The sequence below is a fragment of the Theobroma cacao genome, chromosome 2, assembly GCF_053813885.1.
Source record: "Theobroma cacao isolate CCN51 chromosome 2, ASM5381388v1, whole genome shotgun sequence".
Classification (NCBI taxonomy): Eukaryota; Viridiplantae; Streptophyta; class Magnoliopsida; order Malvales; family Malvaceae; genus Theobroma; species Theobroma cacao.
The window spans coordinates 41750793-41822459 of NC_142640.1; the positions used below are offsets into that span (position 1 = coordinate 41750793).

Below are 71667 nucleotides of genomic sequence, written 5' to 3' on the forward strand. Positions count from 1 at the left end.
TAAAAAATTATACATTAATTAATAAATTAAATATTTTAATACTTTCTTAAAGTAAAGGTTTTTGTTTGAAGATAATGAAACGAAGAATAGTGGTTAAAGAAGAGCTTGTTAAGAAAAATTTACTACAAAGGGAGATGTTTGTGTGCATTTTGTTCAACAAGGACATTGAATCTGCGAACCACTTATTCTTTAGATGTAGAGCTGTATCGGAGTTATGGTGTTTATAGTTGGCGGAACGGGGCATCACTACCTGGCAAAGGCGGAGGGAGGGAGGCTTGTAAGGCCCCGTCTCCTCAAAATTTCAAAAATTTATATTTTTTTCTTTATTTTATTTTAAAATTTCATAATTTTACTTTTATTTTTTGAAAATTTTATAATTTCATTTTTCTTAAATATTAAAATTTTCATTTTTACTTCATTTTCACTAAGAAGGTACTCCATTCTTCTTAACTTGAAATTCTTACCCCGTTGACATTGCAAGGAGGGAGGTGTGGAGGATGTCTTTTTTGATAATCTAGTGGTCTATATGGTTTATAGGAAATAAACTATCTTTGATGGCTTTATAGGTCTCCGGTGGCAAGTACACCACACTCCGAGGTCCCAAATTGGGGTACACCACACTCCGAGGCCTGGCAATGAGATGGCCAAATTGGAGTTCATAGAATTAATGGTTTGCTGCAAGTTTTTCCTTATTGACATTGTAAAGGCCGTTGATTGTGGGAACATCTAGTTTTGTGTTTTCTGCTTTATGTGCAGCCCTTTGATTCTTGCGTGCAGACGGCGATAAGGAGATTGTGAGGGACCTCTAGTTGTTGGGGGTCTGGAATACTGTTTCAAAGTGGATTTGATAGTTGCAGGGAAGGCAATGAAGCCTTTTTAGTGTTTTGTGAGTTGGTGTTGTTTCAAATTGTTGATAGAGTTAGTAAGACAAGGACACAGGCATGCTGGCTGTGTTTTCCAGTCTTAATATTTTTGTAAGAAGTGCTAATATTGACATGTGCAGGTATTTAAGGGCCAATTGTAAATCGGCAAAGAGAGAAATTTTATATAGCATGGCAGGGATGGAAAGGAGGTTAAGGACTGATACCCCATTAGTTGTAGAACTTCAAATGCTTGTATTTGGATAATCCTTTCTCTGGAATGAATGAAACATAGTTTTCAAAAAAAAAAAAATATTCATAGTACTTCATTCGATTTCCATTCCAAGGCTGAAGACCTCCAATCTCTGCATCAACGGCCTTTTGCAGCTCCTGCTTCGTCTTTGCTGCTGCTGCTGCTACCTTCATCCTCCTGCACAGTAAGACCTGATTAATTAACAACTTGAACTTGATGAATCTAAGAACGAACTAAAACCAGAAAACTGAATCCATCTTGAAATAGAAAAGAATTATTGTGCAAGAATCATTATAGATGGGAGTTATCTCCATCCAGCAAAGGAAAAATGTGCTAAAGAAGCCAACCCACATGCTCTTGTCGAGGTAGTTATGGACTGAAAGTTGAACGTTAAAACCAACCCCTTAAAAGCGACTTCTAAAAAAGAAAGGATACAGTTATTTAATATGACAAAAACTAGTCATATTCTTGGCAAAGAAGTAAACCCCATTTCTGCCATAAACGATTAAAGAAGTGAAAATTGTCAAAGACCCACCTATCGTTTGACATCAATGCTTGAAAAGAGACAAGAACTAGCATGTGGCGCAAAGTGTCTGCACATTTCAAATTGGGATATGCTATTATTATACAAAGGTTCTCAAAGCCCATTAGCTAAAATGCCGTTTCTTTGCAATAATCCAATCTTGCAGGGCAAGTTGTTGACGCAGAAAGTAAGAATACATGATACACCATAATTGAACTAAATATATAAATTTACTAGTCATGGAGCAAAAACTATGGGAGGAGAAAAGTGGGGAAAAGTAAAATAATACTAGATAATAATAAAGGTCAATAAAACTGCACCTTTTTTGCGAACAGGTTGACTATAGCCGCTAGGGCCTGGTGACCAGCTATTTCTTTCATCCTGTCTATAAGTTGCTTCCTTGTAATCTTTCTTTCCTGTAAAAATGAAATGTATGGAAAATATCTAAAGATGAGAGCCAAAACTGAAATGAGTTGAATATGACATAAAACCAAAGTTTATGTGGAGTTAGAGATAAGATTACAAATACACTTACCTGAAAGTCACTGTAGTTTTTGTTAAGGAAAGCAATTTGTGAAGGTTCTAAAAACCTTGAGAGCATTGAAATCAATGTGGGGAAGCTCACCCATTTTGAATCAGGCTTGATGATATTTGCCTCTAGCAATCCTTTGGAGCCTTCTAATTACGATATGGGATAAATGTAGAAACAAATTAATTATGACAATAAGCAAAGTTGCATCTAAATTAAGCTGCTTACCGATTAAGTAAGGGGCCTTTATACTGATGACATAAGAAGGGAGGATGTGAGTATTCATGTAAACACTCCAAACAATATATTTTCTGGGTGCCGAAAGATCATCGACACCGGAATCAAACTCTGGAGAAGTTGGATGAAACTGATTAGAATTGGCAGTCAACACTTCTTGTTTCCCCAATATAACGCGACATAAAAGCACATGCCTCAATCCATTTTCATCAGCCTCCGAAGACAAAACACTGCACAACATGAGAGCAAAATATATATTAGTAACCTTACGTATCAATGCACATGTTTCACTTAAGAAAGTTTGATTTCAAAAAAAAAAAAAAAAACTTGTAGCACTTTGAAAATGAATGAAATCTTACTTTGGTACTAGGGATATAAAATTTGTCCTTAGATACACAAAAATAAGAAGAAGAAGAAGAAGAAGAAGAAGAGGAGTTTTTATAATTATAAGGAGAATTTAGCACCAGCAATTAATTGCTTTATTGTTGATAGCTAAAAAAATAATATAGGTTATTTTCTAAACTTAGTTTTGACTAGGCTCACGGCGTTGACCAATGTTAACATGACGTTGATCAATACTAATATGAAATTTCTAAATAATCATCGGATTACAAATAGCAACATCTAAATAAAAATTCTAAAAAATTAAAAGCAATTTCTAGGACTAGTGGGTGCGAATCTCTTCAAACTTAGCTTCAAATATATTCCACCTTACACTAATATACTTCAATTCTCTCTACATCACACAACTTTTAATTCTCTTCCACCTCTTTCAAATTCTCTCTCAAATACAACCAGAATTTTTTTAACTTTGCATCAAATTCCCTCTCAAATAGAACCAGAATTTTTTTAACTTTGCATCAAATTCCCTCTCTCGATTCTTCCCCTTTCTTTCAATTCTCTCCCTACAGCACACAACTTTTGGTTCTATGATATTCATAGCAACCAAGGTTATAAAAAGCTTGAGACGAATGGCTAAAATCACTTGTTCGATCAATATGTATCCTTCCTTATATCTCAATGAAAATTTTCTCTCAATTCACTATATATTCTTTAATCCTAATTGGTTTGGTTAACTAGTAGCTTTTTCTAAACCCTTATTTCTTTCTTTGTTACTTGACTAATCTTAAGTAGTTTAAAATTTAAAGCGTAGTTTGGATTTTTAACCTTTTAGGTAGTAATTAAACAAAGCCATCTAAAAACCCATATCACATTTTTAAAATTTTTATTCTAAAAAATTCCACATCAACATCAACCACTTTAATAGAGAAAGCGTGCTTGACGGTGTTAACAATTGAATTGATATTAACAAATTTTGAAAGTATAAAGACTCCAGTTATACAAATTATAGTTAAAAAAACTAAATTCAACATTTTAGTAGAATACAATGACTAAGTTTAAAATTTGATCTAGTTTTTAAAATCTCCAAAAAAAAAAAATCAATATCAGCATGATCAATGCTATATCAACTTGATCAAAGTCATGTTAGTAACTTTACCTCAAATGGTTTGACGATGTTAACGGTCAGATTCACATTAACAAATTTGAGATTATAAGAACTTGATTTATACAAATTATGATAAAGAAATTAAATCTGATGTTTTGATAATTTATAAAATCAAAAGCCAGAATTTGATCTGACAATGCTAATTATAATGCAGACAATTGAAGCTGCTTTCTAATGCTTGTCAATGCAAATATTTATTGTTAAACAGCTATTACTTGCCCCTACCAAACATAATGAATTTATCAAAGAAAAAAGGTATTTGGAAAGGAGGAGAACCTGTGACGAGAAAAACATAACCCTAACTTTTGAGGTAGTTTTTATAGCTTTCTCAGGAAAAAAACTTAACAGAGAAGCTTTGGCTTCCTCTGAGTATTCTCTCAAAAACGAGTCTAAACCCAGCAATTATACAACACTAACATCTACATAACATAACAAATCAATAAAAATCATCATAAAAACAAGTAAGAAAACAGTAGAAAAGCTAACCTGTCAGAGGCGAACTTAGCAGGAGACAAAGAGATGCTATATCGATTACCAGCAGCCTTGTTACACCAACTAAATCCATGCATCACAATCTCGCAAATCTCATTTCTGGAAGCACCATACCAACCATACTTCAAATTAGCATTCCCACCACACTTGTCAGCCACCGCCTTAGCGAAAACCTGAAAACTATCAGCCCGAGCTTCTCTTGAACGACTAGAATGGGAATTCTTATGAATTGCCACGATATTTATTTTCTTAGCCAACTCGGATTGATCCCTGATGCTTGTGAAAAAGCTTGCTTTGATGATGGTATGTTCCAGGGACGGTTCTTGTAACTTTGTTAAACCGATTTTGGTGAAAAACTCAAAATTATCTGAACACGAATTAACTAGGTTGCTTTCGGACATGGCGTCTGCGATTTCGTCATTATTCATAGTCATTGAGACTTGATCTTCTCCAGGAATTTGGCTCATCTATTTTCTTTACAATTTAGAATTACCGGCCCCGACTCAGAGAAAGAACCAAAGACGGGAAATCAATGCGGCGCTGCATAACGTATATATAGTGCTTTTTTTAATAAAGTAATATTGTAAAAAGGAAAAAGATATTGCAGTTTAGAAAGTCAATTGCCCAAAAACAGTTTTCGTGCCGCAGCGTGTAAACCTAATACGGAAGAGGTGGTCCAGCATCCCAAGCCACGTTGGAAATGTTGATTTTTTTTTATTAAAGATGCAATTATGAAAACAGCCTCTACCTTGCGAAGAAAGATATGGATTCTGTCTATAACTACGAGAATGATTTCTTTACATGGAAGGACAATTTAGATAATTAATAATTACATAGAAATTAACACTTTTTTAAAAAAGAAAATTAAATTCTATTACTTTGGAAGTAAGTTTGAAATATATAGTCCTACGTAAAGATGAGCAAAATCAAATCAGACTAATTACTTATCCAAATTGAATTCAATTTAAGTAAAATGGTTCGGTCTAATTAGTTCAAAATATTTGATTCAATTGGTTTTTTGTTTGGTTATCGATTTTAAAATTTTTAGACCCATCCATCAAAAAAACCAAACTAGTTGTATATATATATTTTATGTATTTTAATATATATGATATTTATATATATATTAAGAAGAATTGATAGTAAACTTAATTAATAATATATATAAAATATATTAGTTTATTATATGTACATATATAAAATATAATCATAGCAATTAATTTTAATTTTATTTATTTATTTATTTATAAATTTATATTAATATGAAATTACAAGTTATATATTTTAAATTATATAATTTATATGTTAATATTATAATATATGATAATAAATATCTTACATATTAATATGTTATAATTATTACACCGTAGTAATGTTTCATAATAGAAAATGTTATGAATATATATATATATATAATTGTATAAACATTATATATATTTAATTTATCTATAAGTATTACTATAATTTATAATAAACTTTATTTATATGATTACACTTTTTTTTTACTCAGAAAAAAAAATAGATATATATTGCTAAGAAAACAAATACATGAAAGTTGAGCAAATATTGCCCATGGCAGGAGGGCACTAAAAAAGGCCAAGGGGTCATGGCTTGGAAATAGCAATACATGAAAAACGAAACAGCAAAACGAGAGACTAAGAAAGCAGGGAAAATGTGGTCTAAATGACATGAAGACTTTGGCGAGGCATAATTAAAGCCGAGGGCATATGGGAGTAGAAGAGATCCGTCGATATAGTTTTTATAATATATTGTTTATAATTAGTTATTATTTATACAAACTTTGATATAAAACATTATAACATATAAATTTTGTCATTAATTTCATTTATAGATAATAAAGTAATATACTATATATACATATATTTAATTTATATATAAGCATCACTGTTACTTATAATAGACTTTATTTACATGATTACATTTAATAATTTTGTTAGTTATCATCTTAATTTTTATAACATATTGTTTATAATTAGTTATTATTTATACAAATTTTGATATCAAAATTAAAATATTATAACATATAAATTGTGTCATTAATTTTATATATATTTAATGAAGAATATTATATATATACATATATTTAATTTATACAAAATTTGTATATTTTATAATTATGGATGAAGTTAATAAATTTTAATATTATAATTTGTGAAAAAAAATGATAAAATTTTGGTCCATTGGTTCAAAACCAAATTGAGAAAATCAATTTTATGTTTGGTTAGATTGGTCTTTCTTTATGTTTGATCGGTTTTCTAAAAATATTTGATCCATTTGGTCCTTAAGTATGGCGAAACAAATCACTCAATTCACACATTTGCTCACTCTTAGTCGTACCTTAGCCATGCTAATATTGTGGGTCAAAATACACAGAAGATCTTTGTATTATAACATTTTGTTTAACTTAATCCCATTTCACAAAATTTCGTTAATTTAGTCTATGTAATATATGGGGATGAAGATGATGATTCTAAGGAAAGCAGTGATGAATCCCTTTGTAGAAACTCCAATCCAAATATTGTTCGAAAACCATTATGGGCTTTGTGACTAACAGGTTGTTGAAGCTGCTAAATTTTTGGAAGTTGATTTACGTATATAATGAATTCAGTCAAGTCCACATCAAGTCCTTGTTTGGGGATTGATTCTTTTGAGATTGCAGCTTCTCAAGTACTTATTGAGTCCCAACAAGGTGAAATAGCTCCAAATCGTCACAGTAGGACTGCTTGCTCAGAAACATTTACAAGTTTCAAATCTGATCAGCAATGGAAATTACTCTGTAGTATATTGGTTGTAACTTGCCAGTGCTGTAGATTAGTAGTTTTATTAGTGTCTTGGTGGAATCAGCAAACCGTTGCTTTGTGTTAGAAGATAACTTCTCTTAGCTGTCAATGGGAACATAGAACTTAATTGTGTAAATTATTTTCAGTTGCTAGAATACTAAAATTTTAAAAAAATCGATGGTTAGAGTTGCAGACGTGACGCTGACATGTTAAATGATCTCAACGTAGCATTGACATGTCATAAAAATTTTTTTTAAAAAAAAAATACCAAGTGGCTTTTGTTTTTTTTTTTCTCTTTTTCCTTCTCCTTAATTATCCAAAACTACGTTGTTTTAATGGAATTATTTAAAGCACACTTAGTTTTTTTTTCTTTTTCATTTTTCCTTTTTTTTTGCTCTCCAGTTCTCCTCTATCTACCCTACCCTTTTGTGCCCCCGATGGTCAAAAATTTATAATAAAAAAAACCCCACAAAACTTTGTATTGCATGTGCACATTCCTTATGTTTGTAAGGTGCTCTTCTATGAGCTTATGGCCATGGCTACTACAACAAGAATGCTCACAAAAGGAACCGTCCAAAGACCAAAAGAAGAAAGAAGCCTAACTTAAAATTTCATTAATTATTTAAATATAAAATTTTCAGCTTATGATCAAAAAATTAATTACTTTTGAAATAAAATTAAATTATAACATAAAATTTCATTAATTATTTAAATATAAATTTTTAGATTCACCAATATAAATAGACATAAAATAGAAAAAAAATTAATATTAAATTTTCACATTAACTAAATTTATAACATAAAATTTTATTGACAATTTAAATATAAGTTTTTAGATTCACTAATAAAAGTAAACAAAGTAGAAATAAAAATTAACATATGATTTTTGCTTTGTTTAGAATACTTATTTAGTTTGAAAAATTAATATTAAATTATCACATTAGGTAAATTTGTAACATAAAATTTCATTCACAATTTAAATATAAATTTTTAGATTCATCAATATAAATAGATAAAGTAGAAAGAAAAAATAACATCAAATTTTCACTTTGTTTAGTATACTTATTTAGTTTGGACAAAAAACAAGAAAAAGAAGAAGAAAAGAAAAAAAATGGAAAAAATTTGGAAAAGGAAAAAAAAGGGAAAAACAGGAAAAGAAAAAATTTTGGACCTAAAAGGGATTGAACTCACTTACCACTGTTCCAAACCAATTTATTTGATTGACTTGGAGTGATAAAATTATATATTTTAAATTTTACACACATAAAAATAAAAAAAATAAAAATAAAACTAACCACCTCTCTCCCTCCGCCCATGAGACTGAGATACGGGAGCAAGTCAAGTCCAATTTTCTTTGTCTTCATTTTGAAGCCTAAAGAGGACAATTGGTATAAAAGAGCACAAAGATGGCTTGTGGGTCTATGATGTCGAGATGAATATTTTTGCCAAATTTGGCTTTTATTTGGTTGGCTAACTCTTGCCTGTGTTGAGATAGAAAGTGAAAGTGGGGTGAGAGATGCTTGTAATAATCTTGTCCGTTTTTACATGGCCGCGAGTGAATTCATGTGTCTATAGTGGGGTATCTGTATGTTACTCATTTGATCTTTTGTAACTCTATCTATAGTACTAGTTATGGGTTTATGTATTACTATGATTATTGTTAATCTTAAAAATTTTCTGTGGATACTTTTACTAAATTTTGGAAAAGCAAAAGAAAATAGTACCTTTTTTTTTGTGTTTATGATTGAATTCTTTGTTCTTTTTTTGTGTTTACTAAATTTTCGACCACTAGAGATTGACCACAACGATAGCAGTGACCATTCTAATTTGGGTTTGGGACTGATCTTGGGGAGAGAAAGATAGGGAGCAGAAAAGGAGAGAATAAAAAATGGGAAAAAAAATAAATATGTTTTAAATAGTATCATCAAAATGGCGTAGTTTTGGACAAAAGAAGAAGAAAAGAAAAAGAAAAATCACGTGGTAATTTTTTTTATCAAAAAAGTTTATATCTAGCATATCAATTTCACGTTAGTATTATTTAACATGTCAAATGCCTTTAAAGATCAATTTAGACGGAGTTATTTATAAAGACTAAATTGCATATAACATTCAAAGAATAAAGATTAAAATAATGAAATTTCGATTTCGTGTGTTTGGAATTAGTATCATTTTGGGTATTCCAATTTGCAGGTTAACTAAAGATTTTATTGATTTACTTGAAAAGAAACATTGAATCAAATAAAAAGATTTTAAACCTTTACCTTTTTGAAAATTGAATCATTAAGTATTAAAGCCGATTTAAGTCAATTATATTTTGGCTTCAACTCTTACTTGATGAGTTTTTCCTTTTTCGTGTGTTTTTCTTTCTTTACTCAATAATTTATATTCCTTCGCCGCACATCAAGAAAGAAATCTGAGACGAGGTTGTTCTTGTAAATACATTCATTGACAAACATAAATCTAAGACTTCACTACTAGTACTTTTAATTCTTAGACTTGGGCTGCAATCGTCAATATGCTTTTTACATGCGACAGTTAAGATTCAAAGACCAAGAGATAAGACAAGAGCGGGTACTGGGCCACTTCAGAACCCAAGCTGCCCATTTAAATTGCGCGGTAACCCGAAACTCAAGCAGGATTGATCTTAAAAAAAAAGAAGAGCGGCTGTTAGGACTTAGGGGGAAACCATTGTGCCTACAACTAAGATATAAAAGTTTTGGCTTAAAAAAGTAAAGCAAAACATGGTTGATGTTCCGTAGATTCTCTCTTTCATTTTCTCTTCCCCCTCGTTTCTTTTGCATCTTTTGTCAAAATCTTTGTTTCAGAAGTTTTCTCACCCTCTTTTTCTTTCTCCTTTTGATGTTTTTTGGTTTTCGTTTTGGGTGTTGAAAAAGGGTTTTCTCTTGGTTTCTGCTTCTTCTGTTTTTTTATTATACCCTGCAGATTGTAAATCGCTAAACCTAATTTATTAGGTAATGCAAAGTAGTTTGATGGAAATATAAAGGCATTAAGAGGGATTTGGAAGGATAAGAAACAGAGACATAGACTTTGGCATTAGGCCAACATCTGAACATAGGACAGGATTTTAGTGATTTGAATATCTCTATCCAGGGAATCATTTTGTTACGTTTAATCATTTGAACATATAACAAGATAGTTTTTCAGTTGCTGTAGGAATATTGTAGAATTCTAGTTCATATACAAATAGGAAAAACAATTTTGAGTAGGATTTTCTTAACATATTTGATTATAGAGGGAGGAGATTATTACAAGGGTAGGAGAATGTCGGAATCGGAGGAGACGTCGAATTCTTCTTCAACAAGTGAAAAGGAATCACCAGGCTCTCCTCTTCCACCAAACGACTCAACCTCTGATGGTGACGAAAGCACTCCTTCTTCATCGAATTCAGAGGATTCCGGATACGATGATTCATCAACAGCAGCCCCTCCAAGTCCAAATTCATCAAACTCTTCACCTTCTTCCGATGATGATTCAAATGAGCAATCACTTTCACCTCCTTCAGACACAGATTCACCTGAAACCTCAACACCCCCATCACCACCAGAAAAAGATTCACCCCTTCAAAGTACGTTGTCGCCACCATCAGAGGAAAGTCCACCACAATCAACATCAACATCATCATCATCCCAGTCACCTCCTAGCCCTTCTAAGCAGCAATCACCACCTCCTAGCCCTCATAAGCAGCAATCACCACCATCTCTCAATAGCCCTTCTAAGGAATCATCACAACCTTCACCAGAAAAATCTCCTCCCTCTTCTTCTTCTGATCATCCTCCTAACAGTAGTCCTTCACCACCACCACCTTTTTCAAGAACCTCATCAAAATCACCACCTCCCCCAAACTCCACGTCAATACCTTCATTTGCATTTTCACCTCCATCATTAAATGGATCTACTTTATCATCATTACCTGGTAATTTTTCTCCTCAACCATTAGCTCCTCCTCCACAAAGCCCACACAAGACTCCCTCTAACGCAGGCGGTGGATCTTCCCATTCAAGAAGCTCTAATGATAGTCAAAACAAAGAGGCGAAAAACCCTCATTATGAAGTAGCGGTTGGTGTGGCAGTGGCGGCTGTTTTCATCATTGCATTCGTTGCCTTGGTTTTCTTTCTAAGGAGAAGAAGGAAGAGACGACCAAGGCCGTACGCCGATTACATGCCACCACCTGCTAACTTTTCAGTGGCAACAGGTAAAATGGTAGATTATCTATCTGTGTTTGATTTTTAGTTTAATCCTTGGTGTTTTACTAACATTAATGTTAGTTATGCAGATGTATTTATTGGACATTCTTCACGAGTTGATGCCACCTATTATAATTCTCAACTTCATGGCCAGCAACACTCTAATTTGGTAAACAGTTTTGGGAGTCAAAGAGGACAGAATTTCCATGGTCCCGATTCGGGTATTATTGCTAGTTCTAAGACATTTTTCGCCTATGAAGAGTTGGTGGAAATGACCAACGAATTTTCTCGTCAGAACATTATTGGTGAGGGTGGGTTTGGATGTGTTTATAAAGGGTGGCTACCAGATGGGAGAGCTGTCGCTGTTAAGCAGTTAAAGGCGGGTAGTGGACAAGGGGAGCGAGAATTTCGGGCTGAAGTTGAGATTATTAGCCGTGTTCATCATCGACATTTGGTCTCTTTGGTTGGATATTGTATTGCTGAAAGCCAGAGATTGCTAATCTATGACTTTGTTCCAAACAAAACTCTTGAACATCATCTACATGGTAAAATGGTTCTTTTGTTGCCCTCTGATCCCAAATATGTGTATATATATACATATATACATATATAATTCTGATATTAGGTTCTAAATTGGGAATTCATTGTGCATTAGGTAACCTTCGAGTGCTTGACTGGGCCAAAAGAGTCAAGATTGCTGTAGGAGCCGCTAAGGGTTTGGCATATTTGCATGAAGACTGTACGTATCTCTTCATGCATTTTGATAAGACACCCTCTCCTTCTCAGGACATTTCTATTTCAGAGAAACATACGGATAAATTACCATTTCAGAATCACTACCCTTTCTAATTCTCAAACCGTATGCAACTCCAATGTAATCATGGCTTTAACTTTTTTTCATTTTTAGTTTGGGTTTCATAGTCTCCAAGTGCATAATATATACAGCTAATTATTAGCTCATATATATTAATTTAAAACTAAATGGACTTGATACCTAGACTCAGTAAGTGAACCAAAAATCGTGCCTAATTAATTTGCCATTCTGAATCGCTTATTGATGACTTTGACTTGTGGTTCCTCAAGGGAAATAATTAATGGCCTGATGCGATATATAGCTTGAATTAATTTTTTCCAATCTTCAAAATGTTCTAAACTTTAATTTCTATATATTTTTAAATAAATTATCTTCTTGTCAGATAACTTGTTTCTTGCTTTCCCTACTCTAAAAATTCAACTGCTAGTTAAATTTCTGTTCTTGTGATTTCTTTCTTACCTTCCTTATCATGTGATCCATTTCTAGGTCATCCAAAAATTATTCACAGGGACATTAAGTCAGCAAACATTTTGTTAGAAGATGATTTTGAAGTACAGGCGAGTGAATCTTATATATTTCCTGTGTCAGGTTTCTTTCACTTTCTTATGCACCCGGAAAACTTTTTTCTCCTATTTGTGAAGGGTAGCGTTAGAATGTAAATGTTAATATCTTCAATCCAGGTAGCAGACTTTGGACTTGCCAAACTTAATGACACTACTCAGACCCATGTTTCAACTCGAGTCATGGGGACATTCGGGTAGGTCATGATTTTAACAATTGAGTCTATTTCTTGGGGGTTCGATTTCTTTTGTTTTTCTCCAACTCTCTTTTTGTCTCTCTGTCATCCATCCATTTTATAACCTTTTATACTAAAAATCGAGTTAAGATTATGCATGAATAATTAAGCTTTTATTGGTCTTCCGTCATACCTTTCAGATACTTGGCACCGGAGTATGCATCAAGTGGTAAGCTGACGGATAAATCAGACGTTTTCTCATTTGGAGTTGTGCTACTAGAACTTATAACGGGGCGAAAACCAGTTGATCCAACCCAGCCTTTGGGGGATGAGAGTTTGGTCGAATGGGTATGGATAAGACATTTAACTTTTTCTTTTTCCTTTTTAAAGCTGTAAACTCTGGTCTCTGGTATGTGTGTGTGTATATAATTTCACCTGAAATAGCAAAAAGAAAGAGAAAAACCATAGCGTATTGGACTACTAAAATGATGTCTTTATGTGTCTCCATATGATCTTTTTCTTGGTTTTCAACTGATAAATGCAATCATATATAATTTTGGCAGGCAAGACCACTCCTCATTAATGCCCTTGAAACTGGTGATTTTAGTGAATTAGTTGATCCACGGCTTGAAAAGCATTATGTAGAGAGTGAGATGTTTAGGATGATTGAGGCAGCTGCTGCATGTGTTCGGCATTCTGCGGCAAAGCGGCCTCGCATGGTGCTGGTAATATTATGAGCAAACTGCATTTATTGATTTTCCATAATTTCATGCTTAGTGGGACTAAAGACATATTCGATCTACAACTTCCCTCCATTCCCCTTTTTACCCTCAATTTATCATGCCATGTAGTTTTATGAAGAGTCAAAACATTGAAGTGTACTTGTCCACCATCGTGTAGGTGGCAAGAGCATTGGACTTCGAGGGAGAGTCTGATCTCTCTAATGGGGTGAAATTCGGTCAGAGCACAGTTTATGACTCTGGACAATACAGTCAAGAGATTAAGAAGTTTAGGAGGATGGCACTTGGAGGTGACAACAGCTCAGAATTTGACATGTACAGTGGAGAATACGACTCCAAGAAAGTATCACGTGGACAACAAAATTATTGGCAGTCCCGGTATAGTTCGGGTGACTTCACTAGTGGTGAGTCAGAAACTCAAGCCTTCAAACCAATTAGTGGTGAGTATAGAGGTGCCTCGGGGAACTATGGTGGTGGTCGTTTCAGTCAAAGTTGAAATCTTTAGGCTATTCACACATTTGGTTCAAATGAATCAAATGTGTATAGCGTTTGTATGTAAAAGTGTTGATACCTTCTTTAATTCCCTTGAGTCATAAATTTGGGTATATGGAAAAGCTTTTAAAGACTAATTCCTACCATAGGTGCTAACTAGAGATGGTTTCAATTTTGAGTGAATAATCTCACGAAGCTTCTGATTCCAATCTAAAATCTAGAATTTAACAAACAAAAAAGAGAAAAAGAACCTTGCTGGACTATCTCATAAAACATGTAGCAAATTTTTGTATAATTTCGTAAAAATACATGTAAAAGAACCAGCACCAAAGGGAGGGGGGGAACCCACTAAGATTTTACAGCCAAAAGGTTTTGAATCATGATGTTGGAGCACCTTGAAGTGAAGTTACGTCACGCATGAATGGATCGATTTCTAAACTTTCTTAGCTGAACTGTCCATTTTAATGTACATCGTCTCACTCTCCACCTTCATATTCCTTTACTGCATTTTCAAGCAGGAATTTGATTTTTTTAGTTTGTTAGGTCGGTTAACAAGTCTCTCAATTTCCTGGACTGAAAATCCCCATTTGCCTTGCATAAGTATACAGATACAGTGTTAGCAGATAATATAAGCCAAGGAAGAAAATGACTCATCACTAGTTCTTCGGACATGTTCCATATAGAAGTTCAATATATGAAAAAAGACCATACTAGTATTTTCTATTTTTGCAACCTTCGCAAATATGATGCTATTGTAACACTACCAGACTCTGTCTTTGGTTCTTTGCAAAGGTAAATGGACTAATTGAGTCCATATTGTTCCTAAGAAACCTCCAAAAAGATATTAGCACTCTATTTCTATCGACGTCAACCATCTAGTGAGCCTTACCTCAACTTTGAAAATATTGAGAACCTTGCCATTAAATGTTGTGACATTGGCATCAATCACTTGAAGTCCCAAAGAATCTATACCCTCCATCAACTTTGCAAACCCACCTTGCTTGAGCTCATAGCAGAGCTTAATCAAAAACTCTCTTTTGGTGATCTGGTTGACTTCAACATGTACCTAAACAAAGATTCAAGACAGAAGTTAGTTGAGACTTTCATTGATGATCTTTGCTCCCATTGACTACAAGTACATGGAAACTGTGACAAAAGTAACAACAGAATATGTGTTAAATTTCAATTCCCTCTACTTTGTCTTTTGCCATTTTGGCGAGGCCAGAGGTAACAGCAGACATGTTGTCCTTATGTAGCCTGTCTAACTTTGCACACTTCAGTTCTGCATTACTTTTTTTACAGTCCTCTTCCTCAATTTTCCTAAGCTCTTCTTGGAGTTTCTTCTCCTCCTCTAGTCAAGTTCCTATATATTCGATTACATCTATAAGAATAGTAGTTCTATCCATCTACAATATTGAACAACCAAAACATTATAGATAACAAACAAGAAGGCGGAAAATTAAACTTGGCTATTATAGCTTTTGATAGTTGTGACTAACCTTGGATATCTTAGGGACTAGAGCTCGTAGCTTGAAGAGTCCATCTTTTATCTTCTTCCTTCTATTCCTCTCTGTCACAAGATTCTTAGAATGATAATTCTTTTTTTCTAGCTGCTTGGTAGTTCTCATTATGTCTTTTACAGTCTTGTTTTTACGATCCACAATAAACCCTGCTTCTTGCTCAAACACATTTTTGCTGCATCTTAGTCTTTTTGTTCCATGATATGTGCCAATTAACTGCTTCAGTTGCTCATATTGAGAAATATAGGCAGAACCTAAAGCAAATGGGGGATGTTCAATTAAGGGATTGGAACCACTGGATGATCCATCCAAGCTAGGTTGGGAGTTTGAATCCGATACTAGGGGAATAGCTTGTATTCTAGGAATGAAAGTTGACAAGCTAATGGGAAATGGCAAGTTATGCAAGTCTTTACCAAATGTTTTGAGATACCATTTGTCAACATTTGCTTTTGCATAACTATCTGCAGTCATGACTTCTGGTGCTAAAGTGCATTGTATTGAGTTGTTACTAACTCTATGATGTTTTGATCTTTAGGTATTTGATGAAAAAGACAAATTATATGTTCATCAATCAGAAGAGACAATAGATTGGAAGGAAATTAATGGGATGATAATATATATAAATATGTCAGTTACATTGCAAAATATTGGCAACTGAAAAGGCCAAAGAATCTTACATGCTTTGAAATAGAGAGCTCTATAAGACTACCAAGAACCGGGATCAGAACTTGGGTTCCCATTGTATCCTGTAAAAATCGAAGTGATCATATCAAAATATAGACACAAGTGAAGCAAAATTTTTTGACAATAAGATACTCCATGTTGCCTGGATCATGATTGCCTTATATATATAAAGAAAAAACTACAATATTTCAAGAAGCCAATCCGTACGTTTGTGTACATTCCGGCAATTAGTTGATTAAACTAAAATATTAAAGGGGTTTTTAAACAAACAGAATCTTAGCCTTTTATTATGAGCTTGAAGTATATGAAACATTCTTAACCAAGGCATGACAACTTAGCCACTTTTACAATTTTAGAAAACCAAAACTGCTTGAACTACAAGATAAAACTTGCATTTTCTTAAACTATAAATCCAAGGTTTATGTTTTCATATTTCATCTGTTTGCTCAATTACCAAAAAAAAGGTGACGAAAGTGAAAAAAACCCACATGTGAAGAACGTGAGCCAGAGGCATTGGCATGGTTAACCCATTTTAGTTGATTTGACATAGCCACCTCTCCATGAATCCTGATTTCACTGTCACAAATCAATATGTTTCTCGCTATCTTGTATCCTCCAAAAGGAAATGAAACAGAGAGGAGTGGTGTACCCAGCATAGAGGGACATGAAGAAAGGAAAACAAGAAAGAGCTTCGCAAGCCTTTGATCTTATGGAATGTTAGAAGTGACCATCCTTGCATAGGGGACCTGAGTGCTACAATTCTTCTCTTTCAACTTTGACATTAACCACAACCATTACAGCAACAATCCTTCCATTCAATAAACCTACATCAAAAAAAGAAAGGAAAAAAAAAAGCTTCATTTGAGTTTAAATGAACCAAAAGAAAAAAGAATGAAGATATTGGTTATAGTGGGTGGGTAGTAGTAATGAAACAGGTAAGTTGAAACTTGAAAGTACCTAAAAGGGTCATCACCCAATTTTCAGACAATGCAGAAATCCCATGCCTTACTATCCACAAATGGTCTAAGCCACTCCATTGCTCTCTCAAAACCCCTCATTGTCTCCTCCTCTCAGAAGAACCAAGAAATTATTCTAGCTGGCTTTTTCTGTCTCCCTATATATAACAAGAGTCAAGAGACTTGGGGAAAAATCCATTTAGAGCTCATGACTATCGTAGTACACGACAAAGGTAACCAACTTTTTTATGTTTTTCCATTTGAATTGGGTTACTAAAAGAGTATCATCTCAATCGGGTACCAAATCTGTGATAGAGAGGAATTTGATGCCTGCAGAGGCAGTGTTTTCTTTATTGACTACCAGAATCATCCATCTTTGAAACAACCATCGAATGGTTCAAAATTCCTTGTGACAGCTACCCGTAACTGTATAAACCCATCACTATTATTCACTACCATTAGACATTAGGAGTAGTATATTTTTGGCACAACAAAATATATATACACCATTCATTTTCCCACTCTCCCTTGATTCTTGAAGTAGTTTAGATCTACTAACTTTCCTCGTGGCAATTGGGCATACCAATTCTCTTATTTTAAGTTACAATTTACTGTTCTATTGCCTCCAAAATATATCTCCATAATAATCTTTTTAACTATTGGTGTACCTCTATTATCCATATAATGGCGCGTGGGTAAAACAAAACAGAGAATATGTGTCACGGTTTTAGTTTTACTTTGTAGGCCCTGCTTTTCCAAAACTGTACACTCATGAGAGGCTGAACCTCAACAGCTTGCAAAGAGCGACGTCAAAAAGGCAGACAACTTTCTTTTCTTTCCTTCCTTTTCCACCCTTGGGCTTGAAGAAGCTACAACAAAAGGATCCAGCCACAGTTTTGCTTGAGCCATCATTAATAAATTTATTTATGTTTGAAAAAATGGATTAGCAGAGGTTTTCGAGTTAAGCAACTTGAACTAGAGCTTAGCTTGGGGCTTAAGAAAAGAGGTTGTTTGACCACACAAAAAAAAAATAGTTTGGGCTTCAACTCGGCCTTTGCATTGTCCAAATAAGAATGCTAGCTTGTCGCTTTGCTGGATCTGGACGTTTCTACAGACCCAAGTCAGGGAACAAAATATTACCATATTTTTGTTATTTCCATGATTACAACTTTTTGCTTTCTTGTTAAAATCAATCAATACTGAAATGTATTTTTTCCCAGATAGATTTTATTTGAGAAGAAAATAGGAAATTCAGATTATATATATATATATATATTAAATTGAAAATAAAAGGAAAGGGAGGAAATATTAAAGCAACAATTTCTCTCCTTGTTTAATTTTTTTTTTTAAAAAATACAAATTGTATTGTGATAGCCACTCTTTGTTGTACCAGGCATTAATTTTTCAATAGATAAAAGATTCCTGTTTTTCAGAAAATTAAAAATCTTTGTGTTGTTTTAGTTATTAAACTTATCCGTGTCTCTTTATACATAACCTTCAATGTTCACAAATTTTTGTCTAATTAAAGATCTAAACCAATGTATATAACCTGATGGTAACGTGTTGTCATCAGCTTCTACTTAAATAAAATGGTATTGCCTAGAGGTGAGCTAAAAGACCTTGAATCAAAAAAATTGATCGAATCAAATTGAATCCAATCAATTCGATTTGATTAAAATGATCAACTGTGATTTTAGTTTTTAATGTTTGATTTTTATGTCTATTCGATTCACCTTTTTGTACGTAAATTTTTCAATTGAAAAATCAAATAATAAATAATATTTTTTAAAATTATTATACATACATACATATATATGGCATAATGCTCAAATAAGTTCTTCAATTATTTAAAAAAATTAAATAAATTTTTATTCTTTTATTATCTTCAATCAAGTCCCTATACTTTTATACTAGATCAAATAAGCCCTTATGACTAATAATTGACTAACTATCATTTTATTGTGTTCAATCAGTGTTATGCCGTATAAAATGACAAATGGTATTTTGATAATTAATCATAAAGGTTTGTTTGACTCAAAATAAAAATTACAAAGACTTATTTTGTTCAAATAAAAGTACAAAGACTTAATTGAATGCAATAAAATTCTAAGAGTTTATTTAAATTTTCTTAAATAGTTTAAGGGTTTCTTTTAGATATTATGCCCCATATATATATATATATATATATATATATATTATCTTTTAATAATCCTTATTTTCTCTTAAAAAATTACCTTTTTTTAAGTTGATTGTTTTTAAAAGATGTTGCTGAATTTGGTTGAGAAAGTTGTTGAATGTTTAATTTATTTTTTTAAGTTACCTTGCATACACGATCCTTTCAGATGTTACATATATATATACATATATAAAATCTAACTCGATTTTGAGGAAATCAATTGAAATGGTTCAATTTTTTATCAATTCGGATTTTCTAATAAAATCAGTTTCCATTTGATTTTTTTTATAAAAAAGTTCAATTTTTTTATTTTCAAATTTTTTAACACCAAACTGCTTAAATCGTTAATTTTGCACAGCCCAAATATTGGCCGCTTCAAATTTCGTTTCACATTTTGTATCAGACTGTACGGATTCTATATATGTGGTGTACTTTCCATATTCATCATCTCGTTTGGTGATTGAAAATTGCTGTTTTGTTCTAGTACAAAGAATTAAAACAATGGTTTTGCTTTTTCTTTTCTTTTTTACTGTCGTATGCTGCAAAACCTTTAATTCAAGAAAATAGTTGATTGATGCGGAATTTGATGGTGAAAATCTGTTAGAGACCTTTTCTTTGTTATTATTCGTTGGATCATGATATTTTCCCCTAATCCCTGCGATCTTATAAGATCAATATAAGCAAATAAATACATGTGCAAGATCATAAAAATAAGAAACTACATAAGGTTGAAAATTTGAAAAATAAAAAAGGAAAAGAAAAGAAGATAAATAAAGTGCCACAAGCCTGGAACCTCTTCATTCTGTGCCCTGTATCATGCGCTGGCCTTAAGCTCTCCATCATCTATAGGCTTAGTTTCACCTTTGATGTCCCCATGTCCAGGCATTCTGAATCCCGTGGGATCCCCATTTCCAGGCATTCTAAATCCTGCGGGATCCCCATTTCCTGGCATTCTTATTCCTCTAGGATCCCCATGTTCAGGAATTCTGAACCCTCTGGGATCTCCATTTCCGGGCATTTTGAACCCTTTGCTGGGATCACCATGGCCAGGTGGTTTGGCAGCAGGATTCCTCCCATCCAACCCGAACTCTATGTCCCTTTCTTTAGGGCGGATGGTATGGTTTTGGTTTCGCTTGGAGGGTTTTGTTTGGCTCATGCGCCGGTTACAGAGTCTTCCAAGAAAGCAAGCTATAGCTGATATAACAACGATTACTGCCAGCACAATAAAAACTGTTCCAAACGATCCATTCGAGTGAGAATGAGATGGCGGCGCTTGTCCTGACACGGTATTTGGGTAAACTACAACGGGTTGTTGTGTTTCAGGCTGCTGTGTTTGAGTCGACATTCTTAAGCCTGTGCTTTTTTTTGCTATACGAGATGAGGAGATGGAGGGACTTAAATTTTAACGTGAGATTTTGGTAGCGAATGAAAAGGGTTAGGATTTAGTACGAGTCTGCAGCTTCTTGTTCTTTTAGTGCAGACAAAGCGAAGCTTTGGAGAAAACTCTCAAAACAAGGAAGAACATTTCCCTGTGACAAGAGGTTTTGTAGGATTGGTTTTCAAGACTTCCAAGTAGTATTTGGTTGTTTTCTATTCAATAAAGGAGGAACTTTCTTTATTAAAGAGACAACTAAAGATATTCCGTTGTCCTTTAATTACTGGTGAAGAAGCGGCACCTGCACTTACTTCGTAAAGAGAGAAAGTAAGATTTTGGCTGCCTTCGGACAGGCACAATCTCAAGTTCCCAACAAAGCACTGCAGCGTTTGTTTATTCATTAATCATTGGCTTGGGTCGATTTCCGGTGCAAGTCATGCATAGTAGCCCCCATAACGCTTTAACCATTCATCTTTGCACTTCGCAATACCCAAAATTGTTCACGTAAGTATATCTCCCTAAAAGGATGGTTCCTACACACTCTTTTTGCAAAAGAAATCTCATTTGCATAGATATTAGTATAACTTTTGACTTTTGGGTGTTTAAAAATTGTCTTTAAGCTCTTGATGTTTTTGAAAATTAAGAAACGGGATAATAACCTAACAAATGAATTTGTGTTAAATAAGTAAGGTATTTTTAAAATCTTCCTTTTGAAGATGAGATCTTATCATCAGATTAATCATGGTGGGACAAGTTTTATAATCTTTGTTGAAATCAGGCTTAGATATTTAGGTCAGTGGTCAAAGTTGTGGGCTTTGCAGCAATTCTGGAAAGATAAAGCAGTATGGGGTTCAACATAGGGATTTGAGTAAAACTAGTCCAGCAACGTTATCCCATGTACGATTTTATCTGCTCAATGGGGTGCCTTTGATTGATTACCGTCTTTATTCCTTTTTCTTTAACAAAAGAAAGGATTCTGCCAGAATGGACACACTTTGATTCTGTGTCTTTTGATGATTAGAGCAATCGTGTAATTTAATTATAATGCACTTATTAGAATTGCACTTTGGAGACCTCAAAATTTGTGTTCAAATATGGTCTTGCCACGTGCTTTGTGCAAGCAGATCATTTTTATGATACTGTTAGGTAACAGCAACATCGCAAATAATGAAAGGGTTTCTTTTTTTCTTTGGAGAAGGAAGATGGAACTCAATTTATTGGGTAACAGATACATGATTTACTATTGACTCAAATATTCAAATATGAAAGGTTCTGAGACTGATGGTAATGCTTCTTTTTTTTTTTTTTTGGTTTGCCATGTGAGTTGTTCTTATATAGTATCTGAGTTTCCTTCAAGGGGAAGACTTGAGTATGTAAGGTGTAAAAAGGGTACATAAAAAGCCTCTTGGTGAACACAGTGCGAAATTGGGACTCAGGCAAGCAGGTGGTGGGAGGATATTGGCAAAATTTTTTGTTGTAACTATTTGTAGGCTTAAATTAAATGGAAAACTAGACAGTAAATCATGAAATATCAATGAGCAGATTAACAAATTCGAACTAAATGACCTTCTTTAATTTTTGGAATAAATTAATCAATTGATTACTGATGGGCTTCACTTCCAGATAGACGTTAGTGTTCTTGTTGAGCAGCCCATTTAGGAGTCAGCCCAACAGGGTGAACAACAAATCGTTGAATACTGCATGTCAAATTCTGTTCAAGATGCAGAGCCATGGTAGATCCAATTTGAGGAACCTGACAAGGCAACGAATGCAGTAACAGAGAATACCTGCAACGGCTTAGCAGATAGAACTGAAATAATAGAAAATGGAAAGCACATGAAGCCTTTCAAACCAAAATTAAACCTACCTTAAACCTGGTATGCATTCATAATTACCTGTCACACACTAGCATGATTTTTCGATGTGTCCATCAAAATTTAAAGTCGTTCAGCCTTGTATTCCAGGATCCAAATTTCAAAGCACTGCTGACAACAATGAGAATTCAGGGTTTTCTAGTTCTATTTTCAGTCTTCTTGCTTCTACCATCTGAAGCAGGTGCCAATCTCTAAAGATCTTGCTATTTAGATTTATCAAAGTATAGCTCAATTCAGGATGAAAATATAAGAATTGGAATCTCATGATTTTATGTTAATTCCTGAAGTTTTAGTTGCTTTTATTGCAGTTGCAGCAACACTTGGAATCTGCTATGGCCGTGTGGCCAACAACCTCCCAGCAACCTCTGAAGTGATCAACATTCTCAAATCCAACGGCATTTCGGATGTCCGAATCTTTGACGCTGATCCAGTTACTTTACAGTCCTTCTCAGGAACTGGAATCAATCTCATGATTGGTGTCCCTAATGAAATGCTCCCTTCCCTTGCCTCAGGCACCCCTATCTTTGCACTCCAATGGCTCCAAACCAACATACTCGCTCATATTTTCCCGAGCCAAATACGATATATTGCAGTTGGAAATGAGGTCTTCCTCAAAGATCCTTTCTACGCTCCCTATGTAGTACCCGCCATCGTTAATCTTTACCAAGCTCTTCAAACACTAAACCTTGATAGCACCATCAAGCTATCCTCACCCCAAGCAGCATCTGTGCTCTCCATTTCATACCCTCCATCTCTCGGAACATTTGATCCTTCTATTCGATCTGTTTTGCTTCCTTTGCTAAGATTCTTGTATGAGACCAAGTCACCCTTCATGGTCAATGTGTATCCATACTTCAGCTACATAAGCAGTTTGAAGCATGTATCATTGGACTATGCGTTATTTAGAAGCCAAAACGTGGTTCAAGACGGTATGTTGATGTATGGCAATCTTTTCGAGGCAAGCATTGATGCATTTCTCTACGCAATTGAGAAAGAAGGGTTTGCGGAAGTGCCGGTGGTCGTCTCAGAGACAGGGTGGCCTAAGGGCGGAGGTGTGGCGGCGAGTGCGGAAAATGCATTGGCTTTCAATGAGAATGTGGTGAGAAGAGTGGTGAGTAATGTTGGGACACCAAAGAGGCCTGGGGTAGGCATGGAGGTTTACTTGTTTGATCTTTTTGATGAGAATGGGAAGGGTGGAGACGAGTGTGAGAAGCATTTTGGGATTTTTGGACCTGATGGGATCAAGGCGTATGACCTTAGATTTAATTGAGAAAGATTGATGTAAGCAACAAAGAGGAGTGATCATGTTTGTTCAGCTCTTGGAATTTCACTATTCTGTTTGAAAAAGAAAGCTGAAGAAAAATTTCGTTTTTCTAATTCTTAATTGTTTCCTCTCTTTGTCTCCATGTGCTGCCCTCGTTGCAAAGATGGAGTCAAAGACATAGATGCAAAATTATTTTCATTATGTCTTCTAAGAATCAACCCAAGATATGTAATCAATTAGATCTCATCTTGGCAACATCTTATTAGCGAGAATTTTTACGCACCCAACATATGTACATAGCTACCATATTTGAGAATATTAACAGCACTAGTCATAAAACATAGATAAAATCACTTTTTTGTTGGTTTTTCTTCTTCTTTTTTTTTTTTTTACTTTTTATACCACCAAAATTAAAAAAAAAAAAAAGACTAAATGCTCAATTTAGGGTTAAAAGTTTGGACACTTTTTCAATTAAGGACCAAACGTTTTAATTGTAACAATTAAGGACCAAATGTTTTTCAGTTGCTTATAATTAAGGGCTTAAGTAAGAGGTGTTTAGCACGTGTAGTACATGTGCATGAAGTAGACCCTAACTAGGAATTTTGCCTCTTACGTGGTAGGTGAATTGGATTTTTGGCAAACAACAATGTTCTATGGAGGAAAAAAATGAAATGGTGGAAAAAGTAAAAAGGTGTCAAACTCATTGTGCATAAATGAAAAGGTGCGCATAACAACTCTGTCTTCCTTAACAGAGTTGAACTGTTAATTATTAAACACTATTGCTTAAAGTGCCATTATTGCTACACTCCATGGCTTAGTAGTAATAATTACAAGGCATTTATTGTTGCATGCCATGCAGAAAATAAAATAATATTGGTTTTTCATGCCATGAGTAAATATATAGTGTTATTACACGTCATGCGTAAAATTGTGTTGTTACAAGCTACACTTACATCATTTACAATTAACATGGCATGTAACAACATGTTTACAACATGAGAAATAACAACATGCTACCCTATATTTCCAGCCTTGCAATAACAATCAATCGAAGTTGATCAATGCTGAGAAAGTGATGTCATTTGGGTCTACACCTTTTTTCAATTAATTGAAAGTATATTTCACACCATTTCGTTTTTCCACTATTTTAGTTTTCCCACCATCGACCCAAATTACCCAAAATTTGCCTCTTTCATCTCCTATCATTTTCCTTCTCCCTTGTCTAATAGTTCAGTTAGGCATCTGTAGCCGTCAACTTATCAAGCATCTCCTATTTATAGGTTGTCGTCACCATCATCTTATCTCCGTTTGCTAAACCAAAAATAGTTAGGTATGGCTTGCATTTTCATTTTAATTTTATATCTTTAATAATTGCTACCAATAAGGTTACAATTGAACAAATTTTTTACATGGCTTGTAATAAATTTTGTAAATGGCGTGAAGCTTCTTTATGATAACCAGTAATGGCATGTACCAAGAACTTGCTACAAGCCATGTTAAAAAAATGGTTCATGTAAAAAAATTGTCTAATCGTGACATTTTCTTATATTTTGAATAGAATGGCTTATCAATTATGCATCATAGGGTTTCAATACAATGATGCTTTAGTTGTGGTGGGGAAGATCCTCAAGTATGTTAATGGTTTAGTGGAGGACTTGACATTTGACCCAAACAAGGTTAGTTATTTTGAGTTATTAAGCATGTGTGAGGACCCAAGTTATCAAAACATCAAACAGATGTATTATGTAAAGCCTGGGTGCATTTTTGCTAATGGTTTTATGGCAGTTGTCGATGATATAACATTTTGGATATGATAAGATATATGCTAGATCATGGTCTAGTGGAGATTTATATCGAGCATGCTACAGATGAGCCAGTATACGTTGATGAGGAGTAAGAAGAGGCAAGAGAGGCTTATTTTGTAAATGTTGAGAAGTATTTAAGTGGCAATGAGGATGATGAGTTGGTTTATGCTAGGGAAAAGTTTTGAATGATTACAAAGGAGATTTTGGGAGTAGATGAAGGACTCCTTATTTTTGTAAATGTGGTTGAGGATGGATTTAGTCCATCAAATAAAAGGGATGAGGATGAGGGAAATCTCAATGAGTACTACGACTCTTATGAGTTTGGAGACATTGTCATTGATGAAGAGGACATGGTTGATTATGCTACTAGGAAAAGAGATAGGTTTCTTGTGTATAATTTTTCATCAAGTACCCTTTACATTAAATTAGGTATGTTGTTTGAGAATTCTCAACAGTTTAAGTATGTTGTTTCATTGATGTCTATTAGGAGTAATAGGGAGATTTTCAGGCAAAAAACTAAAAAAAACTTTGTTAGGGGTAAGTGTGCATTGCCTAATTATCCTTAGGTTATATATGGAGCTTTTGATAAAAAATTTCAATCCTTCCAAGTGAGGACTTTTAGGGAAACACACGATTGTAACAAAGTGTTTAAAAACATTAAGATGACGCATTTTGTCTTAGCTTATCTATATATGGAGAAGATCGTAAGAGATCCTTTCATTAAGGCCTTAGCTATACAAGATCAGATTAGGTCAAAGTATGACTTAGGGGTGAATGCTAGCATGATAAGAAGAGCCAAAAAGGTGGTGGTTGATAGGGTGGTTAGTAGCTACCAAGAGGAGTTTGGTCATCTATAGGATTATGAAAATGTCATTAGATAGACGAATAGAGGTAGTATAGTGAAGATGGCCGCCAATAAAGCAACACCTACCTTTCTACTTGTATGCCAAAGATTTTATATTTATTTTAAGGCACTTAAGAAGGGTATGGAGAATGGTTGTAAGAGTTTTTTAGAGTTAGAGGGATGCTAGTTAAAGAGCTTAACACAGGATGAGCTGCTTTGTGCTGTTGACACAGATGGAAATAATCAAATGTTTCTAATAGTTTGAGCATTGGTCGAGGGTGACAACACACTTTCATGGAGATGGTTTATTGAGCTGCTTAAATCAGTTGTCAATATTGGAAATGGTAATGGTTGGACAATCATGATAAACCAACAAAAGTAAACCACTTGCTTATTTTATTTAATTTAGTATTCAATTATATATATTAGTATTGATTTCAGATTATTCTATTTTATTGCTAGGGTATTGACAAAGTATTTGGAGAATTTCTTCTAGATACTAAGCATAGATATTGTGCGAGACTTTTATATATGAACTAGGTTAAAAGGGGGTGCAAAGGTTTAGAAATGAGAAAATGGTTTTGGAAGATAGCTAAATCGACTGCTTTTAGGGTTTTTAAAGATAACATAAAGAAGTTAGCTCACATAAATGACAAGGAAGCAAAAAACATAGTTAGAGCTCTACCACAACATTGGTGTAGAGCATTTTTCTAAACTGACAATAAATGCGACTTCATTGACAACAACATATGTGAAGCTTTCAATGGGACATTGTTGGAAGCTAGAAGGAAGCCAATATTTTCTTTCTTCAAAGAGATTAGGAAAAAATGATGATTAGAATTTCGAATAAGAGAAAATAATGTAGTAAGTGGAAAGGTAGTTTAGGGCCCAATATATTGAAGATTATTGAGAAAAATGGTACAATTGCTTCTAAATGCCATGTTGCATTCAATGGAGATGTTGGGTTTGAAATAGAGTTAGGTGATGATAGGTTCATAGTAAATTTGGCTGAGAGGACTTGTTCTTATAAAAGGTATAATTTATCTAGAATACCATGTGCACATGAAATCTGTGTAATTAGGGACTTAAGGGGAAATGTAGAAGATTTTGTATCTAGTTGGTATCACAAGGATGTTTATATGGTAGCTTATGGTAATGCTTTGCAGCCCATGCATGGTATCTAGGATTGGCTAAAATCATAAACTAAAAACCCAATGTAACCACTAGTATATAGAAAGCTACTTGAAAGGCCCAAAACCAGTAGGAGAGAAGATCATACTAAGCCTAAAAAGATAACTCCGGCCCATAAAATGTCCAAGAATGGCATGATAATGATATGCCAATTATGACATGGTGAAGGGCACAACAGAATTATCCTTTCAAGACTAATGAGGTAATTTAATTTTAAAGGATTTAAAGATTGTAAAACCTCCCCTATTTGACCTAACCTTAAAAATAAAGCCTTTTGTTTCCTCCCACAATAACAATTGAGGTAAATAGATATGGATTAAGGTACACCAACAGCAGATCATGCCTCTGCATCTACATCAATAGGAAAATTGAAGAGGAAACAAGTAGGTCATGCATCTGCTGCAACTGCTTGTACATATGCTTCTGCATCTGCTGCTGCTACTGTTTCTAGATTAGCTTCTATTTTTATATCAACTTTTGCATCAACCCATACATCCAGCAGTGCATCTGCATCTATCACTATTTTGGATGTACATTTGCTGCAAATGCCTTTAGATCTATTCAACATTCTAATAACTCTATGATATATAGTTATTTTGGCTTAATTTTGATAGTAAGTTAGCTTAATTCTTGTAGTTATATATAGAAATTAATAGGTTTAATTTAATTATTTTAAAATTTAGGTAAGTCAATCTAATCTTAGTGAACTTTATACTTAATTTGATGTTAATGTGATTAAGATATGTTGTTATTGATTTATTTATGCTTTTGTAGGTGTTTGATGAAAGAAGTAGTTTAATGGAAGAAGAATAGCAATTTCAAGGTGTAGACTTCTACTGCATATATTTTGGTATTTCTACCATAACTCTTTCTACAGAACTCCAAATGAAGTTATTCTTAGACTATTGAAGAGATATGAGAAAAAGCTACAATTTTCATGTTTGTGACTTCATCTAGTTCGGCCTAAAAGGTGGTCAAATATCTTGCCAAAGTTGAGGTACTACAATAATCTTAGAACAATTATGATTTTTACTATTTAAATGGTCAATGCCACAGCTTTAGAGAAAGTAGGTCATGACCCACATAGTCTAATGAGGAAATCTTAATTAAAATTGACTTTTTTCTTCACTCAACTTGGCCTAACTTCAAAGCACTATAAAAACAACCTTTTGAATAACTTTTAGAGGAGTGAATAAAACACCAAATTGAGAGCAGAAAATCAAGTCACAAAATCATTAAAGAAAAGTCTCATTGGAGCTAAAGAAGAATTCAAGAATTCAAGAAGATTTGAAGATCAAGAATTCAACTCTTGTGTTCCTTTTATCTTTTTGTTGTTATTTTATTTTCTTGGTTATGGTTTTGATGATTAACTTTAATTTGATGATGATGTGTGACTTGATGGGGAACCAAATTATTTATCTAAGATTATGATTAAACTCAATATAAAGTCTAATTTAATTATCTCTCTTTTACTTATGTTTAATGGATTTAAGTTGTTTATTTTATTCTATTCTTAATGCTTCTAATTGCTTGATCACCAATTAGATTGAATTGGAAACCTAGGTTAAACCTTGACGAAGGAGATTTAGGCAGACCTTGAATAGAATAGCGTATGATCGAATGCACTTAGTTGATCAGGTGGTTTAATTTGCATATAGGGTAGACATACACCTATAAGCCATACATAGCCAAAATTGAAGCATGAACTTAATGAATCTTTCTTCAATTTAATTTGCGCAGACATATTAGCCAAGGCATCACTTGTCTTCTGTAGTCTTGTTGGAATAAAATATAATTTGCCAACAAGATGACGGTAGTTTTTGTCATCGTGTAATAACAGTGTACATTTACGCATGGCACTTAATAACAATGTATATATAGGCATGGCGTGTAACAACACAAGATATAGGCATGACGTGTAACAACACAATACATTTGCATGTCGTATGGCAACCATTACCCATTAGGGCCTCACATCTAACAATATATGGAATATACGTCATTGTTTTTAACAACACATTCCATAAAGCATGGTGTCTAACACATTATGCCTACTGGCCATGCCGAGTAAACTTATTATAGATGCATGGCATGTAGTAGCATTTGAGTGCTACAAATTTACGTGTATCAAAATATGCTTACTATCAATGGCGTGTAATAATAGATTACATAGGCCTAGCATGTTTTCTTTCTTATTTTGTGTTTTCACATTTTTTTCTCTTCCATGGACTAGAATATTTGATTTTTCCTTAAAGCATAAAAAAACAAAAAGCCACAATTTATTTTTTCATCACAGTAAATTTGAGAATTTAAACAACCGACAACGTGACATGTAGGAATACACATGTCATTCTTTATCGCTGTAAATAAAACCTCATATACATAGCTAATCACTAATTGTGGTACTAAACATAAATAAAACTAACTAGTCTGGATACAAGTGTAAAAAGTAATCTTTTTTTGTTAGTTAAATATGTTATTTTTCATTTACACATGCTTGGTCATGTGCTAAGCCCACAAACATTACCCAATGTAAAGCTACTAAGTATTATCAAATTAGATCAAACGAGTTTTTCATCACAGTTATTCATTGTTGGAAAATGCGTAGGCTTTATTTTTTTGTAGAATTAAATATGCTTTTCAATTTTTAAAAATTACATCAAATACTGAACCTAACTACAAAATTAAGTATGAAACAAACAATATGTCTGATACCTACTATATTTCAATGCTGTTTGGAAAAATGTCAACGACGTATTGCTTCTTGAGTTTGGGGATGTCAGCATTCTTCACATTCAACTTCTCCTATCTCATTAAATAGGATATTTCAACTGCAACAAACATACTGCAAATGTTGCCATCCTATTACCTCAAGGCATTCTTCAATTTGCACAATCTCATCAACTTATACCTTCGATCAACATGCCTCAACCTATGGAAGTCATCGATCTTTTAGCATATGATAGGCTTCAGAGCCATTAGGCAACCGATCTACATCTCACGGTTTTCGTTCTCCCATGCTATGTCCTTGCCTTTAAGGGAGTCCAACATTATTATTTTTCACTTTAACAATTTGATATGCGAAACACCTAGTGCTGACCAACATTGCAAGGTGCGACGATCTAATCGACCTCATCATGCCATGCCTTCCTCTAAGAAGGCAACCCACCTGTCGCACATTTAATCAAATAAAGAGGAATAAACATATTCGCTGGGTCATTGGTTCCCTAATCATCGACCAACAAACCCATTTCAAGCTAGAGCATAGACAGCATGTCCTGTCAATTATATTCTAAGTTGTTACACACCATGCCATAACCAATACAACACATTTTCATAATTCATAATGATGATAATATACCTAAAAAAAACATTGTGTCAACAATGTCGACATTCTTATTGAAAGACTTATTGTCGGGGCCATGACAACCCGTACACAAGACATTGATGCATGCATCGATGTGTGGGCCTGACATCCAAATGTTCAGTCGCTCCAATTTCACAAAAAATTTAGGCTCTTCTTCCCTTAAAATGCCGATGTTAAGCCTGCACAAGTAAAATACCAATATCAAAAACTCACTAAAATCAATTATTCTGAAACATAAATGCATGAATTCATGTTAACATTGGTCGTATCTTCAGATCAACTCTGCATCCTGCTCACACATGAGAGAGAACGGGTTAACATAAGGGCTATTCAAGTATTTGCTGTTAATCCTTTATCATTCGCGTTCAGTCTCATCACTTGCATAACTTGTCGGTTGCTAGACATTAGATGAGTCCCATGTTGAAATGTCATGTACCGGTTGTGTTGTTTGCACCGAAGGTTGATGTGGAGTTTAAAGAGGTGTGTTGTGATCAGGAAAGTCGTATGGGACCACTTTGAGCTGCTTGCTACTCGTGACAGAATCCATTTCGGTTGCCTATTCACCACATGACTCGTCATTGCCAACACCTCCCACACCTTCCTCCACTAGGATTTCTATTTTAAGCCTACACTTGTAAAATACCGAGGTTAAAAACTCGTTAGATTCAATTATTCTAAAACACAAATGCATGAAATGTCATGTTTTCATCTGATCTTGCATCCTTGTCATTCTTCAACTGATTGTATTTTTCAGTCAACTTCTTTTTCTGCTCAAGCATGAAAAAGAATGGAATAACATAGAGGCTGCTCAGGTATTTGATGTTCATCTTTTGTTGTGCGTGTTCAATCTCATCACCTTTATTACTTGTCGGTTGTTGGACGTCAATCGAGTCCAATGTTGACATAATATAGACCGGTTGTGTGGTTTGCACCAAAGGTGGATGCGGGCTTTGAAGAGGTGTGATGTGAGTGGGAGAGTGATATGAGACCAGTTCAATCTATTTCCCACCCATGGTCTAATTTGCACCAGTTACCTCATCACCACATGCCTCATCATTGCCAACACCTCCCACAACTTGCTTCACACCACCATCATCCCTTTTTCCATTATGATCAACCTTTACAACACCAACAACATCATCGCAACGACATCAACCCCATGGCCATCGCCATAATCATTCGACGCATAATCGTGTTTGACTGTAGACTGACCCTACACAATGAGAGAAATTAGAACAACAAATATGTAAACACTAGAAACAACTCAAGTACATCATTAACTGCAAAAAAAAAATAAAAAAAAAAGATAAGAGTTCATACTTGTGCAGAGAATAAGCTGAAAAGTTGACATACTATCCGATCAAATCCTCTATTGCCATCTACACATTCTTGGGTATGAGTTGTTCTCGTAAGATGCAATATATTAGTCAAAATATTTAGGAGGTCCCTATACCCATATGTTTTGTTCAATTTTGTCCTTTTTAACCATTAAATATGATGACGTCAATGCTGACATGGTATATTTTTACTAACGTGGCAAGCATTAAGACTCGGGCTGTTGATGTGGCATTGCCATGTCAACATGTTGAAGCCACGTGGCATGTTAATAGACTACCACAAGGCATGTCAAAAAACTAACACATCACTTTCTTCTTCTCCAAAATATGATAAGCTTTTGCTAAATTTTGAATCTAGGACCTTTAGCAAGAGCACTAAGCTCCTTACTATCATGCTTAAGCTTTTACTTTTACTAATTTTTACTAATTTTTTCTTTCTTTCTTTCTTATGTTTTTCTAAAACTACGTTATTTTAAAGCCTTCTTACACTACCCAAATCCCTATCTATAAAACTCTAATTATAGGAGAGAGAGAAAAAAATGAAGAGATAGAAATAGAGAAAGGAAGGAAAAAATGAAAAAAAGGTGTGTTTACAGTTAAGGATTTAGAGAATGTAAAAAGGCTTCAAAATGACATACTTTCAGGAAAAAAAAAAGAAAGAAAAAAAAAAGTAAAGGCTTTATCATTATGGTAAGGAGCTTAGTGTTTTTACTCGAGGTCCTTGGTTTGAACTTTAGTAAGAGCATATTACAAATTGGAGAAGAAGAGAGTGACGTGTTAGTTTCTTGGCATGCGAACGTGGCACTCACGTCAGCAACCCAAACTCAAAAAAATGATGTGGCACTGCCACATCAGCGTTGACATTATCATATTTAATGGTTAAATTAGATACCGTTAGAGGGAGAGACTAAATTGAAGCAATTCTCAAAAATGAGGGACTAAATTGCTTCAAATTGGAATAGAGGGACTAAATTGAATAAAACACATGAGTATAAGGACCTTTCAAGTATTTTGACCTAATATATCCAAAGATCACAAGAATGCTGTCAACGCCCAAAACTGGAAGTCAATGTTAAACATTATAATCACCTTTTTACTACACGACATGCTTTAATAAAATGTTAATGTGAAAAGGAAAATGGAAAACATTAGGTGCCATTACTTGTAGTGCCCATGGAAATTCTTATAAATTGTATTGGAGTGTTTTAAGCTTTTTCGATCTTCGTTCTTCACTGTGGGAAGAACTTCTCGATAAGTAGTTTGCATCATCATCCATACATGTGACCTTATAAGAATGCATTCCATGCATCCATGTCCTTAACCAACGCCAATAGCCACAATTTCACCCATCTTCTGTAGTTTTGGCAGAATAAAATATGATTTGAGAGAAAGATTAGGGCCATCTTTCTTGCATCTCTCGCTTCCTTAAAGTGTCCTTGTCGGAACCTCTAAAGCACATGCTACAACTTCACCTCATTCTCTTTTCCTCAGTATCTGTGGTGAATTCCGCTGGGGATGACTAGATAATCAAGTGAGAAAACATCTGACATGGGGCCGAACTTCAATTTCGTCACCAAACAGAACTCACGCTTGAAGAATCGTGCCTTCATCTTGCCGATGGCAAACCGAAACTCATTCTCCAAGGCATTAGGTTCCTCAATTCTAAGAAAAGCTTGATGTTCTGCAAGAGACAGGCATAAAAGAAGCCAAATTATTTGTCCAGCATATGGCCAAAGCACATACCCTTCACTACCTCAAACTCATCTGCCTCATGGAGCACATTTTTAATGATGTTAAGCAAAGGTACTCTATAATGGGTGTTAATGGTGACGTTGAATGCCCACTTATCCCTAAGAACAACAAGCAAACATTTAAGATTCTCATATCATATGAAATCCATCTGCACCATTGTTGGTCCTAATGGAGTATTAGAGGGGGTGAATAACACTTTTAAAGAAATTTGATAGAAACTTTTAAGGTTGAAGAACTTTTGAAAAAAAAAAGAGTTTAAAACTTGTAAAGGTAAAAAATCACCAAGTAAAGAAATGGTAAAGAGAAATGGACAAAACAAAAGTATTTATACTAGTTCGGTTCCCTTGACCTACATCCATTACCTTGATCTCTCAATCAATGATTTTTAACTCAACTTAACAAAACCAGTGAAATTGACAGTTTCCATCAAGCTTTTACAAGATGAGCTTCTAACCCAACTTCAAATTACAAGATTCCCTAAGCTTTCTTAATCTTAACCTATCCCTTAGAGTGCCTCTCACACTTTAAGTAAATAAAAAACAAAGAAAAGATGAAGTACAATTGATCACTTAACTGATTTAAGATGTACAAAGTTAAATTTAAACACTTTTTCAAAGGATGGGGGTGAAATACAAGTGTAAAAGGAAGATTTTTGGTCTTTTAAGCTCAAAATCACTTTGGATGGCTTCTCTCTATGATTTTTGACTGTTAAAAATGCTTTAAATACCTAGGAGACTAATTCTAGCCATTAAAGATAGTTTCTAACCATTACTAGCCGTTATTTTGTCTTCTAACGGCTCTCTTCAAATAGGCAGACAATGTTTCGTTAATTGGTTATAAGCAGCTCTAACTGATTATAACTTTTCTGCCTTGCACTGTCTTGAAGTTGTGTACATTGTGTTAATCAATTAAAGGAAACTCTAACCAATTACAAACTTTCTGTTTTCATTTTTCTCTACACAGCAGTCTTTCTTTAATTGGTTAGCTCTTTTTTTAATTAGTTGAGGCTTCACTTCCTTCAACCTTAACCGATTAAAATCAGCTTTAATTAATTAAAAAATCTTCGAATTTTGAATTTCTCTATTTTGGCTCCCCTCAATGGTCAATATTCTTTTAACGTTGGATTTTGGCACTTGATGTACTAAAGTCCTATGCTCCAACCAATTATCCCAATTCCTGAATCGATTAACATACCTTTATTTGTAGCTTCCAACACTTTCTTAATCAGTTAAGCTTTGTACTAACTGATTAAGGCTCTACTGTCTTACTTTTGTATAGTGCCTAGCATTGCCTTAACTGATTAAGGCTTTACTGTCTTGCTTTTGTATAGTGCCTAGCATTGCCTTAACTGATTAAGGCTTTACTGTCTTGCTTTTGTATAGTGCCTAGCATTGCCTTAACTGATTAAGGCTTTACTGTCTTGCTTTTGTATAGTGCCTAGCTTTGCCTTAACTGATTAAGGCTTCACGTTAAGTAGTTAATGATGTTTAGGTTTCACTAAGTCCTTTCTGTTTTGCTTAACCTATCTTCTAAGTGAGTAAGTTTCTTGGCTTACTTTCAAACAACAAATAACTTAAAAAATTTAAGCTTTCTCTTACACACTTAAATAATATGATTAAACACTAATGAATGGGAATTGTTATCATAAAAAACACACGATGTTAACATTTTCTCTTTAATTTTTTATGATGACAAAACACTCCTACATGAAGATTATAACTTCTAGTTCGGTATGAATGCTTTAAATTTCTATGCATAATGAGGATTGCTCCCTTTAAGTTAATGCAACTAGTTTTTTTTTTTTAAATATTTGCAATAAAATATCTATAATATCTATAGTAACTAAACAAGATATACAATATCCATTGTAGTTAAGCAAGATATATTGAATATTGTATAATATTCAACAAAACCATTACTAAGCATCACACACATAAATTAAATATAAAAACCTATCAAACTCTATTTAACTTAGTCTTCCTTCTCTTTTTCTTTGTCATTATTAAAAAAGATATTCAAAACTCCTCTTTAATAAGTGCATATCGATTTTCCTTTAATCTTTGAATTAAACATTAATAAATAGGAATCATAAGCACTCATACAACTAAGTCATACAAGCTTTTAAATATAATTCAATAACTTCAAAAGTCAAGTTTATAACTATGTAAAAACAAATGTATGAAAGTTAAATCATTTCAAAAGCTAATCAAGGACCATTCAAATAATGTTCAAGCAAATTTGATCATTTTGTCATAATCAAAACTATAATAATTTTAAAGCTAACAACCATAAATCATTAACATGCACATCGTAAGCTCCACGTCATGAACATTAAACCCACAGAAACCATTTATGTAAAACATTAGAGTTGTTACACTCCATGTCCATTTTGTCATCAAATGTTACACACTTGGTTAATAATTTTCAACCCAAATGGGCAAAGCCTGTAACTACTCTTCCCATTGACACAAAACAAAAATTCTGCTCAAACATCAAAACCCAAACTCACATAAACTATTTACATAAAACATTAGAGTTTTTTACACTCCATGCCCGTTTTGTCTTCAAATGTTACATGCTTGGGTAACAATTTTCAACCCAAATAGGCAAAGCCTGAAACTACTTTTCTCATTAACACAAAAAAAAATTATGCTCAAACATCAAAACCCATATGGCATTTAAACAGCAAAACCCATTGAAAAACATAACAAAAAAATTCAATAATTTATTAGTGAAAATATTCAAACAACAAAACCCATTCAACTATTTTGTTAGTTTACCTTTTTATGCAATTATGAACTTATTATTGTGATTGAATAGTTTGCTCTAAACTTTTTCGAACACTTCACAACCTTTAGGAATGAGATTGATTTGTTTGAATGCTCTACTTTTCCTCAAGAGAAGACAATGTGTAATATCCCAAGTGTTTCAGCAATTCAAAAAGTAAAAGGAGATGAAACATCTTATCATGTTAAACACAGAAGGGTAGTTTTGTCAAAAATTTTCTGTCAAGTCAAATTAGTTTAAACTATTGCGTCACATGTTACAACCTTTCTGTCATAACGTGTAACAATTAAATTTTTCAACTTGCTTTATAACAACTAAATCTTCAACATGGAGTGTACCAACTACATTTTTATCATCGCGTGTAACAATTAAATTTACAACATGACATGTAACAATCATATTGTATCCACATGGCTAGTAATTACTATATATTCAACATAACATGTATCAATTGAATCTCAACATGACGTGTAACAACTACATTTTTCAACATGACTTGTGACAACTAAATTTTCAATTTGCCGAATAACAACTACACTTTTTAACATCGTTTGTAACAACTAAAGTTTTTTACTTGTCGTGTAACAACTACATTTAAAAAACATGACGTGTAACAACCAAAAATTACAACATTGTGTGTAACACTATATTTTTCAACATGACATTAACAACATCACAAAACCCCTAAACCAATTTTCTCAACATGACGTGTAATAGTAACATTTTCCAACATGTCATGTAACAAATATTTAAAAAATGGCATGTAACAACATCATTTCTTAGACATGCCGTGGAACAACTTTTTCTACCAAGGCTTTTAACAACATATTATACAAGCCTAGCCTCTCACATATTTTGCATTTTTCAAGGAGAAGTTCATAGACACCCAAGATACGAATCCTAGTATATCAACACTTCGAATAAATCATTAGCAACACTTCATTCAAATCATTAATAAGTTGACATCTATTGAAAATGGCTAACACTTCATATATACAAATCTTCCATTGATCGATAGGTTTAATTGTTAAGTGATGTGCTTCATTCAATATTTGGCTCAACCAAGAAGGAGTCTAAGGCCTGCGAGGTGTGGAAACATTGGCGTCGTCCTTGTGTTGCTCATGGAAATAACGTTGGAACATATCTCTATTGAACTCAATTAGATTGGCGATTCGCATTTGTCTTACATGCTTTAGACACAAGTTAACACATTCCCCAATTTTCAAAAGCTTTGAGTTGGAATCGCCTTATTGTTGAGCTTGACCGTGCCCATCTCTTTCTAGAGAGGAGCATGATTAAAAAAGAGATACAACAAAACGGGTGAAATTAGGCAATAATTAAGTGTAGGATTGAGGTCAAAATAGGGTCGTTTGGATAACATGCCAAGTCATCTACCATGTCATCAGCTCATGCGATTTTCTGTCTCTTGTTATCCACGCTTCATCCACTTGTCAACTTAGCCCTTAATTGTAAGGAATCAAAAACGTTTAACTCTTAATTGTTATAATTGAAATGTTTGACCCTTAATTGAAAACGTGTTCAAACGTTTAGCTTGAATTGAGCATTTAGTCTAAAAAAATGGCTTTCTTTTGTTAAAGAATTATTTTATCAACACCAAGTAATAACGATGCACGTATACTAATAAAATGACTTAGATTTTTTGTTTTTTAAAAATCCATTTTCACCAAATACAACGATAATCTTATATTGTAATCTTTTAAAAAAAGAAAAAAAGAAAAAAACTACTAACAAGGAGAACATTTAAAAATAATAGAAAAAAGGAGTGCGCACCTAGCAAATCATTTCATGGCATACTAAATAAATTGCTTATTTTTGTGCTTGAATTGCATGCTGCTCAAAACAATTTTTAATTTTGAAGTTTTTTATATTATTAGATTTACTAATATATTTAAAAACATTGACACTTTTTTAGTCAATTTTGATAATAAAAAAATTTTAAATTATTTAAAAAAATGAAATAAATTTTTATTTTTTATTACATTCAATCAAATTTCTATACTTTTTATTTTTAGTTAAATAAGTCTTTATAATTAATTGTTAATTAACTGTAATTAATCATAATGTTATTTATCATTTTATAACCATGTGGTATATAACGTGATGCTTACATAGAAGGTAATTTGTCATGTGATTATATTGTCATGTAATGTCATCATTCACTATAACATATTAGCATGTCGCTTTAGTATCACGTGATATAAAATAATAAGTAATATTTTGACAAATGATAATTAGTTAATTGTTAATGGTTAGAACTTAAATGACTTACAATAAAAATATAAGAGTTTGATTGAATGTAATGGAAAAATAAAAATTTATTTAAATTTTTTTGAATAAGACATTTTTAATTATTATGTTTAAAAAATTTAACAAAAGCTAAAAGGGATTGAATATTTAAAATTGTGTCATATTTTGTTCGACTTATATATGGTGTTGACATAGGGAGAGAACTAAATTCAACATTTTCTTTTCCTTTGAATGCCACTCCTGTTTATTATTCATGATAATCAATATTTAAAACTTTATAAAATTAAAAAAAAAAAAAAAAGAAAAAAAAGCACGCCAACGAAGCTCCAAGGCAATCAATGGCCATAAAGAAAAAGAAATGGATAAAATATCTTTACTCTTTAAGTTTTGATCGAAATTACAAAGGTTCATTTGTTTTTGAAATAAACACTCAATCTAAAAAAATATTTTTCACTTGACACGTAAGTCCAACCGTCAGTTAACTGTTAATATTTTCGTCAATTTACTGACGTAATAAAAGTAAAAAAATAATTTTATTTTTAATTAATTTTTATAATTACTATTATATTTTTTATTAATAAAAGAAGCTCTCCATGTGAGAGCATCAGTGCTCCCTTAGGGAGCCCTGATCGAGCTCATTAAGGGAGCATTTAAGGAGCTTGATCAAGGCTTTGGTGCTCTCCTAGAGAGCTTGATTTGGGGCTCCCTAAGGGAGCACCGGGAGCCTCGATCATGCTCTTTTACCCTGTTGAGCTGGGGAGTAGCAATTGATGTTTCTTATTTTTTTAAATTTTTTAAAAATATAATAATAATTTTTTAAATTAATAAAAAAATATTTTAATTTTTTCACAATTTTGATGTTTATATTATTAAGACGAAATATCTATTTTAAAAATTAATAGACTTCTTTATAGTTAAAAAAAATTTTAAGATATAAAGATATTTTACCAAAAAAAATTTCAAGGCAAATGTGATAGTGATAAATCATAAATTATTAGTTCCTGGTTTTAAGAAAAGAAAATCCAGCTGGAATCCATCAAATCATTTTTTCTGATTATTTATTTATTTCCACCAAAGAGTAGTTCTATTTATGCTAACCTGGACTTTTCTCTCTTTTCTTTTTTTTTATATTATACTGGTAATAATTTTTTAATTTTCCATTTTCCTCAATCGCAAGTTTATTACACCCAATTTTTTAATTAGCGAGATAAAAAATGTTAAACTCTTCATCGATCAGCAAAAGATAAAAGAAAAACAGCAGGACTCGGATCTTCCTCATCAATCTCTCTCCCGAAACTGCAATGTCTTATTGTTCATTATAACCCTAATTTTCGGGTACTTCTTTCCCAGTTTGAATTCTCAAGGCTTTACATGATTTTGCAAGTGGAATCCATAATTTCAAGTTTTTTGAAGTAGTGATTGTTTTTTGAGCCCTAATTTTTATTTTACTAATGCCAATGACTTTGTAGGTTGGAAAGGAAAGTGAGGAAAAATGAAGGCAGGAAGTGCTGCCAAGTTGATTGTAGATGCGTTGCTGCAGCGGTTTCTTCCTCTCGCTCGGCGCCGCATCGAAACGGCTCAGGCTCAGGTTTTTCTTCTCTTATTTCTCTATTTGTTTATTCGTAATGTTTAATTTTTTTTGAATTTGATAGTAATCATGAGTATTGAAAAAGTGTGTTTAAGCTTTTTTATTTTTAATTACTGAATCAATGGTATTTATCACAAAAGACCTTTTCTTCAAAAAATGTAAGTGATAAAAGATTCTGGATATTAGTGTTATGTGGTATTCAGTGTGGGGGAGTATAAGGCCTGTGGTGGATTTGAATATGAAAAGAGGTTTAAGAGAAATGTAATTTGCGGATAAATGGAGAATTTTAAACATGTGGAGATTTTGTTTTGTAAGAGTGGTCCGTGAATTAAGGAGCTTTTCATTTGATGGCATACATTAGTGCTTAATAACAAGAGAGTTTAGCAGGCTGCTCTTTCTTAATGAGTAAACTCTTGGAGTAGTTATCAATTTTTAACTTGAGCATCATAATGTCATGCTTAAGGCTGAAGATGGATTAGAAGTAGTTTGACTTCAGGGTTAGCATCTGACGTGGATTGGCTTTGTTTATGTGAGGTTTGACTAAACCTGGTGGATGGTGGAAGGTAGTGGATTTGCTGATATGTCAGCTTTTATGTTCTCATATGGGGGTTACAAAAGGTCAGAGAGAGAGAGAGAGACCTTGGCGAGTGATCCATAAGCTTCCAATGTGGTAGAAGCTTTTTCTTTGCCTAAACTCTGCTAACTTATGATAAACCTGGTTATATACAAAAATAGTTTTTGAGTTTGTTTCTCATTGGTTTTAAATTTTCTCTATATAGTGACCTTTAAGGAGCTTTTGGAGATTGAGCATCTGCTAGCTAGAAACACAGACGATTTCTGGTCATTTTGATTTGTTTTCAAAAGCTAGAGGCTCACATATTCTTCTTCTTCTCATTTTCATCTCTAATAGAATTTGATTGATCATTTCTCCATTCATCTCTAATATTGGCTTTTTGCCTTACCATTGAAGAGAGTGATATTCTATTAGGACTTAGATTCTTGGCTTGATAAAGAGAAGGAGTTTTACAATAAGATTCTTGGAGATCAGGATAATAAATGTTATCCTTTTTCTCATCTAAACAGAGGAGTAATTAGCTTAAACATAAAAAGGGGATTGAGAGTTGGACCGTGGGATGGGAAGGTTGCCTCTTTTGTTTGGTAATTTGTGGCAACTTTAGCTGTAAAATATTACCAAAGTATGCCGTTGATGAGACTTTCATGTTCTCTCTCAACTAATGAATGGTGATTTTGCCCTATTGGATTGATGTCTATCTCAATATTTTATGTTCTTCTTTCCTGTTGTTATCTGCAGGATGGACAGTATCTTCGACCATCTGACCCTGCTTATGAGCAAGTACTAGATTCGTTGGCTATGGTTGCACGACACACGCCAGTTCCTCTTCTAGAAGCTCTTTTAAGATGGCGAGAAAGGTTAATCATTTGCTTATTTACTTTACCATTTTTTTTTGCTTCTCACAAACTTTTATTCCTGAATGCCTTTTAGCTCCCAACGGTGTCTTGTCTTGAAAATATCTGTGTCCTGTATTATTATAAGCCATGATATCTTTTGATGATGATGGAGAGAGAAGTGTAGAGGTTAAGATGGTATCCTGGTAGCCCTTAAAATTGGATAAAATGAAGTTTCTGTTGATCACACTTCAGTAATTGAATATTAATATAATTTCTTGTGTAAAATAAAGCTCATCTCAACCATCACTTATAGTTTAAATAAAAACTTTTTGAAAAATCATCTGGTGGAGACTGGACTGCTACTGCAAAGGTGCAACTAACATACAGTACCAGTTTTCTATTTCCTCAAATTGTTTCTCTTGTGTCAAATTTTCAAGCAATTAAATGGGTGAAAATAGCTGTCTCCCTATATAATTGTTAGCTACAATATTGTTTGATGATATTGGAGAGAGAACTGTAGACGTTGACAGGTTTCTTGGTAGCCCATAAAATGGGATAAGATGAAGTTTTTGTTGATTGCACTTCAATATATTAATATAATTCCTTGTGTAAAGTAAAACTTCTCTCAACCTTCACTTTTAGTTTAAATTAAAAAACTTACTGAAAAACCCTCTATTGGAGACCGGACTGGCTACTGTAAAGATGCAACTAACATACAATACCAGTTCTCTCTCACATTTTTTCTCTCACGTCCAATTTACAAACAATGAAATGGGTATGTTAGCAGGGGTATATCCCGATGGTTTGTTTTTTATGAGAAGCTGTAGTCAGCAATCATTAATAAACCGTCTCATGTTTTCTTTATACAGCTGGAGGAGAAGGTAATGCCACTCTATCATGGCATGTGGTCATCAAGTTTTAATTGTTTTATCTCTTTAGGTTTTCATTATCTTACTTTTGCTTTTGGAATATTGGTTGTAGTGAATCCCCAAAGGGCGCAAATGATGCATCTACATTCCAGAGAAAGGTTTGTATGCGTTAATAGCTACAGATTTTATTCCATTGAAACTCAATGTACTTTTATTACATTTAATGGCTTGCAAAGATTGCCTTTTTACAACTTAAAAAAAGACACAGAAAGGTAGTTGTTGAAAGGAAGCTGAAAATGAGTGTAGACAGAAACCCACTACACAAGGATATTTACCTTTTAGTTTTCTGAGTTTAATGAAGGGCTCTCACTAATCTGCTTAAACTCGCAATGAGTTAAATGTTCTCTTTCCATGGGGATCAGCTTGCTGTGGAGTGCATTTTTTGCTCAGCTTGTATTCGCTTTGTTGAGTGCTGTCCACAGGAGGGACTTACTGGTTTGTTCATTTCCCTATTATTTGCTTTTGTAATTGTACTTGGTTTTCTCATAATTCAATGAAGTGGTATGTTTACTTTGCAGAGAAGCTTTGGTCTGGTCTTGAAAATTTTGTTTTCGATTGGCTAATAAATGCTGACAGGTAAGGCTGCTAAGGATGAGTCTTGGACCATCTTAAACCAAAGTTGTCGATTTCGTTCTATGCTTCACTAGTGCCTTAAAGTTTTATATACAAATTCTAGGCATATGTTGTGTTAATTTTCAATGTTATATTTATGTTCATTGAAGTATTCAAATATGGGTTTGCATAAAAGAAGTTGGTTTAAGATATAAACGTTGTCAGCTAGTCACATCTATACGTTCCATCAAATAGATGTTATATTGACATTTGTCACAAATATTAGTCTGCAGAGATTCCATTTTTATGCCTTGCATCCGTAGTGTTGGTCACCTGCCTTACCCTATAAAGGAAAACAAAAGCACCAAAATAATTCTCGTTGCTTGGCTGCATTTTCTTCTGAACTGAAAAGGAAAAAAAAAAAATCCCATTGCTTGGCCCAATAATAACTGATAGACTGTGTTTTCAGTATTCTTTGTACAACATTTGATATGATAGAAAATAACAGCCAAGGGATAGGTTTTTAGCTTGAACAATTTACTTATGCATGATCTTGCTGGATTACTGAGTTAACAATAAAGTCTTATTGCAGGGTTGTTAGCCAGGTTGAGTATCCCTCACTAGTTGATTTGCGGGGTCTCCTTCTTGACTTAGTTGCTCAACTCCTAGGTGCCTTATCTCGGATCAGGTAGCTGTATTGTTATCTGGTGACATTTAAATTTGATAGAACTGTCTGTGATTTGGTACTTGTTATACCATTAATAAAATGGTTTCTGAATATTTAGTTATGATGAAATCTTTTGACAGAAATTTGTAAGATGACATTTTCCCCTTTTCATAGGAAAAAAGCATAAGATGTAGATTTTGTATATCAAAAAATGATATAATAATGTCTACTAAGGGGCATCCCGGCAGACAGACCTTGGGATTTATACCATTTTTTTTGTGTGAAAGATCTTAGGGTTTATTTTGGAGGTCTCAAATTTGTACATTTGGGAGTGGGTTTTAGGTTTATGGAATAGGACTAAACTACCTTCTATTGTGTAGCCCTGGGTCCAAGAGGCTCTTACATGTACCAAAAAAGAAAGGTCATATTAATGAGGATGAAGGGAAGAGTTTATATGTGACTGGCTTTGGTTAGCTGTTTGTTTTATCCTGAATCTACTATGCACAAGAAGATCCTTGTGGTTTTAATATACTTGGGGAATTATATGTGGTGAATAAACTGAGTTGGACATCTTTTTCTACTTTCTTAATCATTGTTTTCTAAATATCAAGCTTTTTAGTTGATGCCTTCATGTAATTGGGAATTACATGTGGGTGAATAACTGAGTTGGATATTGTTTCCTACTTTCTCAATCATTCTTTTCTAAGCTGCTGCTCAATGAAGTGAAAAAATTCAACACTGAAAAATTAAGTATTGAATTTTTTATCTGAAAAATTTAAGTGCTGAATTTGTACTATAAAATTGTTTGATATTTTATTGAAAATTAAAACTACATAGATGTTTCTATAATTTTCTCTAAAATTTTACGTTAGATAGTTTCAAAAAGGAAAAATAAATAGTTAAAAAGGAAAGAAAATAAGGTTAATGTAAATATGTAACAATTTTTTCCTTCAATAAGACTTGATATAATATATTAAGTAGCTTTTGACTCCTTCAGATTTTCAACAATTTTTCATTGATTTTTAATGTTTTATCAAACACGCCCTAAATATCAAACTTTATAGTTGATGCCTATTTGATCAATTATATTAGAGTACATGTGATCCTTTTTTATATTCTAGTTGCTGTCTTTTCATTTTCTTCAGTTTATGATTCTGCATTTTAGAAAGTTCTCATCACTGAATCTAGATATCAGTTATTCTAGTTGGGAAAATAATATATGTATATTATATTTTATATAAAAAATATTTTAATGGTCCATTTGTACAAATAAAGCCCAATTGTAGATTATCAACATTTGTAGGCATATGAAGTACTGTTAGATTTTTGAAGAATGTCAATGGTATATTTTATGTAGTCTTCCTTTGAAGAGGGTGTTATATTATGGTGTAATTTCTTTTCCTTGGGCTCTATTTATATTATTGTTCTCATTTGTTACCACAGCACAACACTAAAGGCATTTATTTGAGAAGTTAGGTTGGTCTACTAAAAGCTATAAAGCAATTCATTGCGAATAAAGTACAATACTAAAGGGCATTCAGTTAATTTCCACGGTTCTTAGGAGTTTTTTCTCCAATTATTTTGCTTTTTTCTTTTAAAGTCATTCTACAATTAATCTATAGAATTTGTGCGTCAGATCTTTTCCTCTTCTTTTTATTGCTTTTTTGCATACTTTTTGTGTACTTTGTTGTGCCCCACCCGCACCTTTCCCTTATGATGAATCTAGTACTTGTAGAAAACCATTATAAGTGTTTTCACTGCCACTAGTCCCCCACATTCCCAACAAAAGGGAATTTTTATTAGTAGCCTCTGGCTTCCAGATGCATTGATTTGTTGACTTGTCAAAGATCTAAGTTATGGCCAAAAATGTGGTTTCAAAATAGTCATCAATACTTTGTGGCATGTCTGCAATGAAGCTTCATCTATATATATATATATATTTAATTGTGCCTTGCTTTTCTTTCACAGATTTAGTTCTGTAACTGAGCGCTTTTTCATGGAACTGAATACTCGTCGGATAGACACTAATGTTACCAGAAGTGAAACACTTAGTATTATAAATGGGATGCGCTACCTGAAGCTAGGGGTATGCATATCATATTTTTCTACTTTTTTTTTCCTTAAAAGAAAAAGGCATCATGAGGACCAGTGTATGACAATAAATAGTTGCCAGGTTAAGACTGAGGGAGGACTGAATGCATCAGCCTCTTTTGTGGCAAAAGCAAACCCTCTTAACCGTGCTCCACATAAACGGAAAAGTGAGCTTCATCATGCACTATGCAACATGCTTTCAAACATCCTAGCACCACTTGCTGAGGGGGGGAAAAACCAGTGGCCTCCTACAGGTGTAGAGCCCGCACTTACTCTATGGTATGAGGCTGTTGGGCGAATCAGAGTGAATCTCATGCATTGGATGGACAAACAGAGTAAACATATAGCTGTAAGAGCATCTTTGTTTACCTACTGGTTTTTCTTGGAATTTCCAATTGTTTGGTTGTCTTGTAACATGAAAGCATAGAGGTCAGTTTATAATTCTATCTACTACATGGCAGAGGAAAAGAGCACTCCCTAGTTCCATAAAAAAAAAGGAAATTATATAGCTTGTCCCAAAAATTCTAAATAGGAATAAATTGACTAAACTCTAATTAAACACCTGAAAGGGCTTACAGTAGAAAAAATGATCTTTCCCTTGATTATAAAATCACGAAATGCCTTATTTGGTGAAAGAAACATTACATTGTCGAACTTCTTTTTGATGTCACGTTTCTGTTGGTAGGTTGTTGGATTTTCTCCATTATTAGTGCTCAACATTCATATAGAAAAATTTCAGAAGGAAATTAGTAAATGAATTTTCAAAGGAAGAGAAATCTCAAGAATAAACTTTCTGCAGAATTCCTAATATTCAGAGCAGTCACAAAACATTTTATTCCCTTCTAAGGATCCTATCACTTCTTTCCCCATAGAGTTCATAAAAAACAGTGAAAGTGTAGAATTTAGTTCCTTTTAAATTTCAATGCTTATTAAATTGAAAGAGCAAAGTTCACTAAGACTCTCAATTGGGTTGATTTCATGTATATTTCTCTGATTTCCTTTTCAGCAAACGCATACCCTCATGGGTGAAACAAGTCAATTAGATTCTCTCGTTTTAGATCTGTTACTTTTTCAAATGGAAAATACTTCAGGCCTCAAATTTTCCTTATTAAGCTTGGTCTTGCGCTTCTTGTTGATATTTTCCATCAAAGAATTGATTGGATGTTAAATGACAGGAACCATTGGTCCGTCTATTAATGTAGTTGAAGAGGCTTGATTGTTAAACTGGAGGTTTGAGGGATACAATTGAAATAATGTATAATTCAGGAGTTCTGTTCATTTTAGCAAAATTCTTAAGTAGTGCATTTTTTCTTTGTTGGATTATGACACGATTTTTGTTCTTTAGCATGCTTGAGGTGCCTATTTAACAACTTTGCACCGTTTACTCTATTTTGTGTTTGCATCAACCTAATCAAGAGAGATAATCAGTTGTGCATACACACGTATCCATATTTAGTTTAGAATGTGAAATTTTTATTTGAAAAGTATTCTTCCCAATTTTTAAGAATATTGTAAGTTTTTCTTATTGATAAAGTTTGAACACAACTAGAGGGTTATATTGCATCCTGCTTCCAGGATGATAATATCCTTTCTTTTAACTTTTTTTTTTATTTTAAAATTGTCTATCAAACACCGAGTTCATTTTTCTCTATATTTCCGCATGTGTTTATGCTTTCTCTCACATGAACAATTCTCTGTACTAGGTTGGTTATCCTTTGGTGACTCTTCTTCTCTGTCTTGGTGATCCTCAAATATTCCACAACAACTTAAGCTCTCACATGGAGCAACTCTACAAGCTTCTACGAGTAAGTTTGCTTTTATTTATATGGTCTGGGGGATGGGCAGATCACTCATACAGTCATTTGGTTGATTTTCCCAACTCCTCTTGTGCTTTTCCTGCTGGTTTTTCTGGGGGCTCTGATCTCCAACCACATTTACAAGTTTTTATTTCAAGTGTCCATGTAACACGGCATCTGCTGCTATTTATGCAGGACAAGAATCATCGTTTCATAGCTTTGGACTGTCTTCATAGAGTTTTGAGATTCTACTTGAGTGTTCATGCTGCTAATCAACCCCCAAATCGTATATGGGATTACCTTGATAGTGTAACTTCTCAACTCTTAACAGTTTTGAGGAAAGGAATGCTCACTCAGGATGTACAACATGATAAACTTGTTGAATTCTGTGTGACTATAGCAGAACATAACCTTGATTTTGCCATGAACCATATGATCTTAGAATTGCTGAAGCAAGATAGTCCAAGTGAGGCAAAAGTTATTGGTTTACGTGCTTTGCTTGCCATTGTTATGTCACCTTCAAGCCAGCACATTGGCTTGGAAATATTTAAAGGTAATTGATAACTGGTTGTATAATGCAAATTATTGTCATATGATCTCATGCCAGTCATTATCCTCATTTATGTTGTATGAGCAGGGCATGATATAGGCCACTATATCCCAAAAGTGAAGGCTGCAATTGAGTCAATATTAAGGTCTTGCCATAAAACCTATAGCCAGGCTCTTCTGACTTCTTCGAGGACCACAATAGGTAATTCCTTCTCTAAGATCTTATTGACTGTAGAATCAGTATTAAACTAACTTAATTTGGCTTCTGATGACATGAAGTCAAAAGGGACGAAGAAACCTTAAATTTGTATATTTAGCATTTGGTTTATTTGTTTGTGGATCAGTCTGGCACTTGTATTCCATTTTTTGATTGCTAAGTCACCTTAACAATGCATAACAATGGCTAGATAACAGCTTCCCGCTAAACTATTGTCATTTTCTAAATTTATTTGTTGAACTCTTGGGTTGAAGACATGCAAATCTTGAACTGTGGCAGTTGACTGTGAATCAAGTCTTGGCCCAATATGAGGCAGCAATCGATCATGTGTGTAACTGAATTAAACTAGTTGAGTTTTGTTTTTAATGAAAATTAGACAGGAGATATGCCTTAGTGTGATTGCTAGACTGATTTTTGCTCAAACCAATTTCCTCAACCGAGCTGACCTAAGACTGCTTGAATCTGTCTATCAAAGATGATCATTACTCATATTCTAGGTTTTTGTTTCGCGGCTTATTTCTCCTTCAGTTTCTCTCTCTCTCTCTCACACGTGCGCACACACACACACTCACATAAGTAATTGATGCATTACATATGCCAGAGCAAGCGTGATTATACCTAGCTATGCAAGAGAATTTATGTTTAGACACTATTATGGCAGAGTCAGAAAAAGAAAATGAAATGGTTATTTTCAGGTCAAAAATGGAAGATACTAGAGATGACCAATTTTATTCATGCTTAACACTGAAAAAATGAAGAGTAAATGGTACAGTCAAGTGAATTCTGTTTTCTGTAGTCTAGAACCTTTATCTGCGACCTAGCAATGGTTGAAAAATTTCTTCCTCTATTTGTCAATCAAATTAGAATGGGAACCAATTGTCAAACGGTACTGAAATCTGGAGATGGGATAAAAATAGTTCGGCATATATGTTACTAGAATTACATGCTGATGTTTCTGACTAAGATTTTACCTGCTACAAAGATTGTCTGTACTGTAGAGAAAGTACAGATAAAAAGTATGAATTCTGTTATGGTTCTGCTCATCTTCTGTCAACTAAATATTTCTATTTGACTAATTGACTCTTTTCTTTTTCACCCTGAGCATCTATCAAACATTTTCTTTCTCAAATTACTTGGTTCAAGATCTGTTGCTGCTATGAATGCTAGGTTTCCACTTTTAACTTCTATTTTCCCCTTATCTGGATGCAATGGCACGTGCCATGTGAATTCTATGCTTTCCAGATGCTGTAACCAAGGAAAAGTCTCAAGGATATTTGTTCCGGTCAGTGCTCAAGTGCATACCTTACCTAATTGAAGAAGTTGGCCGAAGTGATAAGATAACTGAAATAATACCTCAACATGGTATAAGCATTGATCCTGGTGTTCGTGAGGAAGCAGTTCAGGTACTGAACCGGATTGTAAGGTACCTTCCTCATCGTCGCTTTGCAGTTATGAGAGGGATGGCCAACTTCATCCTCCGACTACCTGATGAATTCCCTCTTCTGATTCAAACATCATTGGGGCGACTGTTAGAACTTATGCGGTTTTGGAGAGCTTGTCTGATTGATGATAAACTGGAGCAAGATGCTCAAGATGCTCAAGATGCTAAGCGTATGTTGCAGCAAAGCAATGGATTCAAGAAGTCTTCTTTCCATCAACCAGGGGAAGCTATTGAGTTTCGTGCATCAGAGATAGATGCAGTTGGTCTTATCTTTCTTAGCTCCGTGGATAGCCAGATCCATCACACAGCATTGGAGTTATTGCGCTGTGTACGTGCCTTAAGGAATGACATACGAGACCTTACACTTCGTGAGCAGCCAGATCATAGTATAAGATATGAAGCTGAACCTATATTTATAATTGATGTGCTGGAAGAACATGGGGTGGGCTATATTTAGTTTATGATTCCCTTTATATGACTTTATTTTCTTTAATTTCTCTATGAAGTGCAATGTATTCTGAACTTTAAGTTAAATATTGCAGGATGACATAGTTCAGAGTTGTTACTGGGACTCTGGCCGTCTGTTTGATTACAGACGAGAATCTGATGTAATTCCTCCTGAGGTGACTCTTCAGTCTATAATATTTGAGAGTCCTGATAAGAACAGATGGGCAAGGTGTCTTAGTGAGATCGTCAAGTATGCAGCTGAACTTTGCCCTAGCTCAGTTCAAGATGCAAAGTACGTACAATAAGATAATTATGTAATTGTTACATGTTTTTGCCCAGGAATGTGTGTTGCAATAATGTCATTATGTTTTGCCTAGAATTGATGGGATGTTCTTTTGACAGGTAATATTATCAATTAATGAAACCTAATGGAGATTAGACTTAAGCCCTGGGCATTTTTTTAGTATTTGAGGGGTGGAAGAATGTGAAAACAATATCTATGGTTCATACATTTTGTGGTTATGTGGGTCTCATTGTTTCAGCTTTATGGAAATAACATGCAGACTTTGATGTTTGTTCATTGATGGTAGCTTTATGTCCGTTAAATGAGCTAATTGGTTGATGTTTAATTTAGCATTACTGCAATTTCTTTTTGAACATGTAAAAATTACCAAAGAATAATTGGTTAGCATAGAGTATAGTGAACATCAATTGTCATTGGAAACTGCTTTTATTTTTGTCTATCTTTGGCTCCAAAATGGGGGAAATTATTTGCTATTTGCTTTCATTTTCCTGGTTAATTAGTTTTAAGACTGCAATGAATCTATGGATCGTCTTCTAACCCGTTCTCACTTGGCAGGGTGGAGGTTTTGCAACGTCTTGCTCATATCACGCCTGCTGAGTTAGGTGGAAAAGCTCATCAGTCTCAAGATGTAGATAACAAACTGGATCAGTGGCTCATGTATGCAATGTTTGTATGTTCATGTCCACCGGATAGTAGGGAAACTGGAAGCATAGCTGCAACAAGAGAGCTTTACCATCTTATTTTCCCCTCTCTGAAATCTGGATCAGAAGCACACATAGTAAGTACATGCTAAAGAGTTGATTCTACTTTATTAGAGTTGAATGCATAAATCTCTTGAGTACACTAATCTTGAGACACTGTTTCTGCTAGAACATGAGAATTGGGTAAAAGTGCCATCTGTATGTTTTTGCTTGTAATACAGTATCCAATAGCGTTCTTATTCAATTTTTCATACTGTTCAATGGGGATTGTGAGTCATCAATGTTAATGGCTACAATTGACAATCAGTTTCTTGGTAGGTTTTTCATGTTTGAAAGAACTATAGATGAGACAAAGAAGAGAAAGGGGAAGGTGAACAGATGTTGTATGAATTAGGTTAGGTAATTTTGAGTTCTATTTTATTCTTTTAGCTCACTTTGAGTAGCTGTGTTGTTAGATCCATCCAAATTTGGAAGTTTTGAATTCAATCCCAATGGAGAACTTTTTATATACATACAAAAATTTGAATGAACTGTAGGTCTTTTAATGCCATTTCATGGTTGCTGTATTGGGTACCTTGAACTAATGTGTCTCTGCTAAATATACTTAGCTGCCTGCTTGCAAGTGTTAACTTGTTTCTGAAACAATGAGCCTAAATTTTGCATTGTCTTTTTCTTGGTTCTTATGGAAGATGACAACTTGCTTAGGTTTGCTACAGAGACAGGGCTACTTTTTAACTCTTGATGGGAGGCGATAGGAGAATATGAGGATGCACCTAGTATTTATGGCTTACAAGAAATTTCTTTATTTAGTACCTCCCTATATCCATACTAAAATACATACTTGGATGATACTTACTTGTATGAAGGCATGATAGATGCATAGAGTCTAATTGAGTACACTGCTTGACAGTTCAATTGCCTATGACGAATAAATTTTGCTAGCTAATTGCTCTCTCTTTCAATTTGGTGTATCTTGACATATAGAGGAGAAGAGAGGGGGGGGGGGGGGGGGGGGGGGGGGGAGGTTTGTAAGAGGTGAACCCTGAAATCCATCATGATATTAGAAGTATTAAGGATAGAAGTAGTCTGGGATAAGTATTAATGCATGTTTTCTTTTCAATTTTTGTTACTCTATATGATTCTAAGTTTGTTTTGATTGCTGAAATTGGTTTGCTTTCCTTTATAAATTAGCATGCTGCCACCATGGCTCTCGGGCACTCACACCTGGAATCTTGTGAGATCATGTTTAGTGAACTCACATCTTTTGTTGATGAGGTTTCTTCTGAATCAGAGGGAAAACCAAAGTGGAAGGTATACCTATTCTGTACCCACTTCAAATACATCTTTAATATAAAATTTGGTTCATTTCATGAAGCTCAGTTGTTATTTTGACCTCTTTCTGAAGATTTTACCAAGAGTATTCTTTTCCCTCTCTGGTTTTTTTATTTTTAGTGATGCTATTCTAAGCAAAAGTTCCATCAGCTTGGGCTGAAATCTATTTTCCATCTCAATGATATAAATAAACAATTAATTCTTGTTTAATGAATAGTTGAATTGATTCCAAATGCTTGTATTCATCCCTTTGGATGCAGAGTCAAAAACAGACGCGCCGTGAGGACCTTCGAGTCCATATTGCCAATATTTATCGCACCGTTGCTGAGAACATCTGGCCAGGATTCTTGGGCCGAAAGCCTGTGTTCCGTCGCCATTATCTAAGGTTTATTGAAGACACGACTAAACAGATTGGACAAGCATCTGCTGAGAGCTTTCAAGAAACACAACCACTCCGCTATGCACTTGCTTCGGTTTTAAGATCTCTAGCCCCTGAATTTGTGGATTCAAGATCAGAGAGGTTTGATCTTAAAATTAGGAAGAGATTATTTGATATGCTTCTACCCTGGTGTGACGACACAGGAAGTACATGGGGACAGGATGGTGTTAGTGACTATCGACGTGAAGTTGAACGGTACAAGACTTCACACAGGTCAAAAGATTCTGTGGACAAAATTTCGTTTGACAAAGAATTGAGTGAACAAATCGAGGCAATCCAGTGGGCCTCTATGACTGCTATGGCTTCACTTTTGTATGGGCCTTGTTTTGATGACAATGCAAGAAAAATGAGTGGCAGGGTTATATTTTGGATTAATAGTTTATTCAATGAGCCTGCACCTAAGGCCCCATATGGTTACTCGCCAGTTGACCCAAGAACCCCATCTTATTCCAAATACACAGGAGAAGGACGTGGAGCTGCTGGTCGTGATAGGCATAAAGGTGGCCATCATCGTGTTGCATTAGCAAAATTGGCTTTGAAAAATCTTCTTCTTTCAAATTTGGATCTGTTTCCGGCTTGCATTGATCAGGTATGTCACTATATAGGCACCTTTTACTGACAAACAGCGGATGCATTTAGAACTATGAAGTGAATGAGTGATTGTTGGATCAGTTGTATTCCAATTATAAAAATCATTTAAAGCTTCTACATAGTGGTAGCCAGATGATGACCATGTCAAGTTTACAGATCTTTTTTTTGCTTTTTAAGTTCACTGATCTTCTGAGCAATAGGAAGTTGATGAGGTTTTTATCTTTCTATAATTATCTTAAATAAAACTTATAAAGTCGTTTTCGTATTTCTGTAACTTTCCTTTTTGTAGTGGTGTTTCTTTATATGCCAATTTCTATGATTTACTCAAAACTTTGGGCTTCTTCCTGCCTTACACATTTCTCTTACATAGGTTTTGGGAATGCTGCATTGTTCTTTTTATTTCCATTTGGGCCTATATGTTTGTATTTAATAATTTCACTTTGTGGGGAACTAATTAACTTAATGATTTTCAGTGCTATTATTCAGACCCTGCTATAGCCGATGGTTACTTCAGTGTACTGGCTGAGGTCTATATGCGACAAGAGATACCAAAATGTCAAATTCAAAGGCTCTTGAGCCTGATCCTCTACAAGGTAGTGGACCCATCTAGGCAAATCCGTGATGATGCCCTTCAGATGCTTGAGACTCTCTCTGTACGTGAATGGGCTGAAGATGGCACTGAAGGCTCTGGTAGCTATCGAGCTGCTGTTGTTGGTAATCTCCCTGATTCCTACCAACAGTTTCAATACAAGCTCTCATGCAAACTAGCCAAAGATCACCCTGAGTTGAGCCAGCTCCTCTGTGAAGAGATCATGCAGAGACAACTTGATGCTGTTGATATAATTGCTCAGCATCAGGTGTTAACCTGTATGGCCCCTTGGATTGAAAACCTGAATTTTTGGAAACTCAAGGACTCAGGTTGGAGTGAAAGATTATTAAAAAGTCTTTATTATGTGACATGGAGGCATGGAGATCAGTTTCCTGATGAAATTGAGAAACTTTGGAGCACAATTGCCAGCAAGCCGCGGAACATTAGTCCAGTTTTAGATTTCTTGATTACAAAAGGAATTGAGGATTGTGATTCAAATGCATCTGCTGAAATAAGTGGTGCGTTTGCCACATATTTCTCAGTTGCCAAGCGAGTAAGTCTGTATCTAGCACGTATATGTCCACAACGTACAATTGATCACCTAGTTTACCAGCTGTCCCAGCGGATGCTGGAAGATAGCATTGAATTAATCGGGCCAGGTGCAAACAGGGCTGATGCCAATGGAAATTTTATTTTAGAATTCTCTCAGGGGCCTGCAGCGGCCCAGATTGCATCTGTTGCTGACAGCCAGCCACATATGTCACCATTACTTGTCCGTGGTTCGCTTGATGGTCCATTGAGAAATACTAGTGGAAGCCTGAGTTGGCGTACAGCTGGTGTTACAGGGCGAAGTGCCTCAGGCCCATTAAGTCCTATGCCTCCAGAATTAAACATTGTTCCAGTAACTGCAGGCAGGTCAGGTCAGCTCCTTCCAGCATTGGTAAACATGTCAGGGCCTTTAATGGGGGTTCGAAGTTCCACAGGAAGTTTACGGAGCCGCCATGTTTCCCGGGACAGTGGAGACTACCTGATTGACACTCCAAACTCTGGTGAAGATATCTTGCATTCTGCGGTTGGTATGCACGGTGTCAATGCTAAAGAACTTCAGTCAGCTTTGCAAGGGCATCAGCAACACTCACTTACTCATGCAGATATAGCATTGATTCTACTTGCAGAAATTGCTTATGAGAATGATGAAGACTTCCGCGAGCACTTGCCTCTGCTCTTTCATGTCACATTTGTTTCAATGGATAGCTCTGAGGATATTGTACTGGAGCACTGCCAGCATTTGCTTGTTAATCTATTATACTCACTTGCAGGTCGACACCTGGAGCTGTATGAGGTTGAAAGTAGTGATGGAGAGAACAAACAGCAGGTTGTCAGTCTGATCAAGTATGTTCAGTCAAAGCGAGGGAGCATGATGTGGGAGAATGAGGACCCCACAGTTACAAGGACTGAGCTTCCTAGTGCTGCACTTCTGTCTGCCCTTGTTCAGAGTATGGTTGATGCAATATTTTTCCAGGGAGATCTTCGTGAGACTTGGGGTGTTGAGGCACTCAAATGGGCTATGGAGTGCACGTCAAGACACCTTGCCTGTCGTTCTCACCAGATCTATCGTGCATTGCGGCCTAGTGTTACAAGTGACACATGTGTGTTACTCCTTCGTTGCTTACATAGATGCTTGGGAAATCCAATACCTCCTGTTCTGGGCTTCATTATGGAAATTTTACTTACATTGCAAGTAATGGTTGAGAACATGGAGCCAGAAAAGGTGATACTTTACCCACAACTTTTTTGGGGTTGCGTGGCCATGATGCACACAGATTTCATTCATGTCTACTGCCAGGTTCTTGAGCTTTTCTCGCGAGTTATTGACCGTTTATCATTCCGGGACAGAACAATTGAAAATGTCCTCCTTTCAAGCATGCCTAGAGATGAGCTCGATAATGTTGATATTGGGGACTTTCAGCGGATGGATTCTAGGGGCTATGACTTGCCAGCAACCAGTGGCAATCTGCCAGCATTCGAAGGAGTGCAGCCTCTTGTACTTAAAGGACTCATGTCCACTGTTAGTCATGGTGTAGCGATTGAGGTCCTCTCTCGTATCACAGTGCACTCATGTGACTCTATATTTGGTGATCGTGAGACTAGACTACTGATGCACATTACAGGATTGCTTCCCTGGCTTTGCTTACAGCTTTGCAAAGACCCATTGGTGGGCCCAGCTTCACCTCTCCAACAACAGTACCACAAAGCCTGCTCTGTTACTGCCAACATTTCAATTTGGTGTCGAGCAGAATCACTGGATGAATTAGCTACTGTTTTTATGGCTTACTCCAGAGGTGAGATCAAAAGCATTGATAACCTCCTTGCCTGTGTCTCACCGTTGTTATGCAACGAATGGTTCCCTAAGCACTCAGCTCTGGCTTTTGGACACTTACTTCGGCTACTGGAGAGAGGTCCAGTTGAGTATCAACGTGTAATACTGCTCATGCTTAAGGCATTGCTCCAGCACACTCCCATGGATTCAGCTCAGAGCCCACACATGTATGCAATTGTATCCCAGCTAGTGGAGAGCACTTTGTGCTGGGAGGCACTAAGTGTATTAGAAGCTCTTTTGCAGAGCTGTAGTTCATTGCCTGGTTCACACCCACATGAGTCAGGGACATTTGAAAATGGGACAGATGAAAAGATGTTAGCTCCTCAGACCTCATTTAAGGCTCGAAGTGGGCCACTACAGTATGCTATGGGATCAGGTTTTGGGGTAGGTTCTACATCAGTTCCACAAGCTGTTTCCATGGAGTCAGGTATGACACCTAGAGAGGCGGCTTTGCAAAACACCCGATTGATCCTTGGGCGGGTGCTCGACAGCTGCGCCCTGGGGAGAAGAAGGGAGTATCGAAGGCTGGTGCCTTTTGTGACCACAATTGGAAACCCATGACATGTAATTTTTAATTTTACTCCTTTTTCTTTTGCCATTAATGTTAAGGTAGCTTACATTATACTTTAGAATTTAGATCAAGCACTGGGAAAACTTGGGACCTGGCTCTGTAAATAGGCATCATAAATCTGTAGTTGTAGTTAGGGCTGTAATATTTTTAGGCAGCGGAAGCATTCCAGGTCCCTTGTATCACTTATTTTTGATAATTTTATAATTCTTAAAATGCTCTCAATCAAAGTTTTTGTCATTCCTTCTCTTTTGTTACTACCAAACTTCCAGTTGTTTTTGTTGATTTATGCTAATGTGTTTCTTCTTGATCCAAAGTACCAGTGATGATAATTGCTATATGGCGGGCATGGCTATAATTCTAGTGTGAGGTACTATGACATTACCAAAGGTTTCTTGCAATGAGAGTTGGAAAATCCTATTAATTGGGATCTGCAGTACAGGCTTCGAAGTGAACGAAGCTTATCAATTGTAAGGCTTATCAATGAGATATTTCCATGGTTCAAAAAAACATTGCTGATGACAATGAGAATGTGATTTTCGTTTCTCTTGCAATGACATTTGTCAATTTACAGTTCAACTGATGATGAAAATAAGGAGCGTTATATTGCATCCATGGTTAAGCTACGTTAGCAGTTTGGAGTAAGCATCATTACTCTATGTTGTGTGTCATGAGTCAATTTTTGTATATGGTCATGACGAGATAAAACTGTTTAGGAGATTAAGTCTTTATGTACCTTAAGAGGAAATGTCTATATTTCAAACAATTTAATGATCTGTTGTTGCGTACTGATAAAAGCCTATAAGACCTTGAGGGAAGAAATGTCTCCATTTCACGCATTATAATGGTTCTTGGTGACATAAGTATAAAAACTCGTTAACTCTTTATAGGGATAGAGTAGTCGACGGATTGCAAGGTTGTCTCACTGGTTTAGTTTTGTTTATAGCTAATCATCTAAGATTGCTCCGATAGCCCAACGATGGCATGTTTGTCTTCTCGGTCCCTTTGTACTTCTTTTCAATATTAATAAAATATTTTTTCTTTATGTGCAACCAGTAGTTGCATAAATGATTATGATTTTGCTATTTCACTTCGTAAACTAACTCGCGGTTATAATTGGTATTTACTCAAATATAATCGAATTCTTGGCTGGCTTTTGTGGAAGTGTCCACCCAAACTCTTTGTAAACTATTTCGTACTTGAGCGAAGAGGTATAGTCCGTGATAGTTGATATCAAAGCACGGACGAGAGGTGTTAAGTGAAAAAGCAAGTATGGTGACATTGCAAAGCACACTAGAAGACCATTAGAGAATTGAGGAACTCAAGGCCACAATAGCCGCGATAAAGGCTCAGATGGTTTTGCTTGAGCGAATAAGCAAGATTGAGACAACTCAGATGAGCTATTTGATACGATAAATACCTTTGTTAGCTCTATAGCTCTTAAATTGATCCCATGTTTTGAAATGACAAACAAAAATGATCAAAATTTTATTTAAGTCTTGAAATATCAAGTTTAGACATCCCCTAACACTTTCAAAAGAGTTTGAGAACAAAAACAATGAAAAAGGATTTTGAAAAATGCATTCTAGTCCAAATCTATCGATACATGTTCTTCATGTATCAATACATTTGGACCAGTATCGATAGAAATTGAAATCTATCGATACATGTTTTTTAAAAAAGTCAAAATTTACAAAGTCAAACTTAATATATCAATACATTCTCAAAGGTATCAATAGAAATAGAACAGAATGCTTACTGCCTCAAAAATATCGATACATTTCTCAAGTGTAACGATACATTTTTAATAGAATACTTACTGGCTCAAAAGTATCAATATATTAGCAAATATATCGATACATTTTCAACAGAATGTTCATGCCATTGTAGCCAAGTTCAAAAGTACCGATACATCATAACAAGAATTTAAAAATAAAAGTGACAATGTATCAATACATGCAAACATATATCAATACAATGTGACCGTTAGACTCTACAATGAAGAAAAAATGGCTATTTTCACATTTAATGCACTCCCAACTACCCTTGAACCTTTAGCAACTATAATACAAGCTCCCATAACATTTATGAAGGTTGAAAGACTTTGAAACACAACTCTAAAAGAAGAATTCATCTCAATACTCTTTATACCTGTCTTCTTGCATTTAAGTCTTCCATTGTACTATTTATAGAGCCTTTATTACTTATCTTTTTTCTCATCAAATATTGTACTTAACTTGCTATTTAGCCTTTAAGAGGCATCCTATCTACACTTTCATTTCGTATTGTATTCACTTGAATGGTTATACCTTAGCCAATTGCGAAAGGTAGAAATTAAGTGGTTATACCTTAACCAAGATAAAAGGTAGAGTAATTGTGCTTTAAGCATAAAAAAGGCATTGTATTGAAAAGTTGTGCTGGATCCACAAAATGCATTGTTTTGAACTTTATTTCAATAGTGGATGTTAAACTCATTGGTGAATCTAAGGGAGAGGATATAGGCAATGAAGTTGAACCTCTATAAAAATTGTTATGTTGATCATTCTTCCTTCCTTACTTTTTCAATCTCATTTGTATTTCCAACTTCACTTACTTTACAAGAATTCAATTGTCTTGCTTATTTTCAAATTGAAATTTGGCTAAAAAGAACCTTATTTTCTCAAAATTGAAAAGAAATTTTCAAACTTCAAAAACATTCCAATTTAACCCATTCTTGGAATTATTCACATCGAGCTAATTACACTAAAAACCCTGAGTAATGAGAATAGGGATGTGTTGAGCATTCTCCAAGGTGAGTTTGGAGAATTAAAAGCTAAAGTAAATTTTTGGTGATTGCTACAAGTAATGTTGATGCAAACTCAAGAGATAATGGGAAAAGAGCCAAAGTGCAACGAAAGGGCCAGAGATGTGAAAAAGTTACAAAATTTCCTCTTTGATATAAAATAATACTTCTGAGTTGTCTGCACATAATCAGATGAAGACAAGGTGGCCATGACCATAATGTATCTTCCTAGGGATGTTAAGTTAGAGTGACATTCAAAAATTTGTCAATGGCAAATGCCCCATCAACACTTGAATTGACCTCTAGCGAGAACTAAAGAATTAATTTTTTCTTGAAAATGTGGAGTATATGGCTCAACGAAAGCTATGGGAGTTGGCCCAAACAAGATCTATGCGAGAGTTTGTAAGAAACTTCTCTACCTTGATGCTAGATATCAAGGTCATGACCGAAAAAGACAAGCTCTTCTATTTTCTTTAGGGTTTGAAACCATGGGATAGAACAAAATTATAACGACAAAAGCTGCAGGATGTGACTTCAGTGGTGGCAGTTGCCGAACGTCTTACTGATTATAGTGATAACTTAAAGAAAACCATCCATCAAGGAATGGTAATTCTAGATCCAACAATAAGGCAAAATTTGTTAGAGTTAGTAAACCCTCAAGTGAGGGAGGAAAAAAAATTCACTTGCTAGAAACACTCCCTAACCAAGGACAAATAGGACATGAGGCTTTAAACCATGACTTTTCGTATCTTGTTTTCAATGCAATGAACTTCATCAGGTAGTCAAGTGCCCACACTGAGTAGCCCTCAATGAAATATGTACATTTATCTTGAGACAACTCAACCCCACACCTCAATTGAGGAAGTCGATGAGGAGCTAAAGTGAATAAGTTCAATTTGTTTCCTTAACGCCCTTCAAGCGCAACTAGACAATATTAAAAGAAGCCCCAGCGATGTCTCATGTATGTGGATGTAGTGTTGAATGGCAAAATAACCAAAGCCATGCTTGACATAAAAGCCTTAAACACCTTCGTCACCCCATGAGAGGTCAAAGGTGTGGTTTCAAAGTTGAGAAAGACTTTGGGCAGATGAAAGTAGTCAATTCATTAACCTGAGCTGTTATGGGGCACTCCAAAGATGTAAGGACTAAGATCAGCTCTTGGGAAGAGGGCGTAAACTTCACTGTTGTCATTATAGATGACTTAGATGTTGTTATTGGCTTAGATTTCATGAGAAAAGCACAAGCCATTCCATTTCCTATTACTAGTTGTTTAATGTTGTCTAAAGAACAACTATGTATGGTACCTACTACAATCTTACCTAGGAATGGAATGAAAATCATATCAGCTATTTAGTCTTAAAAAAAGGATTAAGAGGGGAAAACCCTTTTATGTGGCCATGTCCATTTATAAAGGTGGAGATAGCATAGATCCAATACCCATGAGAGTGAAGTTAATTTTGGAAGAATTTAAGGATATGATCCCAAAACAACTACCCAAGGTACTACCACCTCGATGAGCAATTGATCTTGAGATATAACTACTCTTCGGAGCCTAGCTCCTCGCAAAAAGGTCATACAAGATGGCTCCTCCGGAACTAGTCAATTTGAGAAAACAACTAGACAAGTTGATACAAGCTAGATTCATCAAACCCTCAAAAGCACCTTTTGGGGTCCTAGTATTGTTCCAAAAAAAGCAAGATGGGAGTTTGCAGTTATGTGTGGTCTATCGAGCTCTAGACAAAGTCATAATAAGGAACAAATATCCTATTCCTTTTTCAGCAAGCCTCTTTGACCAATTGAGTTGTGCAAAATATTTCTCCAAATTAATCCTCAGGTTTGGGTACCATCAAGTAAAAGTTACCGAAGAAGATGAATCGAAAACCACTTGTGTAACGCGATATGGTGCATTTGAATTTCTTGTTATGCCTTTTGGAGTAATTAATATTCTAGTCACATTTTGCATGTTGATGAATCAGGTTTTCTATAATTATCTGGACAAGTTCGTGGTCATATACTTGGATGACATTGTGATGTATAGTTCAACATTAAAAGAACATTAAGAGCATTTGCCAAAGGTATTCAAAGTGTTACGAGGGAACCAGTTGCTCGTGAAAAGAAAGAAATGTGCATTTGCTCAAACCTGAATTCAATTTTTAAGTCATATCATTGAGCAAGGTCATATTCGAATAGATATGTAGAAAGTGAAGGCCATCAAGGAGTGGGCGACTCTTAAGAATATAATTGAACTTCATTTATTCTTGAGGCTTGTCAACTACTATCAACAATTTGTGGAGAGGTATTCAAAAAGGACAGTGGTACTCACAAAACTACTAAAGAAGGGATAGAAGTGGAGTTAAACACTTTAATGCTAAGGAGCTTTTAAAGACATGAAGGAAGTGATGATGACGAACTTTGTCTTAGCACACCTAGATATTAAAAAGCCTTTCGAGGTTCAAACAGATGCATTAGATTTTGCTCTTGAAGGAGTATTATTGTAAAAAGAATACTCGGTCACATTCAAAATAAAAAGTTGAATGAAGCTGAGCGAAGATACACGACACAAGAACAAGAACTCTTGGCAATAATTCATTGTTTACAGATGTGACGACACTACTTGTTAGGGTCTCAATTCATGGTTAAGAGAGACAACACTACAGTCAGTCACTTCTTAACACAACCAAAACTCATGGTTAAGTAGGCAAAATGGTACGAATTCCTAATCGAATTGAAATTTTATTTCCAGCATAAAGTTGAAAAAGCTAATCAAGTGGCAAGCGCCTTCAACAAAAAATGTGAACTTGCAGCTCTCAGATTGATAACTTAAATTACAACAATCAAAGTGACCATAGACATCCGTAACCTTATTGAAGAGAACTTGAACTGAGACCCTATGCCATTGTCATTATAATATTAGTGAAGAGTCGAAAGCCTAAGTATTTTTGGGTGAAAATGGGGCTCATACTAACAAAAGGGTCATGGATATTTGTCCCAAGCGTAGGAGAACCAAGATAAAAGTTGATGTGGGAATGTCATGACACTTTTTGAGTAAGTCATCCAAGTTAGTAATGCACCATTACGTTATTGAAACAAGGTTATTATTGGTCCCATATGTGGCAAGACATGATGGATTATACCAAGACGTGCCTAATTTGCCAACAGGACAAAGTGAAAAGACAAAAGCTGACAAGAATGCTCGAACCTATACTAATATTGACTAAACCTTGGGAAATCATTTCCTTTGACTTTATAGTAGGACTCCACAAAGTTGAAGATATGACATCGATTCTGGTGGTAAACCGTTTTTCAAAGTACATTACGTTTACCCTAGTCCAAAAGTTTGGCTCTATAGAAGACATGGAATCCATGGTTTTCAAGCATGTGGTGAAATAGTAAGATGTCTTTTAGAAGATCATCAGTGACAAGGATCCAAGGTTTATTGGTTTCTTTTAGAAAGAGCTCTTTAAGCTGTTACGTCAAAACTCAACATCTCTTCCAATTATCATTCGTAGATAGATGGCCAAATAAAATGCTTCAACGGATTACTAGAGGAATGTTTGAGACATTTCATACAAGCAAACTAGAAAAATTATCTTACTCTACTAGATGTGGCTCAAATATGTTTTAATTCACGAAATAGCTCCTTTACTAACAAATTCCTTTTTGAAGTCGGCATCGGGCAACAACCTAAACTTCCTTACACCTCAATGGAGTCATATTGAGGGAAAAGCCCCCAAGCTTTTAACTTTGCTAAGGAGTGGAGACAAAACACAGAGATCGCTTGGGTATATCTAAAGAAGGCCTCAGTCGCATGAAAAAATGGGTTGATAAAAGTCAAAGAGCGTGACACTTTAAGGTGGGTGACCTTGTGTTAGTGAAACTAGTATCGAAACAGCTTAAGTTCATAAAAAAGAAAAATTGACAATAAGTGCAAAAATATAAAAGTCTGATAACAATTACTACCAAGGTTGGGAAGATTTCCTACAAAATTGATCCACCCAAGTGGATGAAAGTACATCCAATGTTTCACATCAGCAACCTAAAGCTATTCCATGCAGATCTAGCAGATGCAAGTCGAAGTCAAGCCACGAGAGCCACAATCAGCACCAAGCCACCATCACAATGGTGAGTATAGGAGATTTTTGCTGAAAGAACCACGTTAATCTCCCTGACGACCAGTACAAGAGTACTTGGTTAAATATGAAGGTCTTAAAGCAAATGAAATCACTTGCGAGAAAGAAGCTGACCTCCATACCTTCAAGTAGAAGATCAAAAAACTCTAAGTTAACCAGTCAATGAGAATGTTGACAGATAGAATAGGGGAGGATGTCATGAGCCAACCTTTATTTAGGGCCATGACAGAGTAGAACTGTCTAGAAGACTAAGTCATGAGACAACTTTTGTTAGGTTGCCTCACTAGTTAAGGTATCTTTGTGGCTAACCAGCTAAGGCTACCCCAATGGCCCAACGATGGTGTGTTTGTACTCTCAGTCCCTTTGTACTTCTTTTTAATATTAAAATTAACATTTTCCTTTATGTGGGACCAGTGGTTTCGTATAGGCTTTGGCTATTGTCATAACACAATGAGTCCTAGAACTCAATAATTTGACTTAAAAAGGAGTCACCATTAATCTATTTTGTTTAGGTGTGATTGACTACTCAAGTGAATCTATTTTTTTATGAGGCCCTAAGCTTAACTTAATCTCATTAAAAAATAATAGGTTCTAATCTACAAAACATATTTGTGGTTTGAAAATTCACTTACGTGTGATGAAGGTAATAGCACATCCAGAACGCCCATTTAATTGATACCTTATCAATTATGTGTCCTTAAAGCCTTATTAAATGAAATCTTGTTCAATATTCAATTCTATTTCCTTTTCCTATTTTTATTAGTTTTTTGAAATAAATAAATAAAAATTTCTGATATTGAAAATTTCCCAAAATCTGTAAAAAGTCATGGCATAATGTTGGAAAATTTTCTAACTTACAAAGAAGCAACTTTTGGCATTCTTGAAATTTCATCATTGGAGAAGTTATTTACTTAATTCTATAATTTTATCTTTTTTATTTTATTTAAATATTTTATTAAATCCTTGGGTATCGAAAATTTTTCAAAACTTCCAAACGCTCATAGCATAATTTTGGACAATTTCCTCACCTAGAAATTTCGAAGAAGCCACTTTTGGCATTCTTGAGATTTCATCATTGGAGAACTTACATAAATTATGTGAATTCCTAATTTTTAAATGCCTAAAAAGTAGAAATTAAAATAATATACAAAAACAACTTACCTAATTGGGTTGGCGAACCCAAAAAAAAAACCAAACTGCAAATTCATATCCCAAGCATGAACTATTAGGAATGAGGAGCACTTTTCTAAACCCCATTCAAGAAACTAGAACACTCGTTCTTTTTATATCTCCTTTTAATCAAAATAGTTTCCTTAGAAACTAAATTGAGTTACCTAGATCTAAAAGATATTGAAACCCAAGAACTGTTTTCTCTCTCTTTTTTCTCTCCTTTTTTTCTTCCTTTTTTTTGACACTAATGCTTGGCTATATTTAATGCCAATGTGTTCTATTCCATCTTAAACTGATTTCTTGAGTTTTAATTTAATCTAACTTAATCTCTCTTCAGACTTTCAATTTGATTAGGATTAGTGCAAACATATCCTTATCTTTTCATATTTATCTCCCTTTTTTGTTTTTTTATTTTTTATTATTATTTTTTTAATTTCAAAATTCAATATCCTAAACAAAATGGGATGTCTACAGTTATGTCTTATGATTTTGCTATTACATTTCATAAACTAACTCGTGGCTAAAATTGGTGTTTACTCAAACATAATCAATTTCTTGGTTGGCTAGTGTGGAAGTGTCCACCCAAGCGCCACATGAGCTATTGCATACTTGAGTGAAGCAGCGTAGTCCGTGACACTATGCATTCTTTGCTTAATATGAAAAAGAGAAGGGAAATAAATAATGAGAATTTTCATTACTGTAATGCTCTTTATATTTTCTTTCTTAATTCCAACTAGTTTCAAATAATGATGATTTTTAGAATTTATATTTAATGTACTATCACTGTACAATATTTATACACTATTACTAAAATGTTTTTTCATAAATATGCAAAGATAAAAATTTTAAAAATTTTCAAATCTTATAATTTTATAATTTTTTTAATAATAAGAATATAATAAAGTTGAACAGCATGATTATTACATTCTTTACATTAGTCCCATCACTTTGGAATACGATATTTTCATTGTTAAAGATTGGTTAAGTAAAATGATGTTTGGTTAAAATACCCATCAAGTCCCAATACCCATGCATTTTGTTCAATTTAGTTTTTGTACTCAAAATCAAAGCAATTTAGTCTCTTGATTTTGGGAATGGCTCTAATTTAGTTCTTTCCCCTAATAACATCTAATTTGACCGTTAAAAAATGATGACATTAACATTGGCGTGGCACACAATATTGACATGGCAAGCAAGGGTGGCTCGGATTGCTAATGTGGCATTGTCATGTCAAAATGTCAAGGTGACATGGTAGTGCTACATCATTATCTAGGTATGGGTCGTTAAAATTCTCATTTTTTCCTTTCTTCTCTCTTTCTGCCTCTTTTTTTATTTCTCTTTGTAAAGGAAAAAATGAGAAGAAGCAATGCCAAGTCAGTAACTCGAACACAGTTAGTGACATCATGCTGATGTGGTAGTGCCACATCAGCATCCTAACCAAGATGGTAACATGGCATTACCATGTTAGTGTGTCAATGTGACATAGTAGTGTCACATCAGCAACCCACCCCTAATGGTGACGTGGCATTACCATGTCACCTTAACATGCTGTCGTGGCATTGCCACAACAGTAATCCAAGCCACCTTGCTTGCCATATCAGCATAGTGTGTCAAGTCAGTGCTGATATCATTATTTTTAACTGTCAAATTGGATGCCATTAGGAAGAAGGACTAAACTAAAGCAATTTCCAAAATCAATGGACTAAATTGCTTTGATTTTGAGTACAATGACTAAATTGAATAAAATGCATGGATACAAAGACTTGGTGGGTAGTTTGACCAATGATATTTTCATTATTTTGTTTGAATCAAAGTTGGAGCTAGATCAATAATATTAAAAGGAAATTATCCACTTATAAGATTTGACATTTTTTAGGTTAATAATAGCCTTTATGCATAGAAATCATAAACCATAGTTCTTTTCAAACCACAACCCTAAGATGCATGTGACAATGATTCACATATTTTTTCCATGTGAAAATCCAAATTGATATTCATGTACCTTTTAAGGTGGCAAAATTGTCATATTGATGAGACAAATTTTGTCATATTTTAATAAGCTAAGAATAATCTACATGTACATAGAGTCTAGAGGCTGACATATGTGTTAGTCTTTTAGGGTTTTTAGAGGGATATTTTGGACTTTGCAGGTAACAGGTGTCTAATTCAGTAATTAATTTAGATATTAGGGTTATTTTAGGGTTTTTAGGTCTCAAGTGAGGGCTTTCAGGCTTTTAGTTATTCTAACCTTTCTTCTAACAATCACCTGTTGTCTCATTTCCCTCTCATATACGGGGTTCTAAAAGCTTCTTGAAACACCTAGCTTTGGCTTACTAGAGAAGATAAAAGATATTTTCTAAGAAAAATTCAGATAATTCTAGAGAAAATAAATAAAGAAGAAAGAAAAGAGAGGAATTAGATCACTTTCTCACTCCATTTCTGTTGGAATCAGGAAATAGTGAGGCAACAAAAAAATTTCAAATCTCCACGAGATCTGGGTCAAGGTCGATCACCTTAATTATGCTTTTGATGTTTGATTTCATTTTAGCTTATTTCTCAAACATGTATTTTAGCTTATTTCATTGAGATGTTGTTTTTATCAATTCGTATATTCTTAATTATTTTATTGGTGTTTATTGTGTTGATTGGTTGTACTCATTTTGTTCTGTTGATTTTAATAGTGACAAGTGTTTTGATTATATTTGTTTCTTTTATTGAAGATGGATGTTGATGTAGCTATCAAAGTAGACGGAGTAGGGCTTAAAAACAAGGCAATCACACTAGGTTCAAATTTCCTTTTTTTAAATTTTCTTATTAATATTTATTTAATTTTTTTGTTCATAGTAAATGCAATTGTGCAAGGCTAATGATAATTCTATTTTATAGAATTATTTTAGTCCAATTTTGTTATGAAATATTAGCTAAGTTCTAAATTTTTAATTATAATTTTCTTATTTTTAGTTGTTTTTATAATTAGTTTATTTTTAAGTGAGTTATTTTAATTTTATGTTATTTCTTTTAATTTGATTGTTATTTATTAGTTTTTTATATTTTTTGTAGGAGCCAAAGAAAATTGGGCTTAATTTTGGAAAGTGAGGTGTTGAAGGACCTGAAAGTCTGCTTACATATGCTTTAGTATTTTGGTCATAAATCGAGGTACAAAACCCCAAATGATGCGATTCTTAGATCATTGGAAAGATAAGAGATAGAGCTACAACTTTCATGAAGATAACTTTACTCAGTTCTGCATCGAAGATAGAGAAAATCACATCGAAAAATAATGGGACATACTGTACAGGGAATGAGAATTTATGGAGACTAACAATTGATTTGTCAGGTCTCTCATAACAATTTTAAGCCCAATTAAACCATAGGTCAACTTATCAAAGTATAGGTTAAGTTTATTAGTATAGATAGGATATTTTGAAGAACATAGGGTAGATAACCTTTGAAGATTCAAGAAGTTAAAAGTTGAGGCTGAAACTTGGAGATCAAGGCGGCAAATATTGTTTTGTTTTCTTCCTTAACTTTTATTTTTCTTATTACTCTCAATGGTTGAATTTTATACAATGTTATTTGTCTTTGCGATTATGAGTAGTTAATTTTCTTTTTCTATGATTGTAATTGAACTCACATGTAATCTAAATTTTTAATCTCTCTCTTACTTATCTTCAATGGGAATTGAATTGTTTATTCCAATTTGTTCTTAATGCTTTTTAATTGCCTGATCACCAATTAAATTGATTTAAGAATCTAAACAAACTTAGGAAAGGGAGTTTAGTATAGACTAAAATTGGGATACCATATGATCATATTAATTTATTTGCGTATAGGATAGGGATATACCTATAGGTCATATGTAGCCAGATTAGAGCCTAAACTTAATGAGTTTGTTTTAATTTCAATTCACATAGGGATAGTGTTTTGGTTAAAATAGATATTTTTATAAGATGAGTCGGGAGACCCTTATAAATAATTTAGGACTCTAGGTTAACAATTCAACCTATTAGAATAAGTTAAGAAAGAGAGGTAAGATTTAGATTAAGTGTGAAGGATATTGTAATCCTTCTGAAGTTATTATTATTTTCTGAAGTTATTATTATTTTGATTTTTCTTGTTAGTTTAAATTTTAGTTAATTAGTTTTAGTTAATCAATTAATTTTGAGTGTTTGGATAAGATTAATTTGTTTTAATTTTAATACTTAGTAAAATTTTAGATCAATTACCTATGGGATCGATACTCTACTTACTTATATACTATCTATTCGATACGTATACTTACGTAGTAGAATTTTAACTGACAGCTGATTGATGAGAAAGAAGAAACGGGGGGCTTTGTTCCATTGTTTGGAAAAAAGAAAGAAGAAAAACCTATTTTTGTGCCTTTTTAAAGGTTTCTATTGAGATTCTCTCTTTTTTGAGAAAAACCCATTTAATTTTTCGACTCTTGAACTCTAAATCAAAGTTTGTTCCTTGATTTACTTTTGCATATTGTTCAAAAACATACATTGTAAAGGTAAGCTCTTTTTGTTTTGTATATTTGGATAAAGTTTTGAAAGTTTGGGTGTTTATTATCGGATGAATACTTCTATATTATTTTGAATGTTGAGCTGAAATTCTATATTATGACCTTCTAATTTTTGCAGACTCTTCACCAGTTATTTATCATCAATGGTGGACTTGGGTTTAGGCTGTTGTGGAACATTGTAAAGACATTTTTAGATCTCAAAAGATTTCTAAGATTCATGTATGTTAACAATTTTCTGCAATATTTTAAAAAAGATTATACTTTCTTTATTTGGCTTTTGACTTCTCGTACCATTTGAAGTTGTTTGAGGTTAATGATGCCACACAAATGGGCTTAGCACATGTGAGAATTGAATGGGGAACTATTAGGTTATTAAGATTTGAGTTGTTTTAAATTTGGATCACTTCATTTTAATGTCAATAAAATTCTTCTTACTTATAAAAAAGAAGATTAAATTCTTTATAACCCAATAAGGAGTAAAAAAGTTACCACTACCACGCTCAAAAAAATAAATCAGTGGGATCATATGATAATTCAAATTATATAAACACATATATTTATATATACATTGTATTATTAAAGAAACCTTAGCATTTAATCTAAAAGGTTTTCTAAGTATTCAAAATTATTTAGTATATTAGCCAAGTGTTTCGATAAAATATTTATTACAATTAGATATTATTCCATATAATCATGCCTATACTATAGACATAGAATCAAAATATCATTTCTATTCTTTCTTTTCTTCCTCTTTCTTTTTAGTAAACATATTGTTTAGGATGTTATATTGTTGCTTTCAAATGCATAGCTGTTTTTATTTATTAATTTCTTTAAGTCTCTAAAATTGGGGATCTTACTCTCAAATTGTAGGTAATGTATCAGTATTTATCATTTCTGTTGATTCTTATCGATGCACATTTTTTCTTGATTCTCTTACTGAGGCTGGCTAATTTTGTAATTCATCATGTTTATATAACAGGTGATCATAATTTTCTATTAGAGTAGACTTATTAAGTTTTGAACTTTCTGCCTTTAGTTCATTTTTTTGATGAGTTTTTTTACTTGCAATATCTTTTA

The 71667-nt window shown here is 34.2% G+C and overlaps 6 protein-coding genes across 9 annotated transcripts; 3 read left to right on the forward strand and 3 right to left on the reverse strand.

Moving 5' to 3' along the window:
• Nucleotides 1-1095: 1095 nt before the first annotated feature.
• On the reverse strand, nt 1096-4936 carry LOC18609470 (putative inactive poly [ADP-ribose] polymerase SRO2). 4 transcript variants are annotated; one of them, XR_016024476.1, is made up of 7 exons: nt 4396-4936; nt 2394-2632; nt 2172-2314; nt 1957-2052; nt 1649-1706; nt 1465-1530; nt 1096-1290 (listed from the first exon to the last, which is right to left on the reverse strand). XR_016024476.1 is itself a non-coding variant. In XM_088803241.1 (6 exons), the coding sequence occupies exons 1-5, from the start codon at nt 4866-4868 to the stop codon at nt 1686-1688; spliced, it is 972 nt and encodes a 323-aa protein (XP_088659367.1). In that variant the 5' UTR covers nt 4869-4936; the 3' UTR covers nt 1096-1290; nt 1649-1685. The 4 variants fall into 4 exon arrangements, 3 of the variants coding, with proteins under 3 accessions (XP_088659367.1, XP_007044660.2, XP_007044659.2); XM_088803241.1 differs by lacking the exon at nt 1465-1530; XM_007044598.3 differs by lacking the exons at nt 1465-1530; nt 1649-1706 and having other exon boundaries at nt 2172-2311.
• Nucleotides 4937-10484: 5548 nt separating this feature from the next.
• Nucleotides 10485-14193, forward strand: LOC18609471 (proline-rich receptor-like protein kinase PERK13). The gene is made up of 8 exons (XM_018115083.2): nt 10485-11415; nt 11497-11952; nt 12063-12146; nt 12708-12778; nt 12902-12978; nt 13158-13305; nt 13521-13682; nt 13858-14193. The coding sequence occupies exons 1-8, from the start codon at nt 10485-10487 to the stop codon at nt 14191-14193; spliced, it is 2265 nt and encodes a 754-aa protein (XP_017970572.1).
• Nucleotides 14194-14720: 527 nt separating this feature from the next.
• Nucleotides 14721-17451, reverse strand: LOC18609472 (basic helix-loop-helix (bHLH) DNA-binding superfamily protein). Its single transcript, XM_088803573.1, is given in 10 exon segments — nt 14721-14780; nt 15079-15255; nt 15386-15595; nt 15689-16197; nt 16200-16243; nt 16346-16455; nt 16882-16960; nt 17043-17179; nt 17181-17217; nt 17351-17451. Coding segments are annotated over 10 exon segments (1464 nt in total).
• Nucleotides 17452-20109: 2658 nt separating this feature from the next.
• On the reverse strand, nt 20110-21091 carry LOC108660743 (uncharacterized). Its single transcript, XM_018115078.2, has one exon. The coding sequence runs from the start codon at nt 20868-20870 to the stop codon at nt 20340-20342; it is 531 nt and encodes a 176-aa protein (XP_017970567.1). The 5' UTR covers nt 20871-21091; the 3' UTR covers nt 20110-20339.
• A 1797-nt stretch (nt 21092-22888) lies between these two features.
• Nucleotides 22889-24099, forward strand: LOC18609473 (glucan endo-1,3-beta-glucosidase-like). The gene is made up of 2 exons (XM_018115218.2): nt 22889-22955; nt 23083-24099. Exons 1-2 carry the CDS (start codon nt 22895-22897, stop codon nt 24042-24044), a joined length of 1023 nt encoding a protein of 340 aa, XP_017970707.2. The 5' UTR covers nt 22889-22894; the 3' UTR covers nt 24045-24099.
• Nucleotides 24100-40543: 16444 nt separating this feature from the next.
• LOC18609476 (ARM repeat superfamily protein) lies at nt 40544-58220 on the forward strand. Its single transcript, XM_007044604.3, has 18 exons — nt 40544-40724; nt 40859-40977; nt 42290-42408; nt 43369-43414; nt 43679-43751; nt 43835-43892; nt 44461-44556; nt 46504-46621; nt 46709-46975; nt 48330-48431; nt 48618-48975; nt 49060-49173; nt 50431-51071; nt 51172-51368; nt 51936-52158; nt 53273-53392; nt 53674-54441; nt 54917-58220. The coding sequence occupies exons 2-18, from the start codon at nt 40882-40884 to the stop codon at nt 57971-57973; spliced, it is 6453 nt and encodes a 2150-aa protein (XP_007044666.2). The 5' UTR covers nt 40544-40724; nt 40859-40881; the 3' UTR covers nt 57974-58220.
• Nucleotides 58221-71667: the final 13447 nt, after the last annotated feature.

Excerpts from the sequence above, each read along its gene's own strand:
- LOC18609470 (XM_007044597.3), bottom strand. The coding sequence starts at position 4,868 with ATGAGCCAAATTCCTGGAGAAGATCAAGTCTCAATGACTATGAATAAT. Across the intron at positions 2,053-2,171 it reads AAAACTACAGTGACTTTCAG|GAAAGAAAGATTACAAGGAA; the intron begins GTAAGTGTATTT and ends TCATTTTTACAG. Across the intron at positions 1,291-1,956 it reads TCAACCTGTTCGCAAAAAAG|GAGGATGAAGGTAGCAGCAG; the intron begins GTGCAGTTTTAT and ends CTTACTGTGCAG.
- LOC18609471 (XM_018115083.2), top strand. The coding sequence starts at position 10,485 with ATGTCGGAATCGGAGGAGACGTCGAATTCTTCTTCAACAAGTGAAAAG. Across the intron at positions 12,147-12,707 it reads GGCATATTTGCATGAAGACT|GTCATCCAAAAATTATTCAC; the intron begins GTACGTATCTCT and ends ATCCATTTCTAG. Across the intron at positions 13,306-13,520 it reads ATGAGAGTTTGGTCGAATGG|GCAAGACCACTCCTCATTAA; the intron begins GTATGGATAAGA and ends TAATTTTGGCAG.
- LOC108660743 (XM_018115078.2), bottom strand. The coding sequence starts at position 20,870 with ATGTCGACTCAAACACAGCAGCCTGAAACACAACAACCCGTTGTAGTT.
- LOC18609473 (XM_018115218.2), top strand. The coding sequence starts at position 22,895 with ATGAGAATTCAGGGTTTTCTAGTTCTATTTTCAGTCTTCTTGCTTCTA. Across the intron at positions 22,956-23,082 it reads GCTTCTACCATCTGAAGCAG|TTGCAGCAACACTTGGAATC; the intron begins GTGCCAATCTCT and ends CTTTTATTGCAG.
- LOC18609476 (XM_007044604.3), top strand. The coding sequence starts at position 40,882 with ATGAAGGCAGGAAGTGCTGCCAAGTTGATTGTAGATGCGTTGCTGCAG. Across the intron at positions 44,557-46,503 it reads GGTGCCTTATCTCGGATCAG|ATTTAGTTCTGTAACTGAGC; the intron begins GTAGCTGTATTG and ends TTTCTTTCACAG. Across the intron at positions 51,072-51,171 it reads ATGTGCTGGAAGAACATGGG|GATGACATAGTTCAGAGTTG; the intron begins GTGGGCTATATT and ends TAAATATTGCAG.